Source organism: Dermacentor silvarum, chromosome 5 (genome assembly GCF_013339745.2).
Source record: "Dermacentor silvarum isolate Dsil-2018 chromosome 5, BIME_Dsil_1.4, whole genome shotgun sequence".
NCBI lineage: Eukaryota > Metazoa > Arthropoda > Arachnida > Ixodida > Ixodidae > Dermacentor > Dermacentor silvarum.
The window spans coordinates 63,589,254-63,661,342 of record NC_051158.1 but is presented as its reverse complement, the minus strand read 5'-3'; the positions used below and the strand labels follow the sequence as shown (position 1 = coordinate 63,661,342).

The 72,089-nt window shown below is 46.3% G+C and overlaps 1 long non-coding RNA gene across 1 annotated transcript; it reads left to right on the top strand.

The window, feature by feature from the left end:
• The first annotated feature begins 31,909 nt into the window (after nt 1–31,909).
• Nucleotides 31,910–53,405, top strand: LOC125945652 (uncharacterized). The gene is made up of 3 exons (XR_007467131.1): nt 31,910–32,016; nt 47,190–47,278; nt 53,229–53,405. It is a non-coding gene; the product is annotated as an uncharacterized LOC125945652 (long non-coding RNA).
• Nucleotides 53,406–72,089: the final 18,684 nt, after the last annotated feature.

Below are 72,089 nucleotides of genomic sequence, written 5' to 3'. Positions count from 1 at the left end.
TTTCTGCTTCACGTTGCTGTTTTGCGACATGTACAATCTATTTTTATGATAAACGACCGGGTACGCCAATTCACAGCGGATATCGTGGAAGAGCTCCAATGTGTATGTAACTCGCACCTCCAGGCACTCAACGCCGTATCATTCACAAACGAGCGGCCTCACTGAGCTCACTAATCGAACGATCGTCAATATGCTTTTCCTTTATGTTGCACGACTTCTTACTTGCGCATAGAATACCGCCAAGCATGGACAAGCGGCTACAACCCTTTTTTTCTTCTATATATGCTCGCCCGGCCCGGTATCCAGTTGACACTGTTCTCCCTAATTGCCACAACTAAAACCCTACGGTTACCAATACACTACGCCTCGCTGCAGAAGCTCAACGACTTGCGCGTCTGTGGACTTTCGTCACAAGAAATCTTCAAAGCCCGCTACGACGCACGACATCGGCCTGTTGCATATCACCCTAGGGATCTGGTCTGGCTCTGGACTCCCACAATCACGTGCGGTTTGTGTTAAAAGCTGCTGCAAAACTACGATGTACCGTATGTTGTCCTTGAGAAGATTAGCGAAGGGAACTATACCCTCACGTGCCTCACGAACACTGGTACACGTGCTAGGACACAGGACGGGGATGCCACCAGGTTCATGTCATACAGGCCACGACAAGCCAGTAGACACGCCCGGTGAGCTTTGTCCACGAGGAGAGGTATGTAGCGGCCAAGTGCGCAAAAGAGAGGTGGGGATGTGAAACAAAAGAAGAGGAGAAGGACGACTGTACAGCAGCCATGCCTGATGTTCGTAGCCGATTTCATGGCCTAAATAAACTTTCTACCCGTGATCTTACAACATATATCTGCTTGAAGGCGGGTGCCGTTGTGAGTCACTGCACGGACACTATCCCTATATGAGAAACCATTTCTCGTGAATTGGTCGATCACGCTTTAATATGCCAGCAGAAATTGCTTTTTATTACGCTAACCTCAACGCTTGCATCCGCGTAAGGAAGGCTGTGCATCTGCGGTATTTTACGAGACAAAATCACCCTTTCTTCTTTGACTGCTTAGCTTAGCGCCCACAGCGATGCAAAATTTCTTGTGACAGCGCCTCTGCTTGCAGCCATCAATGGTAATAGGCTGAGGCTAACATTAGGAGAGTGTTTCCCATTTTCAACTGTAAATATATGGAACTTTTGCTTATATATGTACTTTTACAAATATTTTTAGTGGTTGTCTTTACCCTGGCTTTCACTGCTCTTTTTGCTGGCAAGTTGCATAACTTCGTCCAAACCCTAGGGCAGATGACAAAGGTGGCATTGTCTGCAGGGGGGTTAGGCTTTGGCTTGGTGAGTATAAGAACGTTTCTCCTACAGAGTTCTCATGCTTAAAACTGCATCTTTCATTTTTCTCGTAGCATATGCAGTAGAAGTCTGTTTGAACAAATCAAGGCTTGAGAATAAAAACTTAAGAACATGGCGTGAGAGAGGTCGCCATGCACAGGAGGGGGTTTCACAGAGCAGTCATAAGTGTAAATTGCGAGGAATGTGGATATACTTTATAACCTAACCTAAAAGTCGGATCACAGACCGGGAAGATATTGTTTAAGCTATGGAGGCTAATAGGGGGCAAAGAATGAGCGTACAGGAAGAGCACGTAATAAAATGTGCACAGGAGCACCGCCCAGATAAAATACCAGCACGTAACTAAGGCAACTGAATATTCACAGTGAGCGTAGCTCCAAACTCAACGACATTTAAAGGGAAGTCCCGAAGCTAAGAAGGTGAAGTGCACTCTCTATACTTCTCTTATAAAGGACAACAAAACTTTTTATACGTTCCTACAATATTTGAGTTTTACGTAGGACAATGCTTTAACAGGGATTTTTGTTGCTTTGCTTTGTTAGGCGTAATTATTTCGCATGTTTCATATACATTATTCCTCATTTCTCGAAAGGATATTGGTGGACTCAATTCCCCTTAAAAAGGTATTGTGTAGCATTTCAACATTGCGAGTGTGGCCTGATTGAAACTACCTGGGTGACAGAAATAAAGCTTGCACGCATGATGTCGCTGAGTGACAGAGATTAACATGCTTTAATATTGGCGTGCACACAAAGTGACAGAACACGAAACCTTCAAAAATATAGCGAGAGTATACTAAACTCGCTTTTACAGGTCTCAAGAGCACTGAAAAAGGATAGTCGGAGACAGGAAAGAGCGTTAGTTATGAGGACAAGGCTGCTTATAGGTCAATTACGCGATCGATACCTTTCTTTTGCCTCCGCATTTGAACTACTTTAGCAAATTGTCTAACGCACTCGCTGTACCGCAGTTTCTCTATAGAGCCAGAGGCGCGACGCTGGTAATAGAGCAGGACTATAGGCGAGAATTTTCGCAAAAATATTTTATACAAAAGACATCTAACATGCTCGTAGATGATAGCGGCAGAGGGCAGCGAGAGAGAGCGTCGCCATGTTAATGTTTCTTGCGGGACTCCTAACACATGAAACTGAAATTATCACGACCGGAGAACCCAGCACCCAAGGCGTCCTGAGAAATTTTTCAGCGATGACTACCAGCATAATACGTGATGGTCAGCAACTACGGTAAAGTGGCGTCAATAAATACATGGCTGGAATTTTTCTAAGGCACAAATTACAGCAACGCATCTCTGCCCTGTTATTGAATAGTTCTTTTCTGCACCCGTTATTGTGCGACTGGCATACACAAAGACTCTCTCTCGTGAAGTGTGGTCACGTTGCAGGAGGCACAGATCTACTGACCACAAGCGTCGGTGTGCAAAAGGATAGGCACACATTCATCGAAATGACAGAGAACGGGGTCGGATGTTAAGGCACGCTTTATGGCTTACCAAGCAGACTCTCTGTCGTCAATCCAAGTGAAAGGAGTGGCCGAGGACAGCAGCTTGTGCAGTAGCGACATGATGTTTGCGAAGGGACGGATGAAGCGCCGGAAATAGGAAAGTCCACAGGATGCTCCAAATAGGATAAAACCCAAGGAAACTGCTAATAGGATAAAACGCCGAGAGAGGGAGAGAGAGATAGAGAAACGAGAAGGGAAATGTAGGGAGGTTAACCAAGGACGTGTCCAGTTGGCTACCCTACGCTTGGGGAGAGGAAAAAGGGACGAATGCATAAGTAGCGAGAAAATAAACAATAATAAAGAGTTCGTCACTCATAGCCAATCCCAGAGGAAGGTTCACTGTCACAAGCGCTCATACAGTGCAGTCTCCTTCAAGAAGTGCAGAAGAGCTTTTGTGGCCTTTCGCATGCAAGAAAGCGTAGACCATGGTCCCAGGATCTTTTCTTCTGAGAGCACTCTGCTATCTAATATGCTGAGTTGAGCTTGTAGAGTCCGTTGTTGAGCGTCAAAGGATGGGCCATGGCACAGAAGGTGCTCTAGAGTCATCGCACCCGCACAAATTACATGCCGCACTGTTAGCCATTCCTATTAAGAATGAATAGGAATTTGTAAATGCGACGCCCAAGCCCACACGGAACAGTAAAGTTGCTTTGTGACGGGACAGTCCAGGTGGCAGGTGAAGTCGCAAGTTAGGGTGGAGAGAGTGCAAGCGTGAGTTGCTGAAACCTGGTGAATTCCATTTTCGAAGTGTGATGAGGCGAGGGAGGTATTTGAAGTTGCAGCGCCGAGTCTGTTCTTGAGAGTGGTATAGGCACTCGCTGGTGTATTTGATGAGCCGAGCGAGCAGATTAATCTGCCCTGTCGTTGCCGACCATTCCGCAGTGGCTCGGCAACCACTGAAATACAATGTCGTGTCCTTTATCGAGCGCTTGCTGATGAGCTTGCCTTATTTCGTACACTAGCTGCTCGTGTAACCCGTTACGTAGGGCAAACTGCAGAGTTTGTAGGGCTGCTTTCGAATAGCAGAAAATGGCCGAACGATTTAGTGGTTGCTTGAGCACGTAATTGAGTGCACCTTGAAGAGCCGCAAGTTCTGCTGCTGTCAACGTGGTGTTGTGAGAGTATTTAAATTGCAAAGAGACGGCGTCCGATGGAACAACCACTGCTCCGGTAGAGCTGTTGGAATTGGTGGAACCGTCCGTGTAAATATGTATTCGGCCAAGATAAGACTCGTGTAGGAGAAGCAGAGACAACTGGTTTAGGGCTAACGGTGACAGGTCTGATTTCTTAGCAATCCCAGGAACTGAGATGCACACGTGAATTTGCCGGAGACACCAGAATGCCAATGTTGGGTGCCAATGTTGGGCGTTTTGCAGGCTTGAAGCCAGAAGGTATCGACTCGTGTTGTCTCGTCACAATACTACAGAATGTAGCCTGTTGTCGTCGCGCTGGCAAACATGCTAAACGGTGGGATGGTAGCCGTGAAAGGTGTCGAATTTGCACTCTTACCGTCTCAGCGACGATATGGGTGGTGATTGGGTGCTCCTGTGCAATGACAATCGTCGCAGCTGTCGAAGAACATCTCGGGAGGCCAAGACATGTCCGAAGTGCTTGGGCTTGTACGCTCTGTAGTGCAAGGAGATTAGTCTTGCATGTGTTGGACAAGACTGGAAAACTGTAGCGAAGAAATCCGAGAAATAGGGCAGTGTATATAGTTGCAACATAGAGCGCACGGATGGTCCCCACGGTTTTCCAGCTATGAACTTAAATATATTCTGAATAAAAATGTGTTTTTCTCCATGTAGGAGACATGGCGAATCTAGGTGAGGTCTCGATCCAAAATAACGCCTAAAAGCCTGTGAGTTTTCTCATATGCAGTTGACTGGCCCTCGATGCACACCGTATAGAAAAATATCGGTTTTCGCGTAAATGTCACTAGTGCACATTTTTTCGTAGATACTGTCAGACCGTAGACCGTAGACGGCGGAGAGGCTCGGCCTCTCTGACCCGACGTGGGAGCGGCCCGCTGCGCGCTAGCGCGCGCCCTGAACAACCATAATAAAGTTTTTCATCCAACCATTCATACATTGTCAGGCCTTGTCGGCAGATATGAGCTGTCAGGGTTGGCGCTTTCTGTATTGTGCTGTATTGTGGCGCGCACTTGTGGCCGTGTCAATCCGGACGCCCAGATGCAAATATCACCTACGTAGAGCGAGACATTAGGTGCCTGTGGTAGCGTTTCGGTAAGCCTCGCTAGAACGAGGTTGAAAAGAGCCGGACTCAACCCTCCGCCTTGTGGGAAACCACGACTGGAAATATATTTGTTTGTCGGGCCATATTCTGTAACAACAAACACCAATCTCCGTTAGAGATGTCTTCTATTCTATCTATAAAACGTGGCCTCCAAGTTCTGCAGCCTCAAGAACTTGGAGAATGACTTCGTGCGTTACGTTGTCGTAGGCACCTTTTACGTCTAAGAGTGCCACGGACAGACCCTTCAAAGCTTTTAGTTGCTGCCCAGAGGTCACAAGATCAATGACGTTGTCTATTGAAGACCGTCCCCGTCTAAAACCAGCCATAGAATCAGGGTAGATGTTATAGTATTCAAGGTACCACTCCATACGTGTCTGCAACATCGTCTCCATGACCTTGCCGATGCAACTCGCAAGTGCAATCGGTCGGTACGATGTAAGGTCCAGCGGAGACTTTCCAGGCTTCAGCAGAGTCACCAGTTAGCTGCTTCCACTCGTCGGGGACTATGCCGTCATGCAAATATTTATTGAACATATTCAGCAAACAGCATTGTGCTGTTGAATCTAGGTGCCTTAAAGCAGCATAGGTCACCCCATCGGGACCGGCTGATCACGACCGCCTGCACGTAGCCAAAGCCTTTTGCATTTCTTCCATAGTGAAAGGTACTTCCATACTTTGATCTCTCGCCACAGGGACGTCATGTAGCGAGAAGTCCATCAGTAGAACGACATCACCAGTAATCTTTGCACAAAAATTACCAGCGACTTCAAGCTCTGGTCGACTTTGATGTAGAGCGAGTGCTGTGAAGGGACGTCGTTGTTTTGGAAGTGATCGAAGACCCTGAAGAGTTCTCCACACGGGGGATAACGGTTTGCGAGTGTCCAGGGAATCGCAGAAGCTCTTTCATCGTTGGTCCTGAAGTTTGTTGATCTCATGCTGAATTTTCTTGTGAATGCGTCGGGCTTCCCTCAAGTCAGAAATGGACTTAGTACGCCTATACCGTCTCTCGGCTCGCCGACGGATTGCACGAACCCTCTCCAGTTCTTGGTCAAAATCTGTATGTCTTGTCAATGGTGTACACGTCCGCGTAGAAGCCTGCAGCGTGTATGATCATGTCTTCAATGCGCTCGGGATGTTCATGTCCGCCCTTTTCCTCGATCGAAAGTCGGTACGCTTGCCATTCAATCTGTATTGAGAGCACAGGCGAAATAGAACTGTCAAAGCCTCTGGCAGTAATGTAGGTAAGATTATGGTCGCTGCCGTGCGTTTTAATGTCTGTCAACCATTCAACTTTGGAACTTAAACTATGAGACACTAATTTCAAGTCCAAACAGCTGCTGTAAGTCACTCCTCGGTGATAAGTGGGGCTGCCATCGTTTAAAACTTTCAGCCCGTGCTCGGCAGCGAGATCAGCTAGACTCGTGCCTCGATGATTAGTCCTGAAGCTTCCCCAAAGTGGATGATGGGTGGTATAGTCACCCATGATTATCTAAGGACCTAGAGTTTTCTTGAATATGTCGTTTAGTCTCCGTAGATCAAGTCGACGTGATAGTGATATGTAGGTGCCTATCAGTGTGAATGAAACCTTTTTTTGACACGGAGACATAAGTAATGATTGTCGTCGTGAGGCTGCACTATTTGTCGAACATACGTGAGCTCCCTGCAAAGATAAACAACTTGACTTCGTTCAACGCATGATGAAGAAACAAACTATTCGTAACCCGACAATCGAATTGTTTTTGAAAAAAAGTCACAGGCCTGCGCGGCACACGCAGCACAGTCACAGCGTGAGCTGGTGGAGCAGCTCAAGAGCAGCACCAATTTGGGCACCACGCACAATAGGGTCTTCGCGGCAGTCTGTTCGCCTCGTTGTGACAAGAACGATCTGAACTGTCCGCCCGGCGTCGACGGCGAGCTGCGGCATGTAATGCTCTCTGCACAGCAGTCTGCTGAGCCCAATCGAGATATACAAATGCAACATACATGTCCGGCGCGCTGCGTTTGCAGTATCGCCACCATACTGGTGGCGATACTGATCGCTTTTCTTTTATTGCGCCGCTCGTCTGAATGGCATCTTGCTGTCTGGGCCTGCGCTCGATGCGTTTGCAGGCGCCTTAACTCGATGGTGCCACCGTAGGGGAAGAGGCTGGGATCGTCTGCGCTTGCTTTAAATGAATACGGACACAAAACCTGAAAATTTAATGAAAATGCTGAAAATGAGTCCTCAGTGTGTGATTACACCGAAAAGCAGTAGTCACTTAGCTCATTTTTGAGCCTATTCTTTACTTTTGGCGTTTTTGTGACCGCGCGCCTCGCCGCCCGACCCGCGGGAGTTGGAAGGCGTCACGTCACGACAGCCTCGTCGGATAGCCAGGCCGGCCGGCTGCGGTCATTCGAAGCGCGCCGGTACCGCCATCGCGAGCATGAATTCGAGTTGTGGTGTCTCTACCAGCGACAAGTACACGTCTCAAGACGAGGAACCTTTCAACTTGGCAAGGAATATTAGCGCTTACGGTTACGAGCCTTCTGTGTCATGCGACGAAGAAGAGCAGGCAGCCGTGAAAGTGCCGGTCAGGTTTTCGCGAACCGTAGCGCGAATATTTCGCTCTGCACCAGACACTTGTGCAAGAATTATTTGTTATTTCCTGTCTAAACTTGCTTTTTCAAGAGCGCTCGCAGGCGAGGCAGCTGTGGGGTACTTCAGCATTGCGTGGATGACTGAATAGCAGTTGATGCCGTCGGCGTGAGCAACTGCTGTGAGGTATCGGTACCTCCAAAACTCTCACGACCACTTCGCCAGCAGCCCGACAGATGGCAGCACCTGTCTGGCGTTCTCACCAGTTTTTCTGCCTCCGGAGAAGCAGAGCTGTGTGTGTGTCTTCCCCGCTAGCCTTGTATTGTTTTACTATGCTTTGCCGACATTTTTAAAGACATTGCTGCCTTCGTGCCCAGCCTCGGGCATCTCGCCCCAGCCTCACCCTCGCACTGCTCAAGAAGGCTGCAAGTGAACGAAAACAGCACCGACATATTTTCTCCTTCTCTTTTCCAACGCGCCGCTGATCATCTCTGCCTTGCGTTTTCGTGAGAAGACCAATGCACAGCGTCAGGCTTTAGGCGTTGCCTTCTGAGCGGCATGCCGAGGCTTTTCAGCACAGCCGGGCTGGTCACATAATCATGGTCGATGAAGTGGTCCGCGCAAATGAAGTCATTCTTTAGAGGTCTCCAGCCTGGGCGTGATGGCTGACAGGCAGGTATCCAAAGTTTGCGCACCTTCTCTCTGGGAAACGTGTGCGACGGCGTGTCACGACCGACGATGCTGTTATAACAGCAATTTCTGGGCATTTCCTCCACCGCGATGAACGCGTCAATACCGAACGACAACCGCGGCAAAGCCCATATAAGACGCACAATCTGCGTGGAGTGCCGACAGGGATAATGTTTGACACGGACCACGTGCGAAGATGGCCGAAAGGGGTTAAAAAAACGCTGCAAGGGACCGACACCTCCGGAAACACTGCGACGGCTGTGGCCGACCTTGGCCGCGCGGGCGCGCCCGAGTGTGTGTTATCACGTCAAATTTCAGCTTCAGCCGTTTGGAGGCAAGATGCAACATAAAATCGCAAAAAAAATAACGTTTCTCTTTCTTTTTTTCAAAGCAGCTTGTTGTATTCATCATTTTCAACACTTCAACTTTTGTTCCGACGCAAAAGCCACCCGCCAACTTTGGGTCCGTATCCCTTTAAAGGGTTTTTTCCGGCGCCTGATAGCAAGCGCTTCCATGTCTCAGTGGTAGAGTCTCTGGCTTCCACGCCAGAGATCCCGGCTTCCACGCCGGGTCCGCCGGTTCGATCCCGGCGCGACCTAGTGGTTACGTTCGGCGAATGCCGTCGGCGAAGGGGGCGGCGGCAACGGTGGTGGCTGCCATCGCGAACCGAAACGGCTATTGGAATGAGCCCATAACATCTTACGCTGTAAAATAAGGTTCACAAATGATGATAATCGGGAACCGAAGCACAGCAGCAATCTTGTCAGGGTCTGGTCGGACGCCATACTTGCTGACAAGGTGGCCAAACACTTAGGTTTTATTTCTGGCAAATCGGCACTTTTTAGCGTTCTGCTGACGACCAGCCTTATAAATGCAGGTCAAAACTTCGTCCATATGCTGAAGGTGCTGGCGAAAAGTGCAACAAAAAATAACAACATCGCCAAGATAACACAAAGAGGTTTTCCACTTCAGAGCACGTAGTAATGTGTCTATCACTCCTTCAGAGGTTGCAGGGGCGTTATACAAGCAGAAGGGCATTCCGTTGAATTTGTACAGCTCGTCTCGTGTTGCAAAAGCGGTGTTGTTCTTGTCTGCTTGGTACATAGGTTTTTGCGAGTAATACGATCGGAGATCGTGACTTCAGAAATATTCAGCACCCTGGAGAGACTCAACGGCATCGTCGATTCGCGGCATCGAGTTTGAGCATAATCTTATTGAGAGCTCTATAATCAAGGCATAATTGTGCGCAACCGTCCTTCTTCAGAACTAGCACAACAGGCGATGACCAAGAGTTTTATGACACCTAAATAATGTCGCGTTTGAACAGGTCGGTGACTGTTTCATCGTTGATTTGCGCTCCGCGGACGATGCACGGTATGCGCGGCGGCGTACAATAAAGCTGCCATCGGTTGCAATGCGATGGACTGCGATGAAAGTGCGGCTGAGAAGCTTTGACTGGACGTTAAATAAAGGTCTGTTTTTTTTGTTTGTTTGAAGCAGAACTAAAAGGTATTATTTCTGCGTAATATTGAGATAGTCGTGTATCGTGGCTGTTAAAGCTGCAGCACTATCATCATCAAAAGGTAAAGACAAAGGTCGTGCTTCCATATGAAAGTGAACCAATTTAACAGATTCGGTGTTCGTAAATCAAGCCATAGCGGTGCCTCGGGACGTCACGATCAGTGAAAGAGTTGGGTTAAATGCCGTGACTAGCGCACCTTTGTCGTGAAAGCTCACCAGGTTAGCAGCGATGCTGAGCCCAATATAGGTGTGGTGGCCAAATGAGACTACGGAGACATCACAATTAACGATGGTATAATATCCACATGGTTCGGTGCAAACGTACAATTGGCAGCTGTGACAAAACGAAGGCTGTGTGCATCGAGTTCAGATGGAAATTCACTATCTCTCATATGAATTACACGCTGACGGCAAGATCAACGCTGATGCAGATGAGAGAATGTCCCATCCTAAAATAAGTTCGTGAGTGTAGATGGAGAACACGAGACACGAAATGCGGTGATGTATGCCTTCAACGAAAACACGCACTCTGCAAGCTCTGGAGGGCAGAACAAGGACGGCATTAGCAGAACCAACGAAGGTCTGGGCCATTGTAGGGAAACCTCACTTTTCGCAAGCGGGTACGCAAATCCGCACTAATGACTGAAAGCTGAAGACCCCATGTCCACCAAGGCTTCAATTCCCGCAGGGGCCTCTGCGTCAGCAGGCGTTTGGTGTGTTGCGACTACACGGACCCGAGCACATGAGGGTTGACCCCTCCCGCGTTTAACCGTACGTGGCTTAGCCGTGTCCGGGGAAAAGGGGATCCTGGGGGTTGAGCCGAAGCCGGGTGTTCGGACCTTTACGGCCCCTCGGCGGAGGCAACACACCTCTTTGGCCTCTGCTTCACGTAGACGGCGCCCCCGGACTGACCCACCCGGGGGAAATCGGTAGTTGCCTTTTCCTGTCCTCCTCTCCACTCTTTGTCTTTCTCTCTCTTTCAATCTTTCCTGTCTTCTCCTCTCTTCTATTTAGTTCCTATCTTCTAGGCAGCGAGGGTTAACCATGTGTGACGTAACCAAACTAGGTTATATCATATTAGGTTATAGCAGTAACGTACAGCTGGCGTTTGCAGGGCTTGTTTTACATGTTTTGCGGCGTCCCCTTGTTGGGCTCCATGGTGGGTGGCTGGCGTTACTGCCGAAAGCATACACACTCACATATGGCTTGGAACTTTCCACCACTCCCTGATCGCCCCCATAAAAGGGGGCGCACCGAAGAAGTGTTCAAATTTTTTGGTACCCAAACAGAAGTTTTCCCCCGCTATCATGTTATCCATAGTGAAAAACAGGAAAAAACAGTCAGAATCATCTCGCCGTTCCTTGTGGCGAAATGTCTCACAGATGCTCTTGGCCCAGGTTATAAAGTCACGAAATTGGCCAGCGGTGACCTCCTTTTGGAACTCCGTGATAAGAAGCAACACGAAAAGCTGCCAAATCTAGTCTCGTTTGGGGACATTCCACTGACAATTACCCCGCACCGCACATTGAACACCACCCGTGGTGTCGTTTCAGACGATGACTTGATGGAACTCACTGAGACAGAAGTTCTAGAGGGCTGGAGCGACCAGAACGTAATCGATGTCAAAAGGATCAAGTTGAGGCGGGATGGTAAAGAAATCCCAACAAAGCATCTTATTCTAACCTTCGGCTCAAGTATGTGTCCTGAAAGTATCGAAACAGGCTATATAAAAATCCGTGTCAGGCCGTACGTGCCAAACCCGCTGAGATGCTTCAAATGTCAAAGATTTGGCCATAGTTCCCAGAACTGCCGAGGTCGAGTGACCTGTGCTAAATGCAGCGCACATGAACATGCATCTGAAACTTGCAAGAATGACCTACACTGCGTAAACTGTGATGGAGAGCACGCCGCATACTCGCGGTCGTGCCCAACCTGGAAAAGAGAAAAAGAAATAGTAGCAATCAAAGTAAAAGATAACATATCATTTAAGGAGGCACGTAGGCGGGCTTCATACCTGCCAAAGAATACCTTTGCCGATGTGGCGCGTCAGGGGGCAGCGACACAACGGTTTCCGGCGGCTGGCCGGCCCACACGCAGTGAGCCTCCAGCGACGCCATCCGCTCCCTCGGCGGCTGCAGCTAGCGCTGCTCCGCCATCTCAGAACAAGGGGCCATTGACCTTCGGGCTGGTGGCTTCAAGGGTCTCGTCCCACGAGACGAGGCAGTCACGCCAAACCAACCGCTCGCAAGAGCGCGTGTCCAGCGCCTCGCAAGAGGCGATGGACACAACGACCGGCCAGACGGCGCCGCCAGCGCCGAAGGAGCGGCGGGAATCTCTGGACCGCTCCAGAAAAGAGAAACCTCGCGTCACGGCGCCTGGAAAAGGCACCGTGAGCTAGTCTATCTTCCGAACACACAGCACAAAAACACTTTCTTCATTATGGAGACACAAATACTACAATGGAATGTTAGAGGACTTATTCACAACCTCGACGATATAAGAGAACTCCTACACAAACATAATCCAAAGTTGCTGTGTGTTCAAGAGACACTTCTGAAGCCTACAAACACGAACTTTCTTCAGAATTACACCATCTTCCGAAAAGACCGTAACGAGGCTAACGCCTCTGGCGGTGTAGCAATAGTTGCCGACAAGTCCGTAGCTTGTCGACACGTCGCCCTTCGGACGCCTCTTGAGGCAGTGTCTGTACGGGCTATCCTTTTTAATAAATTGGTCACGGTATGTTCCATTTATATACCCCCGAACCATCATCTTCAAAAAACAGACCTTCATAACCTTGTTGATCAGCTTCCCGAGCCTTACATGCTCGTGGGAGATTTTAATGCCCACAACACGCTGTGGGGCGACTCGCGATGCGACGCACGAGGTCGACTCATAGAAAGCTTCCTTTTAAACTCCGGTGCGTGCCTCTTCAATAAGAAGGAGCCAACCTATTATAATCTTCATCACAATTCATACTCATCAATAGACCTATCGATTGGCTCTGCCTCCCTTTTCTCTGATTTAGAATGGCATGTCATCAAAAATCCATATGGAAGTGACCACTTCCCAGTAAGTCTAAACTTGGTAACGCAACGTGACCCCCCTCCACATGTCTCTCGCTGGAAACTAGCCTCAGCGGATTGGAAATGTTTTAAGGAATCCACCTACCTATCACAAGATTTTGTAAGTAACTTTAGTATAGATGATGCCGTATCATATTTTACCGCTTTTATCATTGACGCAGCTGAGAAGTTCATTCCTCAGACAAATGGGACTACATCCAAAAGACGGGTTCCCTGGTGGAATGACGATTGCAGACAGGCACGAAGGAGACAAAATAAAGCCTGGGGCAAACTACGGAAATGTCCTACTGCGGAAAACCTAATCGAATTTAAACAGATTAAATCACAGGGGCGAAGGACGCGGCGACAAGCAAAGAGGACCAGCTGGGAGAAGTTTGTCTCGGGAATTAATTCCTATACACAGGAAACAAAAGTGTGGAGTGGACTAAAAAAGCTTAAGGGGCAATCAACCCACTCTTTGCCTCTGGTAAATGACTATGGAAATAGCCTGGAAGACCAGGCTAACGCTCTCGGGGAGCACTTCGAGTACGTATCTAGCTCAATGAATTATACGCAGTCATTCCTTAAACACAAAGAACAAATAGAACGCATGCCATTAGATCGCAAGTGCAGACGGATCGAACCCTACAATAGCCCTTTTACCATTGCCGAGTTAAGAGCCTCCTTAAAGAAATGTCAGAGCTCTGCTCCGGGTCCTGACAAAGTCGTCTATGATATGGTCAAATACCTCCACACAGACACCCAAATGACTCTACTCACACTTTTTAATAAAATATGGGCTGCTGGGTACATTCCTTCTACATGGAAAGAAGCAATTGTCGTCCCGGTTCTGAAGCAGGGGAAGGACCCTTCTTTAGTGACAAGCTATCGACCAATAGCACTCACGAGTTGCCTGTGTAAGCTATTTGAAAAAATGATTAACTGCCGTCTCCTGCATTTCCTCGAATCAAACAAACTGCTCGATCCATACCAGTGTGGCTTTACAGAAGGCCGGTCAACAACCGACCATCTAGTATGTATCGAGGCAAATATCCGAAACGCTTTTGTCCATAAGCAGTTTTTCTTATCCGTATTCCCCGACATGGAAAGGGCCTACGACACAACGTGGCGCTTTGGAATATTGCGGGATATGTCCGAGATGGTTATTCGGGGAAGCATGCTTAGTGTTATAGAAAGTTACCTGTCTAACCGTACTTTTCGAGTTAGAATTGGCAGTACTCTGTCCAGACCTTTTATTCAGGAAACCGGGGTTCCACAGGGTGGAGTACTTAGTTGTACGCTTTTCATTGTAAAGATGAATTCCTTGCATTCATTCATTCCACGCAGTATGTTTTATTCGGTATACGTAGATGATGTACAGATAGGATTTCGGTCGTGCAACCTGGCTATCTGTGAGCGACAGGTTCAGCTCGGTCTCAACAAAGTCTCCAAATGGGCTGATGAAAATGGCTTTAAGCTCAACCCGAATAAAAGCTGTTGTGTTCTTTTTACACGAAACAGAGGATTGAACGCTGATCCTGACGTAGAACTGTATGGACAGCGGATACCTGTAAGTACCGAGTACAAATTTTTAGGCGTAATACTAGACACCAAGCTTACATTCATCCCACACATAAAGTATCTTAAGAACAAATGCGAGTACAAATTTTTAGGCGTAATACTAGACACCAAGCTTACATTCATCCCACACATAAAGTATCTTAAGAACAAATGCTTAAAGACAATGAACATTCTTAAACTTTTGTCGCACACAACGTGGGGTAGTGATAGGAAATGCCTCATGAACCTATATAAGAGCCTTATACATACACGATTAGACTATGGGGCTATAGTCTACCAGTCTGCTACGCCCAGCGCGCTAAAAATGCTGGATCCCGTGCACCATCTGGGCATCCGCTTGGCCACAGGTGCTTTTAGGACAAGTCCTGTGGCAAGCCTCTACGTAGAGGCAAATGAGTGGTCACTCCACCTACAAAGGACATACTCCAGCTTCACATATTTTCTAAAGGTAAATGCCAACTCTGAACATCCGGCATATTCGACCATAAATGACACGACTAGTACCACACTCTTTCAGAATCGACCTGCAGCGAGAGAGCCTTTCTCGTTGCGTGTGCGGAGCCTCAGCAAAGAAGTAGGTGTACAACTCCTTGAACAACGTCTCATGCCCCCAGCAAAGTTGTTACCGCCGTGGCAGTGGCAGCCCATAGAATGTGACACATCGTTTACTGAGGTCACCAAGCACGCCCCAGAAGCACATATTAAGATGCACTTTCTAGAACTTCAGGCTAAATACTCATGCCCGGAGTACTACACCGACGCATCAAGATCACATGCTGGTGTGTCTTACGCAGCACTAGGACCTTCTTTCTCCGAATCAGATGTTCTGCACACGAAAACAAGCATCTTTACTGCTGAAGCACACGCAGTTTGGTCGGCCGTTAAACATATTAAAAAAACAAAGCTACAAAAAGCCATTATATACACAGACTGCCTAAGTGTTGTAAGATACTTAAGTTCCTTTCATAAAAGTAAAAATCCTGTATTGAATGACCTTTACTCACTCCTGTGTGTAACATACTTGTGTAATCAACATATAATAATATGTTGGGTCCCTGGACACAGAGACATCGAGGGAAATATGCTCGCTGACGAAGCAGCCACGTCCATAGCAGCAAAAGACATGAATTCCTCCTCTGTAGCTGTCCCTGCCTTAGACTTAAAACCTTTTCTAAGAAAAAGCCTAAGGAACTATTGGCAACGCTCATGGGACAATGAAACATCAAACAAGCTGCATGTCATTAAGCCACAACTAGGAAACTGGCCACCTATATCAAAAACTCGGCGAACAGAGGTCATCATCTGTAGACTTCGAATAGGCCACACATATGGCACACACTCCTACCTGTTGACTGGTGACGAGCCACCTACCTGTGAAAAATGTGGCACGACGTTAACTGTCCTTCACGTATTGCTAGAATGTCATGCATTAGAGGCTCACAGGAAAAAGTACTTTCGTTTACCATACCGTCAACAAGTCCCACTACACCCAGCAATGTTCTTAGGAAATGACCCACTCTTTGAAAGTAAATCAATCTTAGCTTTTATAAACGATGTTGGTGTACTGGATGTTATACACCCAAGGGATTCGTAGCACGTCCTCCACCTGGAGGGTGCTGCTACGGTAATACGTTTTTGCAGAGCACGTGCTTCTAGGCCCTTGCGTTCAAGGGCCCTGCTGAGGCATTAGTGCTGCTGACACCCACATCTCTCTATATCATCCTCTCAGTGCATATCTTTTATGACCACCGCACCTCTCACACCTCACGTGTCATTCTCTTAGTTTTAATGCATATATATTCTACGCACTTATGTTTTATTGCGATAGCAATTATATGGACACTCAAAATCAGATTTCTGCCGTCGGCGTCGCCGTCGCCGTCGCCGTGAGGTTCCGTATGACGTCATTTGGAGAAGAAATCGTCGCCGCGCGCCGAACGCTGTATGTGCGAGTGAAATAGCGCGAGGGGCGCGTCTTTCACGGGGAGTGAACGCACGGCGGAGAACAAACGCGCGTTCTGCGCCGTGCTCACTGAAGGGCTGCAGAAGTAGGCGTCTCTTTTCTCCTTTACAATCACCATATATGTAGAGCAAACGCGCCTTCTTCCGACGCGCGAGAGGCCGTGGGGGAGGGGGAGGGAAGGGAGGCGACGTTTAGCTGCGGCACGAAGTGCCTATTTATATCAAAGGCTCCGGCAACAGTCACCAACGCCGCACGCATTTTGAGCGAACGCGGGCAAAACGCCGATGGCGTCGACAACAGTTCTGCGTGTTGCCGATGCTGCTGCATGTCCAAGTTTATACAGCTGATAAAGCTAATATTATTACTCCGTATAGCTCTCTACAAGTTTGCTATCGCAATTGATGCTTCGCCTTTCAGGCGAAACTGCGACAAATTTTTTTAGGCCTCTATACAGCCATGTGACATCTACCCTTCAAAATTCACAGCTCATGCTTCATTGACAACTAATTAGCATTGCCTTGGCGCTCTTTGGCCACACATGGCCCTTGCGCCAATAACATCCAATAATCATCATCATCATCATCATCACCAAGGCTTCAATTTGCACACCCAAAGATCACACCAACAGTATGTTGGTTGGGTGCGCCGGAGGGGTTGAATGTAGTCAAAAAGATGCAACTTTCCTTCCTGAAGCTGCCAAATCAATTTTCCTAGTGATGGTCAAGAGACAATGTGGCTGGACGAAGAGGAGAGGAGGAGCATCACATCGGCGAAGGAGAACGACGACGCGTGTAATGGAAACTTCCTACTGTGCCGGCGTTGTCCGGAGACGGAGAGCGAGGTCCGTGACGTTGGTAGAAGTGGCGTTGTTGTGGTTCTGGGGAGAAAGCACATCTCGCTCAAAGGATTCATAACCGCACCATTCGTCCTGTTGGCGGCCCCGGCAATACCTTGAAATAGGGCCATGGATGCTGCAGTAATAGCAGACTGGTCGGAATGGGCGCCATGGGTTGTGATAAGGGCGAGCCGGCACTTTCGCTGAGAGGGTAGTCAGAGGCCCGTGTGGCGCACTGCAGCTACTAATGGTGGGGGCTGAGGGAAGGGTACTTCCACAGCAGCATTCTTAGCGTAAGTGGACATTGTTAGACGGAGAAGGCTTGGGACTGACGTCTTCCTCCATGATTTTATGAAGGCCGCCACCAGACGACATTGTATGGACGTTGAAAACACACGGTGAAGTTTGTGAATGCCATTTCTCTCAAATGATGGCATGGCTGAAAGCACGGAGCTCGTTGTCGTTGGTTGCACTGTGATCAGACGCCTCAGGCTGCATGCGGATCAAGTGAAGTTCATAGTGGCGCTGGTAGGTAGCAATGATGTCTGCTACAGTTGTTCTTTACGACAAGGGCATTAAATATCTAATACTATTGAGTAAATGGCGCACCTGGTCATTCTCCTTGATGAACCTGTTGACACCGTGGCAAAGGGTGAAGACGTCTTCGATATATGAGGTGTACGACTGACCAGAGTGCTGAATGCGCTCGGAAAGCTTCCTTTTCGCAACCTCTGAATGTACAGTGGGGATGGCAAAGATCTGTAGCAGCGGCTGTTCAAAACAGGTCCAGTCTATGAAGTCAAGTTCATCGTTCAGAAACCAAGTGTTCGCGACTTTGGTTAGATAGAAGGCTAAATGAGTGAGGTTCGCGAAATGGTCCCAAATGTTCTAATGTACTCACGTCGTCGTAATTTCCCAACCAATCCTCAACATCATCGCCATGGCGACATGCGAACGTCTGGGCATCCTTCTGAGCGCTAGTGTTTGTCCAAGAAGGTTTCCCGCAAAAGCAGGCATGTTGGGCTGCTGCTCTTACGACATGACCGAGGGCAGTTGACACAAGCTGCGACCCGAGCGGACCTCCAGGGAAGTACTTGAGCGGAAGCTCGATAGAGGACTGCGGGACCGGAGAGCAATCTCCACCACTTGTGAGACTATGGAATAGCCGCAGGTCGTCTTTTGTTTTATTTCAACGAGTGAACCACCCATTACTAGTGCCCCGAGTTGTGATGAGTATGTACTGATGAAGATGAAATGCACGTGCAGGCGCTCACAGATTAATCTGATTGCCGCCATGCCGTTGTCACCATACCCCTTTATTGTTCCATCGACGTCATGCCTTCTTCGTGATTCAATCGTCGCCGTTATGTAGACGTCATACATTGGTCACCATCCCGCCACATTCATGATTGACCAAGGAAAGCGAATGCCATTGCAAAGTTGGACGATGCCGGAGTGGGCCACATATGGATGTCTGAAAACATCCACTACAGATGTTAAATAAACGTGACATCAGAAATACGGTGGAGCTCGAATGCTAATGGTATTTATCGGCAGTCGTCATTGACAGTCATTGGAAGAGGAGGTCTGTCGTAATTTTATCTTATTCTTTAATGACTCTTAGACTGAATAATAGCTGTTGTCCATCCGAGTTCCTGGTTTTGATGGTGAGTCTATTTGTGTGGATATCATAACGTGTTTGATGTCGCCTACAAGCAGTTGCCATAGTGTAGGGGGTAGCACTTGCACTGGATTGGTCCAGCTCTCTCGCTGTTGGGAAGGGAGAGTTTGAGCGAATTAAAAGTGGGGAGAGGGGAGTGCTCAGAGGCACTCCCAGTAAGTAAGGAGTGCGTTGAGATATTGGCCTCAACATGACACACTGGCGTGCCACGTCTCTTCACAATGTTGTTTTAAATGGCATCACAGTGCATTGCAAGTGCTTGCCCAATTTCAGCGCGACAGCGCCAAGAGAACCATGTCACATAATATCCGGCGCCGGAGCCGCCGAGGTTGTCCGCGAGCAAAATTTTCAATATATATTTAGGTATATGGATATGCCACGCCTTGCTATATGACATGCAATATATGGGAGTTATATTGCCACACCATTTTACTACTAAAGCTGTTCATACCTTGTCTTACATTCTTGACAAGGTTATTCCTTGAAATTTTGAGAATGATGGCTCACAAACTATTGTTTATAAAACAAAACACCCACAGCGCATGCCTATTATGTTAAATATTCCCAGACGGAAATATTAAAAGCAGGAAACAATCATAGAAACCTTAAAATTTATATTTTTTGGCCGCGACTGTGCACCACCTCCGGGATCGGCACACGCAAGTTTCCGCGTTTCTACCAGAAAGCTCGCATTCGTGCGCAGCGTTCGCCGCCAGCGTTTCGCAGTAGACATAACGGTTACATTAGTTGCAGTTGCCGGTACGGCAAGCGTGAGAAGCAGTGAGGGATCTTTGAATGCTATCGCGTTCCACTCTTAATGGCGAAGCTTAAGTGTCCTATAACTTTTTTAACAGCAAAACTGTTTAATGCAGCTCTAATTTGTGGCTCGTGGTGCGTATCAAGAAACTATGAAGAGATAGACTTTCTTGCCACGACGGGATTCGAACCCGCGTACCCCCAGTCCCAAGGGGAGCGTCGTAGCCTCTAGAATATACAGCCACGCTTCCCGAACATGCATTTATGCTAACCATATGATTACGTTCGAGCGTCGTCGTCTTCGTCCACAGCTGGCGCTTTCGCGCGTTCGTGCTCTGCGAGGTGAAGAGGTTTTGCGCGCTATGAGAGCGAGCGAGAAAGACGCATTTACGGAGCTGGTCTGCTGGAACGCGTTGTCGGCATTGGAATGCGGTGTCGGTGTTGCAAGCTGCGCTATGAAACGCCGAGTGACGGCCGTAAGTATGAGGCGCACGAAAATAAATTATCATCATGAGTAATAAGTTGAAAAGTTCGGGCGCACTTCCTGGAAATACTGGGCTACGATCGCCCAGTTTCGCTGTTTCAAGCGTTGCTCGGCCGAGTGCAAGGTTAAGCATTTTCTTTTTTTTATGGGTATAGTGGAAGCAGCGTATATTTTAACGCAATAGTGTTAAGGACTCCGTGTCGCAGAAAATCCGGCGTCGGCGTATGTGCCGGCGTCGTTGGCGGAAATAAACATGCCGACCCACATCACACCGACCGGGCAGGCCCTTCGCGTGGCGCAAGGCGTTAGTGAACAAAATGAAAATTCTCAAAGTAAAATGCGTCAGAAAAATTGTGAAGTACGACTTAACCACAACCTACAGACTTCATAGCGTCGGATTGTAATTTGAATATGCGATAAAAAAGCCTGATAAGCAGTCAGGAACTTTTTAATGCTATCGCGTTTCACTCTTAAAGGCGAAGCTTAAGTATCCTTCATTATTTTATCCCTTGGACCTACTCTAGTGTTGCTTTATAGCCACAAGGAATGTCAAAGCTGAACACAAAAAACGAGTTCGGGTGGTACCTGCGCCTGTTACATAAATCCAATATCACATGTTTTGCTGAACAGTAAACTTTCGAAAACATTATTTGAAGTTGAGCGCTTCAAATCTGATTGTATTGATGAATTAACGCTGAAACATTTTTAATGCTTGCCTCTATCAGCAGTTCTCAGCTACCCCTGAATTTACTAATTTACTAATATACATGGTGAACTATTCATAAGCCTTAGTAGACAAGGACAGATCAGAGGAAACTCAGTGTCAAAAATGGTCGAGAATAGCTGGACATTGCTACACACGGGGACGTCTGTGAAGTACGTTCAATAGAACAGACAGCCGGGCTAGTTTGTGAAGATTGCTTATTATTGCGGCAGCGCAAACGATGATGATATATGTTGTTTTCTGGCGCAAGGGCCAGCTATGGCCAAAGAGCGCCAAGACGTGGTGTACTGAGTGAGCAATGGTATGATCAATGACAGTGGGTAGGTTTAGGGTGGCTGTAAAGGGGCCTAAAATTCTGCGCACTAAAGGTGCGTAAAATACAAAATTAATAAGATCATGACAATGATGTGATAGGGCGCAATGAATATGGTATAAAAAAGCTGTGAGCGATACAAGGCACTACTGCCTCACAGAGACCCTTAGAATCAAGAGTCTGGAGGAGAGTGCATTTCAAAATGCTGTCGCAGCAGCGTCCTCTGAAAGAGGACCCTGCTACGAATCTCTCGGGCGAAGAACTTGCAAAATGTCGCTGTCGTTTAAAAAGGCTAAAACTGAGTCGTGCTGAAATACCGGGTCATTAGCTAAAAACATCGCTGGGTGAAGGGGTATGTTCTCTCTATGGGCTTGAAGAAAGTGTTTCTTTCTTTCAGGTTCTATTAGAGGACACTGCACTAGGATGTGAAGTACAGTAAGTACCTCCCCACATCTAGTACAGGTCGGGGGTTCGCCTCCAGACAACAAGTAATTGTGCGTGCCGTAAGTGTGTCCTATTCTGAGCCTACAGAATAGGACATCATTTCTTCTAGATTTCGTGGTGGATGGCCAGTTCCCTAAGCGAGGCTTAATTAAATGAAGTTTGTTTAGACTCTGGGCGTCCCACAAACGTTGCCAGTGGGCTCGAAGTCTCTTACGTAGATATGGCTTCATATCGGGAACAGGGACGGGCATGGATGTGTTTCCAGCTTTTGCGTCGATGGATGTGGCAATCTGGTCTCCAGTACATTTCCCTCGATGTCTCGGTGTCCTGGCACCCAGCACACCACAACATGCTGCCCAGACGCATATATATTACATATTAATGAATAAAGCGATACTATTACTGGATTTTTGTGCCTTTTAAGAGATTTTAAAGCTTTTACTACGCTCAGCGAGTCTGTGTAGATAATTGCTTTTGGTATTTTCGATTCTTTGATATGTTTAAGAGCCGACAGTATTGCACAAGCCTCTGCTGTGAAAATGCTCGTTTGGGGGTGCAGGGCGTCGGCATCTGAAAATGATGGGCCAACCGCTGCATAAGAGACGCCAGCATGAGACTTTGATGCATCGGTGTAAAATTCCGGACAGGAGTATTTATGCTGCAGTTCGAGGAAATGCATTCGAATGTGTGCAACCGGGGCGTGCTTCGTAACATGTAAAAAGGACAAATCACAGTCGACAATCTGCCACTGCCACGGTGAGACCTGTATAGTGGGTGTCAGACAATGTTCAAAGAGTGGGACATCCATTTCCTCAGCCAGACTTCTCACACGCAACGAGAAGGGCTCTCTTACTGCAGGTCGGTTATGAAAGAGGTGGGAGCTGGACAAATCATTTACGGTGGAATATGAGGGATGTTCACTGTTTGCATTCACTCTAAGAAAATACATGAAAGCTGTGTAGGTCCTCTGGAAGTGGAGGGACCACTCATTGGATTCCACGTAAAGGCTTTCTACAGGGCTTGTCCTAAAGGCACCTGTAGACAAGCGAATACCTAGATGGTGGATGGGGTCCAGCATCTTCAACGCGGTTGGGGTGGCTGACTGGTAAATTATGGCCCCGTAGTCTAGGCGTGTTCGTATGAGGCTTTTATACAAATTTACCAGACACTTTCTGTCACTACCCAATGTAGTGCGTGACAACACTTTTAAAATATTCATTGTTTTCATGCACTTGTTTTTTAGATGTTTTAGGTGTGGTATGAATGTTAGCTTAGTGTCAAGAATTATGCCTAAGAATTTATGTTCCGTTTTTACAGGTAGACGCTGTCCTTGCAGGTCAATGTCGGGGTCGGGGTACAGTCCTCTCTTTCTAGAAAAAATGACGCAGGCGCTCTTTTGTGGATTTAGGCAGAACCCATTCTCGTCTGCCCATTTAGCCACCTTGTTCAGACCAAGTTGAACCTGCCGCTCACAGATTGCAAGGTTGCATGATTTAAATCCAATCTGTATATCATCGACGTACGTTGAATAAAACATGTTGCGTGGGATGTATAGGCGCAAGGAGTTCATTTTTATAATGAAGAGAGTGCAGCTGAGCACCCCACCCTGTGGTACTCCGGTTTCCTGCACGAAAGGCCGTGATAATGCATTGCCAACTCGAACACGGAATGTGCGATTCAGCAGATAACTTTCAATCACATTTAACATATTACCACGTATACCAAAGTGGGAGAGGTCTCTCAGTATTCCGAACCGCCACGTGGTGTCATATGCTTTTTCCATATCGAGGAAAATAGAAAGGAAGAATTGTTTGTGAACAAAAGCTTCACGTATCTGTGCCTCAATACGTATCAGATGGTCAGTGGTGGATCGACCCTCGCGAAAACCGCACTGGTATGGGTCAAGGAGCTTGTTTGATTCTAGGAGATGTATCAGACGGCGGTCTATCATCTTCTCGAAGACCTTGCAGAGGCAGCTTGTTAGAGCTATGGGCCTGTAACTCGATACGGACGATGGATCTTTGCCCTGCTTCAGGATGGGGATCACTATGGCCTCTTTCCAGGCAGAGGGGATCTCGCCGGAGGTCCATATAGAATTATAGAGACAGAGAAGGGTTTTCTTCGTTTCAGAGGGTAGGTTTTTCAACATGTCATATAGTATACGGTCAGGACCTGGGGCAGATTGCTTGCAACAGGTGAGTGATGCATGCAGCTCTGCTAGGGAGAAAGGTAGGTTATATGGCTCGTTCCCAGTGCTCTTTCGGTCTATTTTTTGATTTTCTATAGCTGATTTATATCTTATAAATGCTGGTGAATAGTGTGAGGAACTGGACACATGTTCAAAATGTGCACCCAGATGGTTCGCTTGGTCCTCAAGGCTGTCTCCCTGCGTGTGTACCAGGGGAGGTGGATGTGTTTGTCGTCCTCTTACTCTATTGACCCTGCTCCAAACCTTGGCCTCATCCGTGTACGAGTTGATGCTTGATAAAAAATGTTTTCCAGCTGTCTCTCCTCGCTTGTCTGCGTGTTCTCCTACCTTGGGATTTGATTTTCTTGAAATTTACAAGGTTTTCAGCAGTAGGATAATCGCGAAGCTGCCTCCATGCTTTGTTCTGCTGCCTACGTGCATTCCGGCATTGTTCATTCCACCACGAAACACGACGTTTGCTAGAAAGTCCACTTGTTTGGGGAATACACTTAGAGGCTGCATCAATTATGAATTTAGTAAAATACTCGACGGCACCATCAATTGCGAGCGATGAAATGTCAGCCCACGAGAGTTTACTGGTAAGAGTTTGGAATTTATCCCAGACCGCTGCATCGACCTTCCACCGGGGGGCATGTGGTGGAGACTCGTATTGTCTTGTTGCTCTCAGCAGTACTGGGAAATGGTCGCTCCCGTAAGGGTTTTTTATAACTTCCCATTCAAGTTCTGAAAATAGAGACGGGGAAGCTATGCTAAGATCAATAGAAGAAAATGTTCTATTTGCGATACAGTAAAATGTAGGTTCCTTCTTATTCAGGAGACACGCACCAGAGGAAAAAAGAAATTGTTCAACAAGACGGCCTCGCGCATCGATACGAGAGTCGCCCCACAGACTGCTGTGTGCATTGAAATCGCCAAGAACAATATAAGGTTCTGGCAATTCGTCTATAAAGGACTGAAATTCATGTTTGTGTAAGTGGTAATGTGGGGGTATGTAAAGCGAGCAAATGGTGATGAGTTTGTTCAGAAGGACAAGTCGAACTGCCACTGCTTCAAGGGGCGTTTGTAGCTGCAAACGTTGACATGCTATGCTTTTGTGAATTACAATGGCAACACCGCCTGATGATGCGAGAGCATCATCGCGATCTTTACGAAACGTAACATACTGTCGGAGAAAATTTGTATGTCTCGATTTGAAGTGCGTTTCCTGTACACACATCACTTTTGGATTGTGTTGGTAAAGAAGTTCTTGGACATCGTCGAGGTTCCTAATAAGGCCTCTGACGTTCCATTGAATGATTTGTGTATCCATAATGAAAGTAAATTGGTGCTGTGTGTAAAAAACGAAGTGTTGCCTTAGATTACAGAGCCGTTTGCGGCCCTGTAATTTTGGTTTTGTCTTTTCTAGAGCGGTCCAAAGAGTTTGGCCGCTCTTTAGGTGCTGGTTGCACCACCTTGCTTGGGGTAGTGTCCATAGCCTCTTGTGAAGCGCTGGACACTCGCTCTAACGAGCGATGTGTACGTCGTGTAGCCTTCGCCTCGAGGGACGAAGGCTGTGGCCTCACCATCCCGGAGGCCGATGGAACCTCCTTAGCCTCTGAGCTGCGATGGCTGCTGCCAGCGCTAGTAGAGGCCTCTGGTGGGGCCGATTTCGAGGGAGGCAGGGCAGCCTCAGCTGCTCCCACCATGGGGGCGGGTGGAAGTCGCCTCAACACGCTGCGCGTGCCTTGGGCGACCGCCGGGGTCCGTCGTGGTGCTGCCCCCTGTTGCACCACTTCGGCAAAAGAAGTTTTCATCGAAAATGCAGGTGAAAGACGCTGTCGTGCTTCCCGGAAACTGATATTTTCTTTGACTTTGATGGTAATGATCTCCTTTTCTTTCTTCCAGGCTACGCAAGATCTGGAATATGCAGGGTGGCTGCCATCGCAGTTCGCGCAATGGGCCTCAGCAGTACAGTCATCAGCAGAGTGATCTTTTGTAGCACATTTCGCACAAGTTAGTCGTCCTCGGCAGCTTTGAGAGGCATGACCAAACCTCTGACACTTGTAGCAGCGTCGTGGATTTGGAATGTAGGGTCTAACACGCAGTTTGAGGTAGCCTGTTTCTATTGCATCCGGGAGTGTGCTAGAGCCAAAAGTAAGTACTATGTGTTTGGTTGATAGTTCTTTGTTATCGCGCCTGATTTTTATGCGTGGTACATTTATAACATTTTCTTCTTTCCATCCATTCAGGAGTTCTTCATCAGTCAAATCCATGAGGTCGTCGTCTGAAACCACACCCTTGACGGTGTTCATTGTTCGGTGTGGACTAACAGATATGGTTTTATCACCAAATGCCACCAGGTTTGTTAGTTTCTCGCACTGCATCTTATCTTTTACTTCAATCAGAAGGTCCCCACTTGCCATCTTGGTGGCTTTGTAGCCACTTCCAATTACCTCCGTGAGACATTTTGACACCAAGAAGGGTGAAATGTTTGGTGCTTTTTTATCAGTGTTTTCACAGTGAATCACATGATACTTAGGGAATGTGTCTCGTTTCTTCAAAAACAATTCAAAGGTTGCGTCGGTGCGCCCCCTTTTCGGGGGACGATCAGGTGAGAAGGGTTTCGAGGGTCCCATGGAATGAGTTGTTTGTTTGGTATCAATGCCAGTCACCCACCACCGAGCCCAACGAGGGGACACGGCAGAGATTGTTATGAAGCAAGCACTGCCATGCCAACTGTACATTGTTTCTATAACCGCATATGTTATAATCAAGGTAGATCATAACACACAAGGTTAACCCTAGCTGCCAGGAATGTTGGAAGTAAATGGAAGAGAGAAGAAGACAGGAAAGATTGAAGGTCAGAGGGATAGGCGAAGATTGGAGAGAGAGAGACAGGAAAAGGCAACTACCGTTTTCCCCCGGGTGGGTCAGTACGGGGGTGCCGTCTACGTGAAGCGGAGGCCAAAGAGGTGTGTTGCCTCCACCGAGGGGCCGTAAAGGTCCAAACACCCGGCATCGGCTCAACCTCCAGGATCCTCTTTTCCCCGGACACGGCTAAGCCGCGCACGGCTACACGCGGGAGGGGCCAACCCTCATGTGCTCCGGTCCGTGGTGTCGCAACACACCAAACGCCTGCTGACGCAGACGCCCCTGCGGGGGCAGCGCAAACGCTGCAAGAACTTGTTTTGCGCTGCTATAGCAATCATGAATATATTTTCAATCGCCATAACTGTTAAAATATTTGCTTCGTTATTTTGATAACATCGAGCTTAAGGTAACAGAGTTCTTGGAACAATTAGTACTTCCCAAGAATTCGCTAGCTACTCACTACAACATAGACACCGAATGGTTTAATAACACCACGATAATTGCAAGTCTAGCTTTGCTAACAGGCTTGATTGATGTTAGTTTTGTTCTTTGTATGTCCTATGTTCCGCGTGACGACTTCTCTTCTGAAAACCTGAGGGACACACATACGCAAATGGTTTCTCAAAAAGTAAAGTTCTTCGTGACAGATGTTCCAGATGAAGAATTCACAAACATAGTAAAAATTAGTGATCAACTACGCACCTTCACACGAAGGGTGTACAATTGCAATATTACAGTATCAATGACTTCACTTGAAAACGCGAGTGTAGTACAACAAAATAGCTAAATGAGTCGTGCTTACATACGTCTAGCGCTTTTGTGAATGCGTATATGATTACTAAAATATTTCACGCACTCTGCTTCAACCATCTGTCTATATGCAGTGTTGTCAGGTTTGGCTATATATAGCCAAATTGGGCTACGGGAAAAATTTTTTGGCGTCGACTTGGACGAGTTGGCTATGTGGCTATATTTGGGCTACTGAAAATCTGCGACTTGGCTGTGTTTGGGCTGTAAGTGGCGCCGTAATCCAGGCTCCAGAGGTGGCTCTGATCGAGTAGAAGCAAACCTAGAAGGCTATATTTTAGATGGCTGAGCCAGCCGCGTGGCTGTGCGTGTGTGCGTGCGCGAAATGACCCCCCCCCCTCCTTTCCTTCCCTCTCTGCGCCGTTGTCGGTTCATTGAATTGTCGGTTTCGTGGCTCGTAGGCCTATCACGGATTGACTTGGCTGGTTGAAGGTGCGTAAAGTTGGTTACTCACAACTAAGCGCAACAAGTTGCATGCTACTAATAGAATAAGTTCTAAATTGCAATTAAAAGCGAACAGACGAAAGTCTAAATTACTTTTCTTATTATAAAATGGTATATTTTATTTTAATATTTATAACAGCTTTTCTTTGACGCCGTAGCGACGCTGCAAACACAACACGCTATCGGCAAATGGAAAACGCCTATCCCAAAACTCTTCATTCCTGCACGCCCCAAAGCTAGCACCCGCAAAGCTCTTTGGGGCACCAAACTTAAGGGGCCCCTATTCTAAAACTTTATTAGCCAGCAACATGGTTTGCTTTTTGACAGTAACCAGGTTTTCACATCATTACCACTGTTATCAATTTGTTGTTTACCATTGCTCTTTGTGCGCCGTCGCGGCTTTTACCATTTCGAGCGAGTTAGTTGGGGACGTGCTCCTCGCCGAAAACGACTGCGCGCTTCTTACACTAGTGTGCCGGTTTTCGCAGTAATCTTTTAAAGCTCCACTTACACCGATTCCGACAGTGAGTGACATCTGTTGCCTCTCCCCTTTTCTTAACGCATGTTCTTGGAGTGCGAGAGACCTAAGATGGCGGCCAGGTTGCTGTAAATTGCCACTATATAGGTAGTGTGTGTCCCAGCTAATCCGGGCCAAGCTAATTAAAAAAAAGAGAAAACAAGATAGGACGACGCGACAAATAACGCGAGATATCATAGCGCGAAAGACTTGTTTTAGCTCATCAAAAAAGAAGCCGTGAGCACGTCGCAGATCGCTGGACAGCTGAACTTCTGCGCTGTAGGCAGAGATAACGTGAGAGATCGATAACGCTGAACGTTATTTTGTGTTCACGACAGCTAAAAAGCAGAGTTCCTAGTTAATATTACTGTAACTAAAATAATAACTTAGTACTATCTGTCATAAAATAAAAGCACTGATTTCGCCCTCTGCAGCGATTCGCTGGAACTTAAGAGCTTCCGAGGCCAACCAAAAAGTGTTCTATGCAAGCATGATGTCACTGTTGTTGATGTAAAGGGCCGACCATCACGGCGGCACGGACATTTTGTTACGACGGTCTGTGCAAAAAAGGATTGCAGTAGTCGAATGTTAAAATGTATACACAAATAAAATTGCAAATAGAAATGGCTATATTTGGCGACGAAATATTTTGCACTTTTTTTCTGTTTGGCTACATTTGGGCTACAACTTCTCTAGCTTTTGGCTATGCCGGCTCGTCGGACCTGGCAACACTGTTTATATGTCGTTGTCTGTAAATATTTTCCCGCCAACGCGGGTGAATGGGTAGTCCATGGTATAATAGGTAGGAAATCAGGCTGCTATGCTGAGAGAACCGATTCCTACACCAATCGTCGGCACAAATTAACTTACTGGTTATGTGACACTTGGGGTAGGTAGCGCTCTTCGATAAACTTATTTCACGCAAACTTGGACTACTGCGTACGTCCAATAGTGTATGTTCAGCTTTAAAACAGGTCATTTTGACGCCATCTTTGGTAAATAGGCATGTGCCACCAGGTGTGTGTAGCTCTCATTGAAAAAAAAATCATACTTTAAGCATTATCAACTGTTGGGTGAAATCAAATCTGTGCCGTATATATTCACACAATTTTGTCTGATTGTATTGAGTGCAGCCCACCTCACCACAAAGACTGCTGTAGCTGTTGGCGTGACGTGCCATGAGGGATCACAAGGGCATAGATGTCGCGCTGGCCGCGTCGAAAGGAGGCGACTCGTCGGAGAACGAACGTTTCCGCAACGTCCTGCAAGCCATAGCCGTGCTGTTGTTCGCAGCTACTTTACGATAAATGATATAATCAGGCATAAAAAAGAATTTAGTGCAAAATTTGTGTCATCATGAATGCTCAACGCATGCAAAATAACCGTAGGCGACGATTACTATCAGTGCATAGCGATTTCGAACAGCGCCGGAAACGTTCACACAACGATGTGTACTTTTGTCCTGCGGAATGCTCATGTGATCAAACGTAAAGCCTGCAGCATGCCGCAAGTACGTTCGTTGCGTGCACATGAGAAAAAAAAAGAACATACACTAAGATCAGACGCCGAGAACACCGTCTCGTCCTGTACGGCATTTATTGTCCGGTGCTTCTCTTTCCTTTTTCACGTATAAAAATGTATCTGAGGCATGAACACGATGTAATGATCACTATCTAAGTTTTTGTCTGAAGAACGGTGAATTACGATAGGCCCGGTACCGTAGTGCGTGAGAAGGAGTTCAGGGCACGTACCTCGCGCGACACTATTGCCTCCTTGCATCGGCTTTGCTGAGACGGTATGAAGCGAAAAATTCAAGTTGCAGATATCTTGGCAGAGCCGGGCCCCTTTTTCTACGGACGACGGGTATCCTGGGTCACGGTGGGGGGCATGAAAATCTCCGCACACAAGTAAGGACTTTCCAAGTCAGCTGAACTCTGTGAGGTGGTATCGGTAATTGTGACAGCGTGATTTAGGTGAACTATACCAATTCAAATCAAATCAAATCAGATTTTATATCAAACTAAGTGACAGATAATGTTTGCTGGTCAATCTAAGCACATCTTGCTTGTTGGAAGACAAGGCAGCAGGTGGTACATCTTTCAATAGAGATATGAAGCATTATAGAATTACAGTTCAAACTTACACAACTTTAAAGAAAATATTCTAACACACAAAGGATAACTACTACGTATTCCCGTCACGTAAGAATACAAATAGAAAATCACATATTACAATAAACAGTTGAATACTACTAGCTCAGTTGTTTCATAATTTTTTATTTGGAATTTATATCATACAGTGTTGCGTTAATTAAGTTCATTAAAAATATCGGGGACATAATAATTTCATAATAATTTCTTCTTTTCTTTCCATAGTTTGTTCACACTCTTGGCTTACGCTGTGACTGTGCTGCGTGTGCCACGCAGGCATGTGACTTGTTTTTTGTAACGCAGCATCTTTTTTTACCAATACTTTAAAAGAATTTGAATAGTAATCGCGTGTTACGACCACGTACTTAAATAGCTCCTGTACTGGAAGTATTCCCAGAACACTATACTTTTCTTCTCTGTCTAATTGTTCTAGTCCGGTTCCATAAGCTATGCTATTGACAATTATTTTAACTACGAGATCAATAGCTTGCTTTTTACAGTCAAAACATGTACCGTATAACGTTATACCATACGTAATTACTGATTCTGCTAATGTCTCATATATAGTAACTATTTGGCGTTTTCCCACGCAGACTACACAAAATGTAATTATTTCACCAAACAAAATTATTGCGGTTGCTTCTCTCAACTATATATTTATTGCAGGTGGGCACCCAAAACTGCAAGGCTACTGGGGCAAGTTTCGTAGGGCAATTTGATGCTGGTATTGAAAAAATAATTTTAATTAAATGATTGACTCATATAATTGCAAATATTGTATGGCCATTTGCCCTATTGCGACTATTCTAATATCTGACAAGCACAGAAGGTGCTTTTATGATGATGACTTATAAAGGTAGTGTTCAGTTTTCTTCAGTGTTATCTGTGCGGTGGCTGTAGAATTTTCCGTACGGCAATCAATATGGTGGATTGCACACATGCTGTCTCACTGTCTTTCATTTGTAAATACACATCGACATATTTCGTAGTTCATTCAGGGGTACTCTGAAAGGTTAACCTGTGTGCTGTGAATCATCTGTCAGTGCTTTCAACATTAGAAACAATTGGCACAGCTTGAACTTCATTAACGAAGACTAGCAGCAGTGTTTTTATTATTCACTGTATGTGTCAGCACCCATATGATAAAATACGCATGTGTCGTATTGCTCTCCCCGTCTTTCCTATTCCCTATAGATAAACACGACAGCAATCTCTATCACTTTCAACGACTTGTGCTACATTGACGCCGGAAGAAGTCGCACGTACCCAGAAGGTGAGGAATAATTTATATTTCAAAATTATAGACAAAGACGATATGCCATATAAGAAAACATACATAAGCTAGGTTCGAAGGTGCTATCAAACTTTGTGTGGAAGTGGTGTGGGCAAATACACTAGCAAGCGTTTCTTGTGTTTTTTATATTTCCGTGCTGTTGTCAAAAATGTCAGCGAATAAAATTAACAACTAGAAGTTCTAAATAAGTAAACAAAACCTACTTTCATAATTAAACATCTGCTAGATTTAGCATAACGTTTATTTACGCACAAAATTTCGATGGTGTGTAATCACTACAGAAACGGTGCCTTGTTCGAGAAAGTCTATGTTTTTAGCAGAGACAGATAAAATATGTATGAGCTCGTGGCCTACGACATGACTAAAAGAACAATCCTAAAAAATTGTAATCATATGATTAGGCTTTGCACAAAAGGCGATAGCAAGGCCTAGTGTTACGGTTGAACTTTAAAGACGTTGTTTCAACTACACGCGGATCCGACTAACGCCGACGCGACATACGCGGGTGCACCAAAATATTTGGCAACTTTATAAGCTTTAACACACTGTGTAGAGCATCTAATGACATCACATAGGCGATACGACGCTGGCTCTAAAGAACTTGGACCATAAATGTATATCACCTTCAGGTTTGAGCACTGATATTGCCTTCCACTTTAAATATTTATTATGATCAGAAGATTTAACGTAGAAGGCATGCGCTGTGTATATTATGTTTCATGACATTTGCTTGTGAACTGCAATTCTCAAAAATTTTAGGAATAATTTAGTGAAGAAAGACCTGGCCTGAAACACTCTGGTGATTCAATAGTATAGCAATATAACCCGCATGTGCGGCATAGATAAACTTTTAGCATAAATGTAGCTAAATATATGTGGAGCCCCATGATGACGCCGACGGCACTAAGTTGCACGGAAGACCGATATAATGGCTATCGCAATAATAATGCTATCGCTATGATCACAGAAACCTGTGATCAAAGAGCCGGCAGATCTCCCGCCCTGTGGGAATGGATGTCAAGCTAAGCAGTGAGCCAATTTAACGAAACGACCACGATAGCACCAAGACATTGGTTTTTGACTGTTAATCTTCTTTCACTGAGTCAGCCATTTTTGCTCAGTCATGGTCGGGACTATGGCTTCTACCACCATCCTTTAGTGTTTCCTTGACAGTACACACCTCCGAACCCATTTCAGTGGTTTTTGAGCGTTAAGTTTTTGCCTGAGTCCTCGTCATTTTTGTTGAGTCATGCTCATGACTATGACTTCTACCATCATCCTTTAGTGTTTTCTTCACTTAGTAACCACGTGAGAACGCATTTCGGTGGTTTTTGATTGTTAATATTTTTTCGCTGAATGATTGTCATTTCTGCTGAGTCATGCTCATGACTTTGACATCTGCCATCACCCTTGGGCGTTTACTTCACTTAGTACCCACGTCAGAAGTCATGTCAGTGGTTTTTCAGTCTGAATCTTTCCTCGCTGAGTTATTGTGATTTTTGCTGAGTAATGCTCATGAGTTTCACTTCTACCGTCACCTCTAGTGTTTCACTTACCACCCCTGTCAGCACCCCTTTCGGTGGTTTTGAGTGTATTTTTTGTTGAGTCATTGTCATGTTTAGTATTGATGATTCTCGCGGAGTCATTGACGTATTTTCTGACTCATGCGCATGACTATGAATTCTACCACAATCCTATAGTGTTTCCTTCACATAGTACCGACGTCCGAACCCATTTCACTGATTTTTGAGTGTTACTCTTTTTTCGCATAGTCATGGTCATTTTTTCTCAGTCACGGTCATGACTATGACTTCGACCAACAAACAGTCTTTTCCTTCACCTAGTACCCTATCCGAACCCATTCCATTTTGATGAGTCAAGCCGATTACTACGACTTCTACCATCATCCTTTAGTTTTTCTTTCACTTAGTGCCCACGTAAGAACCCATTTCCGTGGTTTGTGAGTGTTAATGTTTTTTGGCTGAGTCATTGTAAGTTTTGATGAGTCATGCTCATGGCAATGACTTTTACCAGCATCCTGTAGTGTTTCCTTCACTTAGTGGCCACGTCCGAAACCATTGCAGTAGTTTTTGAGTGTTAATATTTTTTTCGCTTATTCTTACGCAAACACATATGCAAAATGTGCACGAACACTTGGTCTACGACGAAGCGCCGGACAATTTTATTTATGAAAATTTGGAAAAGAAAGAATCACGTGAAGAGACAAATACACAGGTGTATATTTTTCTAATGTTTTAGAAAACGAGACCCATTTTCACATTATATTGGAAAAGAATTTGTGATATTGAGTTATACAATTTGTGATACTTGAGTTATACAATTTTTCTTACCATCGCTTTCATAATTCTAAACTTCATGGTCTTGCCGGTTTACTATTCATTTAATTCTGACGTGCCATACAGCAAGTTTATACTAAAATATATGACAGGCATGATGTATTTTTATTTCTTTAACATGTTTATATGCCTTGTATTCATTGTCAATCCAAATTTTGTATGGTAGGTTGTTCTGAAACAAATGCGGAACAAGTGGTTGCCCACAGCTCTCATCCTGATTAATGCATCTTTTTATCACTGTAGGAAATCACCTTTAGATGTTACAGAGCAAAAGGTGTCGAAACGAGCATATAGGCTAAATTAATTTAGGCTAAACTGTCAGCATTTATTACATAAGGGCAGGGATTTGTTAGAATGCAGTGCTTGACATATGTCATTATTATTGAATACTCGAGGTAATCATGAAAACGCTGGGTCAAATAATTAGATACAGCCGTATGTGCTAGCACCATCGCAGCTTTTGTTGTGGCTCATATATTCCTTCCTTTCTTGTTTAACGTTGCTGCAACTAACTTATTTGAAAAAAAAATGTTTTATTGGCAGATACGAGTTGAAAAACTACATTACCAGTAACAATTTACAAGACTGCGACAATGGACATAGTAAAATGGGCTGATCACACAAACCAGCCCGATGGTTACTCGTCGTCCTTGCCAACGTCGTATGGCTTCGCTGATTTCAATGTCTATGCAGAGACGCTTCAAGCGAAAAGTACCTTGAAATATTTTCTAAAGTAATCATCAGCATCGCTATGTTAAAAGTTACTGAGGAAATGTATTAACACATTGTGTTGTGTTTGTTGGTTTGTCATTTCACGATGCCAGCACAAAACCAAGGGACATTTAGAAAATCCTCCGCTTGTGTAGTTCAAACCCTGCTCTAATTCTGTGCTTAATTTAGCTCCAATCCTGCTCAAATTCGGTGCTTGTGCAGTTCTCGTTCAAAACCAGCGCTAATGCAGCTCCACTATCGTGAAACCTGGGGAAGTGCGAATCAGTGATGCGCCGGTGTTTCCCTTATCTTATTCTTGTGCTATTCTTGCGCAAGCGAGGATGGATAGAGCGCTCGTGGGGTGGTGGCGCACTCTCTTGCGCTGCGCTGGTACTAGACTAGCGTTTCGGAAGAGATTTTCACGAGTTTGAGATTTTCACAAATTTCTGATAATTCCCGCATATCCCTGGCTCATACCAACATAACCAATACAGGTATGTGCCACACGTGATTTTATTATCATTAATCGTGACATCACTGGCGAGCATGTGGCATTATTGATGTGCTGAGCTAACCGTCATGGTGGTCATACATTTGTACCCTTCCATGCAAGTTTTGGAATATACCAAGTGAACGAGACGCAAGTTTTCGGCAGATCTTCTTCTTGCGCGTGACAACGACGACATCACATCACAATAAATGTCGACAGCTCGGGTCCCTAAACTACTTTGCACTTGAAAGTTGACAAACGTAGTGCTGCCTCTCGTGTCCTGCTAGCTCTGGTATTGCGCAATGCATTACCCAGAATGGTCACGCATAATTTCAAAGCCATCGAAAGGACCGTTATGAGCAGGCAGACATACAGACACAGAACTTTATTAAGGTCCTGAGGAGCCAGCCATTGGAGCCCCAGAGAGGCCCCTGGCTAGCTGTTGGCTAATCCCATGTCGGAGCCGGGAGGCCATGCCTCTCTGCTCTCTCACGGGCCCTCTGGACAGCCTTGTACTGGTCTTCCTGTTTAGTGCTCGTGATGGCCTTCTCCCAGTCCTTGCTGTTGTTGAAGTCGTTTAACACAGGGCACTGCCAGAGCATGTGGGCTAAAGTACAGATTTCTTCCCCGCAATCCGGACAATGAGGTTCTATCTCTGTCTGTAGTCTCAGGAAGCCTCTCGATGGGGACGAACCCGTCTGAAGCATCCTGAGCGTACGGGACTGTGCTCTACTCAATTTAGGATGGGGAGGTGGAAAACGTCGCCCCTCCCCTTTGTAATGTGCCGCAATTTCATGGAACGTAAGTAGCGGGTCACTATGGCCAATAGTCTCCGAACTCGCAGAGGTCCCACCACGGTCGCGGCGCGTGAGTTCTCGCGCACGGTGGTGAGCAATCTCATTGGAGTTCAGGCGACCCGGCAACACGTCGTCTCCCATGTGGGCTGGGAACCAAGTAATGTGGTGGACAGAGTCTGTACCTGATTTCTTTTTTAGAAGCGCTGCCGCTTCTTTTGCTACGAGGCCTGAGGCGAAGGCCTTGACCGCCACGTGGGAGTCCGTGTAAATAATCGATCGTTTGGGATCAAGCATTGCGATTGCAATGGCAACCTGCTCAGCCACATCGACCGTTATCAGCGGAACCATATTTTACGTATTCATCCAGCACAGAGGCGCTTGCGCTGTTTTTGTTTTCTTTGAAAACAAGCGCTCGGTTGTGCGGCTAGACCGGTTTCTGCGTGGGATGCTTGACAGACACTGTATCATCAATCATGTGCCTGTGATGTTTGTTTTGTGTTTTTTTTTTCTTTCGAAAGGAACACTGCGTTTTTTTCTGGGCACACGAAAGTACCATCCGTTGGTAGAGGTATACAGCGTCGCTATAAAATGTATTCTAAGCTATCTCAACTTTCCGCTTATCAATAGAATTAGGATCAGTGTGTTTTGCTCTTCGTTCTTTAATTTAATTTAAATTTAATTTAAATTAAATTTAATTTAATTCTTTCAAACAGCGGCTATCCATGTTTCTGACTTAGTGAAATTCGTCGGTGTGGTGACTATCTGAATCATCATGACCCTATATTTTGTCCCCTGCAGGACGAAGGCCTCTCCCTGACAATGAAATAGAGAGTTAACTATGAATGTCAAGTCCTCCAGGAGCAGCTGCTCCAAACGAAGACAGATGCACCTCTCTCTCCAAGAAAATCGCCGCCTCACTGCACGTCTTGAAGAGACAGAAATTTTAACAAGCTTTTGCATTGAGCATTTTAAACACTCAAATGAGGACTTGCTTGCCTACACAGGAAGGCCAACATACCGGCACTTCCTGGGATTGATGGCTTACATCAATCCTGGAGAGAATGGGAGTAACGTTTTGAGGAATGCTGGCGTCAAAGCTAGCGGAGGCTGACGGCGGAAGCTGACAGTGGAAAATGAGCTGTTCCTCGTACTTGTGAGGCTTCGTCTTGGCCTCTTCGAGCATTACCTGGCACACAGATTTGGCATCACTCAATCAACAGTGTCACGCATATGTGTGTCATGGATTAACTTCATGTACACAAGACTTTGCAAATTACCACTCTGGGCATCAAGAGCATTAATAGAAGCAACATTGCCTGCAGCATTCAGTGCATATTAAACAACAAGGGTTATTTTGGATGCAACGGAGATAAAGTGTGAGGTGCCCTCCTCACTGTCTCTCCAATCGAGCTCCTACTCTGCTTATAAGTCTTCAAATACCTTTAAAGGCCTCACTGGTGTTTCACCAAATGCCTTAGTTACCTTTGTATCCCAGCTCTACACAGGTTCTATCTCGGACAGGGAGGCGGTACTGAAAAGTGGATTTCTCAACCTTAAGTTTGATGGAAATGATTCCGTCATGGCAGACAAGGGGTTCTTGATTGAGGACGTTTTGGCAAGCAAAAATGTCAAGGTGAACATTCCACCATTTCTTCACAGGAATGCCCCCTCTGAACAACAAGTAAGGGAAACTAAGGCGATTGCTTCATTGAGGATCCATTTAGAAAGGAGAATAAGGAGAATCAAATCATTCCATATATTTGATCGTCCTATCCCACATACACTGGCTCCCATAATCAATCAGATCTGGACTGTGGCTGCTATTCTCACAAACTGTCAAAGCCTTTTGAACAAATCTTCACCACCAAGCAGGCAACAGCTGGCACCTCCAACAGCTAGAGCTAATGGATGAATAACTTGGAGGATGACCTCTATTCATTGGCTCAAACCATGGAGCGAGATGACACAAACGAAGAAACTTCCATCATTCCTACAACCAGATGAAGTCACGATAAAAAATAAATAAAATATAAAATGTGTGAACGCGACCCATGACTGACTCTTTTTCACTTGTACACATAATTTGTACAAATGTCTCATAGTGTGGAAGCTTGGGCGTGTTGGTGATTCATTGAAAAAAAACAGAGACACGAGAGAGCGACGCTACAAATTCCTCATTTGTATTTATCATCAGCCGTACAGCTTGTTCTTCATCGTAGCTCGAGCTCGGCTGGAATAAATCATTTAAAATAAAATATGCAATGAGTGATTATACAAACAATAAGGAATGGACAATAATACAAAGAAAGGCAATGTCTAGCCCAAAAATGCCATAGATACAAAATATCACTAGCTGCAAAGTAGATCACTACAATGAAGAAAAACAAATGTTCAATCCACATATCAATGCAACCTCATTACAAAACATAAATTGTCAGATTTATAACACCACAGCAGTGTTGCGAGCAGCAAAGTAAGGCAGAGCTGTAGTAAAAAAGAAATCATCCAACTGTGCCTTAACATTGTCCCACTTCTGTTGATCAAAATAAATGCGCTCCACAGCTATCCACTTTTCCGAAAAAACTACAAAGTCCGCCCATTCGCATTCTGTGACAGCCATCTGTCCTAAAACTTGACAAAAATATTCATCATCTCTCTTGAGCTGCGGTGTCTCATCAACAAATGTAAGACAAATGTTTTTGGTGGTTACAGTGTTAGCTTCACTGTCTTTCAAAGAGTAGGGGCACATTATCTCTACCACACCATAAGTGCCTTCTTCGGGGTCAAAGGCCAACCTATCCGGGCTTGCACCCAGCCATGGACAGCTAGGGTGCACAGCAAGGTCACAATGTTGCAGGGTCACGTTGTGTCCTGCCGCTCTCATTGTAGTGGGATACCGCTCTGCTGCAACAGACTCGTTTTTCTTTCCATATCGTATAGCCCGCACACGGGACAGATCCTTTGGGTCTAAGAGATTCCTTAGTCCTTACTCGGTCCATTCTTTCCGCTTTATGACGCTGCCAAAGGTGGACGCTGTGAGGCTGTGCCTGTGAGGCTGTCGTGCCGAGTGCCATCTGTCGCTCAGGGCCTGCTGCCTGGTATTCGCTTCTAGGTCCTGGGCTTCCTCAAGAGCAAGTTGAAGGTGCTAGGAAAGAAATACAATAATATATACTTGCCGCAAGTCTGTACTCTAATGCATTTCAGCAGTTCTCAATAATCATGCTTGGCGCACATCCAGTCTGTCGACTTTTGGTAGTAACAGTGCATCAGATGACGCTAATCTGAGCATGCAAAATGCAAATCGATTAAATGGCCAAACAGCGAAAATTTCACAATAAGCTGCAAGCCAGTCATCTTTCGTGCATTGTGTGAGCCGCCACACAGCTGTTTTTGTTATATGCTGCAGAGATATTTTGAAGGTTACTGGCCTATTCTATAAGTATTAAGACGTCATCTTACACAAGGCCATCTACAAGGGGTGGGGAAGGAGAAATAAGGCATCCTCTGTCGCAGGCATCGCAATTATCATTGTACAGCATTTGACTGCGGCAATGACAACAGAAAGCTCGAACTGTTGGCAGTGCAAACTTTTACCACCAATCACTTTCACCACCAACCGGTATCTTTTGTTAATTATGAAGCTACAGTGCCTTCAGCACAGGGCCAATTACATCGCTTAATATGGCTATTACTGTGGTTGGCAAATAAACATACTAAATGCCGGTACCTACGCTGGTTCTTTACCCTGCATGACTGTAATGTGCCCTTGGCACTGGTCAAAAGTAATATGGCAGCTAGGTCAGCTCTGACCGATGCTCACATTACTTTGGACACACATTATGTGAATGACAAATTGCAGCAATAAAAAACCGGAAACCACTACAGAAAAAAGAATAAGAACATGCAGCTGGCTGTGAAGCAGTCAAAGTGAGCGTCTTTAGCTGCGCACATAGGAAGCGTGAACATTTTAAAACAGTATTCTAATGGAGTGATTTGAGTTTGTTGGTATGGGGGGCATCGTGAGGCTTATAGCACGTGAAAAGACAAGGACGAAGGAAGACGTGACACACTCAGGCGCTAGCGCCTGTGTCATGTCTTCCTTTGTCCTTGTCTTTTCGCGTGCAATAAGCCTCACGTTAAAACAGTAATTGTTTTTGTACGCCATTTCATGAGATAAAGAGCGCGCTATGCACACCGATTAAGAGCAGCAGGTCTAGAAGTATAGTATCGTCAGACATACATGCTTTAAACTCTATTATCACAGCAGACGTCCATCGCCAGACAAAGCGGCCATGCTGCTTGGATGGTGCTGGCTGAGCCAATGAACTTTTGGCGGTTACATTATATCCTTTTAGTAAGATCATCAGCAACAGTTCCCATGACCTGGCATGTAGATGATGTGCACAGGGCCAGCAAGGCCTTCTCAATGAATGTTAAATACTTACCAAGCATGATGCTCAATGCAAGCTCTTATTTAATCCGACCTGAATGTAAATAGACGAGTATGCACGAATGCGCATTCAGGACTGCCGAAGCATTGCAACAAGCATGCTTGCTGCCATATGTAAAAAGCACTTGCTATATGCTGAAAAAAATAACACTTTTCCTACCATAAGCAATGGCAAACCTGCAAAAGCACCTGATAAATGCAATGAACGAAAGCAACAACTAATGTGCTAACCTTCAGAATTTGTTGTTCGTCAGCTGTGAGGACATCAGAAAATGTGTGCTGCACTGCACCAGTGAAAAGCGCCAGTCGTGGTACAGCACAATTGGTGCCTGCACCAGGGGCTATGGTTGACGACATCCACGTCTTAAAATCATGCGCCCTGTCCGACTGCTGGTATGTCAGTGGAGAGTCTGCTGGAGCAAGACCTGCCTTTGTCTTCACCAGAGGAGCCTGCACGTCCAGTAAGACAGCGGCAAAAGGAAAGTCACCCAGTGACTCTAGCTCCGCACCAAGTGACTGGATTGCGGCTACTTGGCTAGCTTCATCTTGGTAGTCCAAGCTTGCATCTGAAAGGCGAGCAGTCACTGGCTACGGCACACCGCCTTCTCGTGGGGCTCGCCAGTCTACGTCTAGAACGCTTGCAGGCTTTATGCCTTCCTGTCTTGGGCGCCGCCACTTCTGAGGCAGCTCTGTGCACGAAAGTTCTGGTGGTAGTTCTGCAAATCCTTGCTGCTTCAGTAGGACTAGCCGGCGTACTGCTGCAAGGATTTGGCTGCAGGCTCCACTCTTTCCTGCAGGACATTCACAGGTAGTGGTACGAGGCACACCGGTGGCACTGTGAACTGAAAGCTGCACGTTGTAAGGGCGGCCACTTTTCTTTTGACTCCTGAAACACGTGCAATGCACATGGACGATACCAAGTGTGAAAACAAAAGCCAAAACAGTGCTGTGGTACTCATAACAGTGGCATGTGCTTTGATAGGAGAGTGCCCAAGAACCGAGACATCTCAATGTATGTAAGATAAAACTGTTCCATACAGACCTTACGACGAGTGTTTGTTTCATGATGAAAGCTGCAATTGAACATTGGCTCTGGCAATCAAAGAACGCAGTGCTGGTAACAAATACTTCTTTCTATATCATTATTGTTATCACTCGAAAAACCACGCGATAAAACTAAAACTTAAAATTAAATACTGGTGTTTTACGTGCCGAAAACATATAATTATGAGGCACGCACTAGTGGAGTACTCCGGATTATTTTGACCACCTGGGGTTCTTTAACGTGCCCTACAATGCAAGTACACAAGCGTTTTTGCATTTCATCTCCATCAAAATGCGGCGGCCGCGGCCGGGACTCGACCCGCGATATCGCACTCAGAGATCGCACTCTGAGTCACACGTGTTCGTCTTAGGCAACTGAGCCACCACGACGGGTGAGATAAAACTTTAAGAACTGATCTGCAAAGCAAAATGCAGTGCCCTGGGCACGTGGTCGTTCGACAGTATCGGTGCGTTTGTTTTGCAAGTTGTTTAATGGGTGACTCGGCGTCCGCCCCTTCAACATGTAGAAACCGGTCGCATCTTAACACAACGTTACTAGTGCGCAGGTTGCTTCCGCCCACAAACACTCCCTGAAACGAAGAGAAGCTCCCACTGTATTCGGTTGCGACGAAACTTCCATATCAAAATGAGCGAGATACGGTTTCGGGTTTGCGCGAGAGCGCCAGTGCAACGCTGGCGTCAGACGCCGTTCACAAAGTATGCCAGTTGTAGTACTACAGCAAAAAGTTTGCATACCCTGAGTCACACGTGTTCGTACGAAGCGATGACGGCGAACAGTAGGCCTCGATGGCAAAGCTGTACGCCTTCTTGCGCTGGCGGGCAGAGGGGCCTTTTTGGTCGCACAACCATTCCAACGTGCGCTCCGATATATGCGGAACGACCATCAAATTCGTCGTCGAACCTTGGCTGCTCAGACTCTGAATGCATCGCGGCTGGTACGTACAGAGAGGTCTTGCCATCATATAAAATTTTCGCTCACATACAAACAGATCATAATGCGGCGAACACATAGAAACATACAGGCAGCTGAATACTCGCCGCAACCAAGATGGCGACCGGACTTTCGGTGCCCAGTGTTGGCAGATGACCAAGCAGTTTTGCATATCGTTTAATACCCCTGTCTTGCGCTAGCATATTTCAACTTGCGCCTGCAAATTTCCTAACTTTATCACACCATATGGTTTTCCACCGACCTCGAAACCACTTCCCTTCTCTTGGTATCCATGCTGTAACCCTAATGGTCCATCGGTAATCCATCCTACGCATTACATGGCCTGCCCATCTTCATTTCTTCCGCTTAATGTCAACTAGAATATCGGCTATCCCCGTTTTTTCTCTAATCCACAGCGCTCTCTTCCTGTCTCTTAACGTTAGTCCTAAGATTTTTCGTTCCATTGCTCTTTGTGCGGTCCTTAACTTATTCTCGAGCTTCTTTGTTAACCTGAGAGTTTCGGCCCCATATGTGAACACCGACAGAATCCAAAGATTGTACACTTTTCTTTTCAACGACAGTGGCAAGCTACCAGTCAGGATTTGGCAATGCCTGCCGTATGCACTACAACCCAATTTTATTCTTTTGTGAATTTCTTTCTCATGATTAGGGTACCCTGTGAGTAATTGACTCGGATAAACGTACTCCTTTACAGACTCTAGAGGCTGACTGGCGATCCTGAATTCTTGTTCCCTTGCCAGGCTATTGAACATTATCTTTGTCGTCTGCATATTCATCTTCAACCCAATTCTTACACTTTCTCGATTGAGGTCCTCAATCATTTGCTGTAATTTGTCTCCATTGTTGCTGAATAGGACAATGTCATCTGCAAACCGAAGGTTGCTGAGATATTCGGCGTTGATCCTCACTCCTAAGCCTTCCCAGTCTAAGAGCTTGAACACTTCTTCTAAGCATGCAGTGAATAGCATTGGAGGTATTGTGTCTCCTTGCCTGACCCCTTTCTTGATAGGTAACTTTCTACTTTTCATGTGGAAAACCAAGGTAGCTGTGGAATCCTCGTAGATACTTGCTAGGATATTGACGTATGGCTCATGTACTCCTTGATTACGCACTGCCTCTATGACTGCTGGTATCTCTACTGAATCAAATGCCTTTTCATAATCTATGAAAGCCATATAGAGAGGTTGATTGTACTCCGCTGATTTCTCGATTACTTGATTGATGACACGGATATGATCCATCGTAGAATATCCCTTCCTGAAGCCACCCTGTTCTCTTGGTTGGCTGAAATCAAGTGTTCTATAGGAAATTATCTTGATGATTATTTTATACAATACTGAAAGCAAGCTAATGGGTCTATAATTCTTCAATTCTTTAACGTCTCCCTCCTTATGGATTAGTACAATGTTGGCGTTCTTCCAGCTCTCTGGTACACTTGAACTTGTGAGGCATTGCGTATAAAGGGCGGCAAGCTTTTCAAGCATGATATCTCCTCCATCTTTGATGAAATCTACTTTTATTCCATCTTCTCCAGCAGCCTTTTCCCTGGTCATGTCTTTCAAGGCCCTTCTAGCTACATCGCTAGTAATAGAAGGAGCCTCTGTATCCGGTTCATCACTATTTGGAATGAAAGTAACTTGGCTGTTTTGGGAACTGTTCAGGTCAGTGTAGAATTCTTCCACTGCTTTAGTATGTCATTGAAATTGGTGATGATATTACCATGCTTATCTTTAAGTGCATACATCTGGCCTTGTCCTATGCCAAGCTTTCTTCTTACTGATTTAATGCTGCGTCCATATTTTACGGCTTCCTCAATCTTTCCCACATTATAATTTCGAATATTCCTTACTTTTTTCTTGTTGATCAGTTTTGACAGTTCAGCGAATTCTATCTGATCTCTTGAGTTAGACACTTCCATGTTTTGTCGTTTCTTTATTAGGTCCTTTGTTTTTTGGGAGAGCTTACCTACTGGTTGCCACGGTGCCTTATCTCCACTTCAATTGCTGCTTCTGAGATCAACCTACTTACTGTTTCATTCATTACCTCTATGTTGCCGTTATCTTCATTTTCTAAAGCTGCATATTTGCTTGCGAGCACCAGCCTGAATTGGTCTGCTTTTACCCTTAGTGCCTCTAGATTGGCCTGTTTCTTCTTGACTAATTTCACTCTTTCTCTCTTCAAATTGAGAGAAATCCTAGACCTCACTAGCCTATGGTCACTGCACTTTACCTTACATAACACTTCTACATCCTGCACTATGGTTGGATCGGCAGAGACTATGAAATTTATTTCATTCCTTGTTTCTCCATTAGGGCTTTTCCAGGTCCACTTCCTGTTGCTGCGCTTCCTGAAGAAGGTATTCATTATTCGGAGCCTATTCCTTTCCGCGAATTCTACTAAAATCTCTCTCTTGCATTCCTAGAATCGATGCCGTAGTTGCCAATTGCTTACTCACCAATCTGTTTTTCCCCATTTTTGCATTGAAGATGCCCATGACTATCGCATATTGAGTTTGCACCTTTATCATTGCTAATTCAACATCTTCATAAAACTGTTGTATTTCTTCATCATCGTGACTAGAGGTTGGGGGGCAGACTTGTACTACCTTCATTTTGTACCTCCTATTCAGCTTTATTACGACGACTGCTACCTCCTGATTATTGCTGTAGAATTCATCAATGCTGCCCGCTATGTTGTTATGTACTAGAAATCCTACCCCGGATTATCTTGTCTGGAAGACCTCTGTAGCTGAGGACGTGGCCGTTAGTCAGCACTGTGTAAGCCTCACCAGTTCTTATAACCCTACAAAGGCCAATAATATCCCAGGCAATGCCTGAGAATTCTTGAAATAGTCCTCCTAAGCTAGCCTCACTAGCTTAGCAGGAGAGAGGGTGCGCGTGTTGAACGTTGCCAGGTTCAGTTTCCATTGACGGCCTGTCCGGACCCAGAGATTCTTAGCACCTTCTGCCTCGTAGCAGGTCTGACCGCCGCCTTGGTCAGGTGCTCCGCAGCCACTGGTGACTGAGGGCGATGGGTTAATTGTCGGAGTCATGTGGGAGGTAGTGGCCGAATACTGCACCAGGGAGTACAATTCCTGTTCTGGTGAGGGAGTGACTTTGATGAAGCTTAGAGGGCCTTCCTAGTTTGGTTGCACCTGAACTAGTATAGCCCCACTAGCTCTCGGCAATATATTTTTCTTGCCGGTGTCAGGCCTGAAAATGTGGTGGACCATGCCTGAAAATGTGGAGTACTGGAGTAGGATTCGAACTTACGACCTTCAGATTTGAGGCCGGGTATTCTACCTCTGCTCCACGCCGCCGCTGCGGTCAAGTGAAGGTCAAATTGCTGGCGACGGCGAAACCCGGCTCTACGTCCTTGGTAAAGCTTTCGCTTTAAAAATCCTGCAAGCCACATTTACTATAATTTAGCGTTGTCTCATGAATGCGACAAACTTTATTCAAATTGGTCTAGTGTTTCTTTTATGTAAGAATTTCTTCGTTTTACATAAATTTCGATAGGCGACACGGGATTTCGTCCCGAGATAAAGCGTCCTCCTTAGGCCCGATAAAATATGTCATGTGGGACGTCCTAAATTTCCTAAGCCGTGTGAGCCGCATAAAAATGTCGACCTGTATGTTGCCCATCCTATGCGACCCGTCCTTCAGTCACCCACATACGTTGAATAGTGAGCGGCTTGAACAACACGATTCGTATCGCCAGTTGGTTGTGTTTTAGCGTTCGTCATCGCTATGTACAACGTCGCAGGATATACTTCTGGATATAGACTTTAGAAAGCATAGTCAAAGAATTGCAGATCCTGAACTATGTCTGCTTTTTAGAGAAAATTACCTTGACATTTGAGAACTGTGTTACTATAGCAAAATGCATGCATACTGGGACAAATAATCAATAAGGAGTATGAAGAGGCGTGTTTTCACAATGATGTCCGAAGGCAGACAGAAAAACTCACCCGCGACAGGATAAACTTGGCAACAAAAGAAGGTTATTGGTGGCTGCTAGAAGCAGCGCTGAAAGCTTCAGTGTTGCAACATTCACTGTTGCACTGTTGCACTATACGTTGTGCGGGCCTTTCTACGTGAGTCTGGCGAGGTGCTGGGATGAGATCTGCGCATAGTGCCCGTAGTAGCAAGAAATTTCAAGCGTCTATTAGGAGATAGTACGCCTTTTCATTAATTTCAATGTTGCAATCTTTATGAGTCGATGTTCAGGTTGTGATTATAAACTAAATGTAGGAAGAATAAAGCTTTGAAATAATTATTCAGGAAGCTCACTAGCGCACCACTTCAATGCTTCTGTCGTTTCTTTTCAGACGATAGTGGTGAACCAAGTAGACATTTCAAATGGAACTAGTTCTAGTGGTAGTTCTTTTTACGTGCAAGATTTCATTTGTCCATCCATGTAAGTAATGTTTTGCGCATAAACCATAGAGACTCTGTTAAGGGTGTGGCAATTGTGTAGTGTTGTAATGTCCATGATTGATAGAAATGTTGCAGTTTCGCCTTACAGGCGATGCATCGATGTCGATAGAAAATTAGTGGACAGCAATACAAAGTAAGGTTAGTAGTTTTACTGGCCGTAGAAGCTTGTAAACATAGGTATACTAACTAAATTTACAAGCATGCTGTCACGTGGGCACAAGCAAACATTTATGGATTGAGAAACTCGCTGTCAAAACGCAAGAGTGAGTAAGCGCGGCAACAGTAGCGAGCAAATTGACCTTCGCGCTGCCGCTCGCACCAACGCGAACTATGTCGCGAAAACGCAACGCAGCCTGCATTCAGCCCCGCCGACCGAGTGGGCGCGCGCGCTCGGGCTGCATGCCCGCTCGGGCTTATTTTGTTGCACTAATTTTGTTGTCTTGTTGGCTTATTTTGTAGCAGCTTATTTTGCTGCCGCACCATGTTTACATGTCTGTTTGTTTGGCGTCATTTCGTGAGAACGTGTGATTCGTTTGTGGCTTGGCTTTCCTGTTTAGTAGCCCAGTGTGAACAACAACACAAGATGGGCAGGCAACAACACAATACGCTGGATCGTTTTGCTTGTTTATGCAGTTGTTCGCTCTGCCTTACTCCATACCAAGATTTTCCGTCAATAAGCGCGAAAGTTCTACAATTTTAATGTTCATTCTGGTTCCGAAGGTGCAATTTGAAGCCTGATGAAATAATCATATCAAAGAAGATTTTCTAAAGCGTAGCTTCTGTGGCAATTGGTATGCGTTGAGCTGTCATCGGGTGCTATAAAGTTTTGATTCCAATTCCTGCAATCATCCTCCACGATTGGTCAAAACATTTTCGGGCCACTCCCAACTTCTCCTGTCTGTCACGCGACGTCAAGAAAACCGCGATAGCTCCCCATCTGATATAACGTTTACACACTGATTATGCAAGATTAAACCGCACAAAAGAAAATTAATTATTCCTGATTCGACGCCTTTTGACCGTTAGCACTCTGCTATTGGTATAATGTTTTCTGGCTACGCCCACTTCGCCTGTCTGTCACGCGACCTCAAAAAAAAAAAAAAAAAACTCACCACGTCAAAGGGACGTGTACGCAAAAAAAAGCATTATTATGCCGAACAAAACTGAATTTTGTCTGAATAGCCACAGACTGCCCCATTCCGAAAGGAATAGTAGATGGCTGCCCGCCGATCGCTCAGGCCCTTGCTACTCGCACCTGCCGGTGAGCATGTATTTATTTCCGCATGATAAACTATTTTGCGTGGCAGTAAAACGTTATCGAGCCCTTTCGGCATGCATGCGACATCGCTTGGCCAACTCTTCCTTGGTGAGGATCCGTTTTAGCGGCATTCTTATCCTTCCGTTGCACGCCACCGTGATTTTCGACAAGCCACCGCAAGCTGAGTAAGGCGAAGCGGACCTATCGGAGAAGCCGGCACCACCCTCTTCATGCGGGTATCTATTTTCACTGCGCTGGCTCGGCCCCATCGAAACCCTCTCCACTAGAGCGTGCTCCTCGCCTCTTGTCAGCCAATGAGATAAGAAAAACCGCTGAGTGTAGACAATGTTATTGGTTTTGAGAGCGAACATAGGTGACCTCCTATAAACGAGGAGAGTGTTTGATTGGGTTGTTCAGACAACGCTGTGGGTCACCGCCCGATGTTTGCGTCGGTGGTTACGTAAATTTGACTTCAGGAGTTTGGAATCAAAACAGTTTCGAATCATTTCACGTTATAGCGCCCATGATTTGCGAATGTTGGCATTGGGGCCCAACATGATGCGCAGCTTCCCAACAAGCCAGCCTTCCGAGCTCTGTAGGCCGCAGCATTCACGGACAGCGAAGTAACGAGATTTACATTTTTGTCAAGGAAGCTGGGTGTGAAAGTTGTGGCGGGAACCTTCAGCTATATAACATAAAACCATATAGCATAGCAACGCTGGATGCTCTATTGCCACAGCAGTTACATGGACACTCCGGGTGCATTTCTGCCGTCGCCGTGATGTTACCTATAATGTTCAAGGGCGATAACACCGTCGCTGCATGCGGCGAGAGTGAAAGCCTGCGACTGTGAGGCGACAATCGCGGCTCAATCTCGCGCCTGGCAAAGGACACAAGCGAAGAGGAAACGTGCCGTTGTCGAGCGTGTGGCGCCGAGGGGAAAGAATAGAGTGGGGGCGTTGTACTTCGGCAGCAACTGCGTATGTCGCGGCCACACGTAGTCGCGTGGGCTTTAATTCAAAGCGATCTGCCTTGGGGGCACATTATAAGTGGGCCGAAGGCTCGTACCTTTGCATGTGCTGTGTTCTCGCCACTCAGTTTGCGTTGAAGCGATAGACAGCAAGAAGGTGACATCGCTCGCTGCTGCTTTCGCGCTTCCTCACGCCAGCGTTTTGACAACGAGTGCACACGGTCATCGAATGTGATGTATTCATGAATGTAGCTATGGGTTCGTACCAAACCCACCATCTGCTTATGAGGCACACCGTAGTGGGGGACTCATGAATTATTTGGACCACCTGGGGTTCTTTAACGTGCCCCTAATTCTAAGTACACGTGTGTTTTCCAATTTTGCCCCCATTCAAACGCGTCCGTGTAATGAGCATTTGATCCTGTGACCTCGTGCTTAGCATCCCAACACCATAGCCACTGAGCAACCACGGCGGGATGATGTGTTCATGTTTGCGTGCGTGCGCTGATACCATGCTAATGAAGATAGAAAGCGAATATTTACATGTTTATACTGCCGATAAAACTAATAACCTTACTTCGTATGGCTGCCTACTAATTTGCTGTCGCAATTGATACGTCACCTTTCGGGCGAAACTACATTTTTTATTGCGATAGCAATTATATGGACACTCAAAAGCAGATTTCTGCCGTCGGCGTCGCCGTCGCCGTCGGCGTCGCCGTCGCCGTCGCCGTCGCCGTGAGGTTCCGTATGACGTCATTTGGAGATGAAATCGTCGCCGCGCGCCGAACGCTGTATGTGCGAGTGAAAGGGCGCGAGGGGCGCGTCTTTCACGGGGAGTGAACGCACGGCGGAGAACAAACGCGCGTTCTGCGCCGTGCTCGCTTAAGGGCTGCAGAAGTAGGCGTCTCTTTTCTCCTTTACAATCACCATATATGTAGAGCAAACGCGCCTTCTTCGGACGCGCGAGAGGCCGTGGGGGAGGGGGAGGGAAGGGAGGCGACGTTTAGCTGCGGCACCAAGTGCCTATTTATATCAGAGGCTCCAGCAACAGTCACCAACGCCGCACGCATTTTGAGCAACGCGGGCAAAACGCCGATGGCGTCGACAACAGTTCTGCGTGTTGTTGCTACCAAAGCCGCTCACCTTACTTCGTATGACATTGCTGTGTTGCTATCGCATTCATTGCTTCGCCCTTAGGGCGAAACTGTGACATTTTTTATTTTCACTGGTAGCAGCATTGCTACAACCAAGGTCCTAAAGTCATTCCAAATTTTCTCAGCACGCTAACTGCGAGAAACTGACACGCATGACTTTACATTTTTGTTAGAACGCCGCCAAGGAGGCCCTGATGATTTGCTTTTCTTGTATTTTACTCCTGTTATCATGTAGTTTTCCGCATTGAAAGTATTTCTGAAAAGCATTTATTCTTGCAAGATTTGTTCCTACCCACCGAGGTGGCTCAGTTAGCAAAGATGTTGCGCTGCTGAGCACGAGGTCGCGGGAACGGGTCCCGGCCGCGGCGGCCGCATTTCGATTGAGGCGAAATGCGAAAACGCCCGTGTGCTTGCGTTGAAGTGCACGTTAAAGAACCCCAGGTGGTCAAAATTAATCCGGAGCCCTCCACTGTGGCGTGCCTCATAATCAGAACTGGTTTTGGTGCGTAAAAACCCCAGAAAGAAGATTTGTCCTATATTCTTAGGAACATGAAATACAAAGAGTAAATTTTATGTAGAATATTGCACACAATGGGGAATTATTGCCCTTGAGTGAATAGTCGTTTCACGCAACATTTACTGCCTAATAGTGGCTTAAATATTTGTACAAGCAATCATAACTGCAGTGAAACATGATGATCATAAGGCAACGTTCTCCGACAGTAAACAGAAGAAAGACTTCTCAACAAAGTGGTAGAACACAACTATGGCAACTTCAATGGTTAGTCTGGAGAAACGTCTACAATTGGGCTTCAAATACGTGAGTGCAAGCTTATACTGTCCCTAAAAGGACGCCTAAATATGGCGAACGCTGATGAGAAAAAAGGACACATTAGGAACTGACGTACTGTATAGTGTAAAAGAGAATATATATTCACACAAATGTAATTGTAGTCAAAAAAGGGAAGGAAGCAGCTAATCGAAAGCAGCAGTAAAAACAAATGAACAATACAAAAAGTCACAGGCCTGCGCGGCACAGCACAGTCACAGCGTAAGCTGGCGGAGCGGCTTAAGAGTAGATCCAATTTGGGCACCATGCACAACAGGGTCTTCGCGGCAGTCTGTTCTCCTCGTTTTGACAAGAACGATCTGAACTGTCCGCCCGGCGTCGACGGCGAGCTGCGGCTTGTGATGCTATCTGCACAGCAGTGTGCTGAGCCCGATCAAGGCTTACAACAGCAACTTACATGTTGGGCACGCCTCGTTTGCAGGCACCTTAACTAGATGGCGCCACCATACTGGCGGAGGCTCGGCAGCTCGGGAACACATTGATTACGTGCCTCGTCTGAATCGCATATCGTTGTCTGCGCCTGCGGACGCTGCGTTTGCAGGCACTTTACCTATATGGCCACACCATACTGGCGGACACTCGAGTCTTCTCCCCCGGCGCGCTTGCATTATATGGTATTTTCCACTGCTCGATAGCAAGCGCTTGCGTGGCTCAGTGGTAGAGCATCTGGCTCCCACGCATCGGGCGCGGGCTCGATCCCTGCGGGAATCGGGCACTCTTTTCGCGTTTCCAGCGATAGCGGATACGCGGCGGACGCCGTCAGCGGCGGCATCATCGCGACCCAAAACGCCTACTGGAATGAGCTCATAACAGCTTACGCTGTAGAAATAACAGCATGATCCATCGTCGACGTCAATGCGATTAGCATTCGAGCAGCATAACGAAATACCATATTGCTGAAGGCACTTTTATATAGAATCTGTAGGAAGCGATTGTATTATTTACATTGCTTTGGCTAAACCAGTTGTTTATGCGAAGACTTGCATGCGCTTTATGTGCTCCATAGTTTTATGTGGGGTGTGTTGGGTGCCTTTTTGCCGTTATGCCGCATTTCGGCTTCAGGGGTGTGACGCGGCCCAGTCAAGCATGTTTTGACATTTAGCTCTGTCCTCTACGACAATGTGTAACATTTTCGTAAATAAATGAAGAAATATAAAATAAACGATGGATTTTTTTTAATTGGTTGCTTCAGGTAGCACAATTCTACCCCTTGAGCTGGTCTACTGAGACATGGGGAGAAAACTTGCAAGGTAAATTTAAATACATAATCAACGTAAAGTCGCAGGAAGACCACTACAGAAGTACACGTCTCTTCATCAATATGGCATGTCACTACATTTCTTGAATGCCAATCGCACTTCGAAGACAGTCATCGGGTGATGGGTACCGCTGCGATTTTTTAAATATCTGCGTCGATGAAACTCAATATACCAAACATTTACTTTAAAGATTTAGGAGATACGTTTCATTTTGCAACATTCATAGTATGTCATCACTTGGCGTTCCCATTCAGCCGTAAATACTACACTTAGCGAAATTTTCACTGCAGACCTGAAATCATCGAAATACCATGCAAATACTATGCAATGTGTATTCGAATTAAGTGTTGAATGCTTTTCGGTGCGGTGTCTAACACCCTGCCTATATTTGCAGCGCCGAAAAAGTTGTTCTCTCTAATGTCTTCTTTGTTTTTAGCGTGTCCCGAAAATGAAGAACCAAGTTTCTGCCATAGTAACGATTTTATTCCGCAACCCTATTGCCATGGCGTCGAGCAACAAGAAAAGTGGAATTGCAAGAAGAGAAGTGATGCAAGGTGCGGTTGTAGTGGCTCTCTCCACAGGAGAATGGATGGAGAATGCGTACCGAAGGACCAATGTGGTAAGCGAGCGGCAGGTCTTCCTTCAAACTAGGGACAGTTTGGGGGTAAATGAAAGAAGCTTCAATGCATATAAAAATTGATTTACAAGTGTTAATATTCACATGCAGAGCATACAAAAGCTTAATAACGTGCGTTTCTATCTTGTAATACATCGCGATCTTTGATTTGTCACGCCTTCAAAGGAAACGATTTCTATTCATAAGTTTAACTTGTTTGTTACCGCTAGGAATTTATTTATTTCCACAGTTTTCACTCAGAGTAAAAAAATGCATTCACAGAGTGGTATGGCTCAAGATTTTTGCTTCACGCGAGATCTAGCCCGTTTTACACAAAAAAAAATGAGCAGCTCTTTCCCAGTCGAGGAAATGGGGGTAAGCGAAGCTTGGCTGTGTGTGCATCTGACATTAGTGTTGATTTTCTTTCTTTGTTTCTCTCTCTCTCTTTCTTCTATTGACATTTCTTTCCCTCTATTTCTTTCTTTATATCTTTCTTTCCCTTTCTCTCTTTGTTTCTTCCTTTCTGTCTGTCTCTATCTGTCTCTTTTTTTCTCTCTCTCTCTCTCTCTTTCTCTCTCTCTCTTTCTATCTCTATTTCTTCCTCACTCTCCTTCTCTCTATCTATATTTTTTTCTCTCTCTTTCATTCTTTTTCTCTTCCTCTCACTTTTCCTTCCTCTGTCTTTCTTTCTTTCTCTTTCTGTTTCTTTTTTGTGCATGGTGTGTGCCATTCAGCTTCGACCCTTTCTGCACTATCACCAGGATCGACCCACTTTTCAGCGTGACACCACCACCACCACCGCCGACACCTTGGAGCCTATAAAGCTTCGCTTAAAAGCTTGCCGTGTGTGTATCTGACCTTTGTGGTGATTGTCTTTCTCTTTCTATATCTCTCTGTCTCGCTCTATTTATCTTTCTTTCTATTTCTTTCTCTCTCTTTCTCTCTTTCCCGTTCTCTCATTCTATCTTTCTCGTTCTCTTATTCTCTCTTTCTCCTTCTCTCTTTCTTTCTATCTCTATCTTTCTTTCCCTCCATTTCTTTCTCTCTCTATTTTGTTCTTCCTCTCTGTCTCTCTCTCTCTTCCTCTTGCTCTCTTTCTTTCTTTTTGCCCCTGGTATGTGCCATTGGTATTGGACCCTTTCTGCACTATCGCCGTGATCGGCCCACTTTTAAGGGTGACACCACCGCCACAACCACCACCACCACCGACACTTGTGAGCCTATAAAGTTTTGCTTTAAAACTTCATACCATGTTCTTATCTATGAAGGCCATATACAGAGGTTGATTGTACTATGCAGATTTCTCGATTACCTGATTGATGACATGGATATGATCCATCGTAGAATATCCCTTCCCGAAGCCAGCCTGTTCTCTTGGTTGGCTGAAGTCAAGTGCTGCCCTCATTCTATTGGAAATTATCTTGGTGAATATTTTATGCAATACTGAAAGCAACTAATGGGTGTATAATTCTTCAATTCTAGACCCATTAGCTTGCTTTCAGTAGTGCTGAACCACTAATTGCCAGGCAAATACTTCGGGATCCGATGAGCTAAGCTTCTCCGCTCTTCCGCGCCGCTGAGCAGAAGTGCAAATGCAAGGGCGCTATAAAGTAAAGCTATTCCAAACTTGTCTATTCCAATTCTATAATCAGCCCACAGCAACTTGGGAAACCATTTTCGGGCCACTACAAACTTCGCCTGTCTGTCAAGCGACGTCACGAAAACCACGATAGCTCCCCATCTGATATAACGTGTACACACTGATTACGCATAAATAAACCGCACAAAAGAAAAATAATTATTCTTGATACGACGCCTTTTCACCATTAGCCTTCTGCTATTCGTCCAATGTTTTCAGGCTGCGACCAGTTCGCCTGTCTGTCATGCGACCTCACAAACCGCGAAAACTCACCGCGTCAAAGTTACTTAATGTACGCGGAAAAAAAGCATTCATAGGACCAACAAAACTTAAAAATTTTCTGAATAGCCAGAGGCTGCCCTGTTCCGAAAGGAACTGAAGATGGATTCCCGCCGATCGCTCAGGCCCTTGCTACTCGAACCTGCTGGTGAGCATGTATTTATTTGCGCATGATAACACTTTTTGCGCGGCAGTAAAACGTTACCGAGCCCTTTCGGCACGTATACGACATCGTTTGCCAACTGTTCCTTGCTGAGGATCCGTTTTAGCGGCCTTCTAATTCTTTCGTTGCACGCCGCCGCGATTTTCGGCCAGCCACCGCAACCTAAGTAAGGCGAAGCGCACCCATTGGAGAAGCCGGCACCACCCTCTTCATGCGTTTACCTATTTTCAGTGTGCTGGCTCGGCCCCATTGAAACCCTCTCCAATAGAGCGTGCTCCTCGCCTCTTGTCAGCCAATTAGATAACAAAACACCTCTCGGTGCAGGCAATGTTATTCGTTTTGAAAGCGAACAAAGGTGACCTCCTATAAACAAGAAGAGTGTTTGATTGGGTTGTTCAGACAACGCTGCGAGTCACCGGCTGGAGATTGGTCGTCAGGAGATTGGAATAAAACAGTTTGGAATAGCTTTACGTTATAGCGCCCCAAGACCCACTTGAAGGAGCTCGGACAAGCCGGTATGATCTTGCCAAATCACGTGAAATTTTTCGTTGCAATTTTGAACATTTATGCGTGATAATACATTCATATCGAAAGTATAACTGTGAAATTACCATCGCTATACTTTGCCGAAACAAATATTTGCGTATAACGGTGTACAAATGGACCGTAGCTGTAAGTGAAAGAAGACAAACAATAAAGACTTTGTTCAGGCGAGCATGTTTGCGTATGGCAATCTTAATGTGGTCACTTTTATTGAAGGCATACATTTTTATAATTTGCATGCTTCTAATTTACAGAATATGCCTTACCTTTTGATATGGTACCCTCTACAGTATAGGCCACGGTACTTTTATAAGTCACAGAGGAACCTTTAGCGTGAATATTAATCTGCCACCTCTAAGAGTGTAACCTTTATTGAATGTATACATTTGAATATGTTGTTGGAGTAATGGGTGGGCATATACAAGATTTACATGCAACATTTTTCAACGGAAAAAGAATATATAGCGCGTTCATACACTACAAAAAAAGAAAAAAAAAGAAAAGAGGAAAACTGAAATACATAATGTCAGCCTAAGATATCTTACAATATAATACTTCATGCCTATTTACAATGTAAGAGGAGTTGTTTCAAAATCCAAAAGCATGGATGATAGCTGATTTCGAGATGTATCTTCTAAACATACTGACACGTACACATGTTTATCTTTCACTGGTGGCCGCTTTCAACACCGGCTGACAAATGTTAAACGTTATCGCTCCGCGCAGGACGCGCCTGCATTGGAAGCTTCTCGGACGTTATCAATGCTTCTATCCGTCGTCTGTGGTCACCGACGCCCATGTAATCTGATTGTATGAGCGACGCGAATTGTCTAGAACTTTCTGGAAGACACGCGGGCATCAGGGATTAATCTGGAACCTTCGATGACTCAGGTATAAAAGCCGACGCGTTTCGCCGCTGATCAGATTTCGACGATCGCCGACTGTGTCCGCCGCTATCGTTGTGCTTCAAGTGTAACTTGCTTTTGTGGGCACAGGTTCGCCCAATAAAGAATCAGTTTCGTTTTACGACTGTTTGCTTCATCGTCACTACAATGTGACATCTGGTGGAGGTGCTTTTATGTCCTTGTACCGGACCCCCCCGTCCAGCCGTGAGCCAAGCCCACACCGTCTAGAAGACGTCGACGCCTACCCCGACCAGCGAGCTAGTCGCAGGCTACTGAACCTGCCACCGGAGTACGAACCCCTACCTGAGAAGACCAAGAGGACAAAAGTCATGACCTCGGCAGCAGCTACCATGACAGCCCCTGTGCCAACATCTGAGGTCGTGATGCAACAATCGAGGGAGCCGCCGACTTTCCGCGGTTCGCCATGTGAAGACGCCGAAAGCTGGCTGGAGGCATACGACCGGGTCGCTACGTTCAACAAGTGGGACTGCGACGAAAAGCTGCGCCATGTTTACTTCTCTCTTGAAGACGGCGCCAGAACCTGGTTCGAGAATAGGGAACGTTCACTAACAACCTGGGACCTCTTCCGAGCCGCCTTCCTGGACACCTTCACGAGCGTCGTCCGTAAACAAAGAGCTGCAGCCTTGCTGGAAAACCGTGTACAGCTCCCGAATGAGAGCATCGGTATGTACACTGAAGAAATGACTCGATTGTTCCGGCACGCCGATCCAGCTATGCCCGAAGACAAGAAAGTTCGCTTGCTCATGCGGGGGAGTTAAGCAGGAGCTATTCGCCGGACTGGTACGGAATCCACCAACAACAGTCCAAGACTTTCTCTTGGAGGCTACGACGATCGAGAAAGCACAGGACATGCGCAACCGGCAATACAATCGCCGTTCGACGCCACACTACGCCGAAGTCCAAGGACTTTCCGACGACCTACGAGACACCATCAGGGCGATAGTACGCGAAGAGCTGCGGAAGTTGCTACCGTCGTCGCAGCCTCAAGTTGCTTCCATCGCCGATATCGTGCGGGAGGAAATCCAGCAATCGCTAGGACTTCCCGAATCGCCGCAACCCCAGCCGGAAGCGATGACATACGCCGCCGTCGCCCGTCGTCAAGGCCCCCTCCGCTTTTGCGCCAGGGCCCCGTAACGCCGCAATTCCGTCGCCCAGCGCCGCCGCCGCAGCCAGCACGCCCGCCCATCGCCCAGCGCAGCTACCCGAGAAAAACGGACATTTGGCGCGCCCCCGACCACCGCCCGCTCTGCTATCACTGCGGGGAAGCCGGCCATGTCTACCGCCGATGCCCATACCGCGAGATGGGCCTACGAGGGTTCGCCGTCAACGCGCCACGTCCACAGCTTGGTGAGCGACCACGTGACATCGCCGACTACCTCGCCGGAGCTCAGTGGCAACCACGACGACCCTCACGCTCGCCGTCACCAGGCCGCTACATCTCGCCCCATCGCCGTCAGTACTCCGGTCCCACTCGGGGCCGATCTCCCAGTCCTTACCCGGGAAACTAAAGGCAGCAACCGATGGAGGTGCGGTTGCTGTACGACGCAATACCGAAGTTCCTCCGCCGCCGACGAAGAAGATTCGCGAATCACCACGACGAGGTATCAGCACACCACCTGGCACGAGCCCTAACGACAACACTTCGCCGCCGAAAGAAGACCTACCGACGCGACGTAACAGCAGCGGAGCAAGCCGACGCAGCCGGGATCCGACGCCACGACTTAACCGCAACGCCAGACGACGGTCTACCGACTTAGACGTGCTAATCGATGGTCATAACGTCACTGCTCTCGTCGACACTGGAGCCGACTATTCCGTCTTCAGTGGCCCGTTCGCCGCCAAGTTGAAGAAGGTGAACACTGCCTGGCAAGGACCCGATATCCGTACAGCGGGAGGCCACCTAATAACGCCGGCTGGAATCTGCACAGCACGAGTCACTGTGAACAACCGCACTTACCCTGCGAGCTTCGTAATCCTGCAGCACTGCTCCAGGGATGTCATCCTAGGCATGGACTTTCTAAACCAACACGGTGCAGTCATCGACTTAAGGTCCAAGTCGGTAACGCTTTCAACGCACAACGCGATACCACCGGATACAGACATCAGTTACCATGTCTTGAATGTGCTAGAAGAACAAGTCACCGTTCCGCCTCGCTCCAGCGTAATGATTTCCGTCGGTACCGAAGTGCCTACAGACATGGAGGGCGTCATCGAGGGCGATCATCACTTACTGCTCGACCGTGAAATTTGCGTCGCTAGAGGCATAGCTGAGCTACGTGCAGGGAAAGCAAGGGTGATGCTCACTAACTTCAGCCCCGAATACAAGCACATTAACAAAGGCACCACGGTCGCCTACATCGACGAAATAGTACAAGCCAGCAGTGCTTTCGCCTTCACGGATTCCAGTGCACCTGCAACGACGACTATAGTACCTGAACCAACTTTCTACGTCAATCAGAACCTTCCCAGGCATAAGAAAGAACAACTAAAAGCTCTGCTCCTGCAATACAAGGACTGCTTCTCGTCGGCGTCAAAAGTTCGACAAACCCCTGTCGTCAAGCACCGCATCATAACCGACGAAAATGTCCGCCCACTCCGTCAGAGCCCGTACCAAGTTTCGGCGCGCGAACGCGAGGTCATAAGGCAACAAGTCGACGAAATGCTACGCGACGACATCATCCAGCCGTCCAAGAGTCCGTGGGCGTCCCCCGTGGTGTTAGTGAAGAAGAAGGATGAAACCCTACGTTTCTGCGTCGATTATCGTCGCCTCAACAAGATCACGAAGAAGGACGTATACCCCCTCCCACGGATTGACGACGCCTTGGATCGACTCTACAACGCAAAGTATTTTTCGTCGATGGACCTCAAAACCGGCTACTGGCAAATCGAAGTCGATGAGAGGGACCGGGAGAAGACTGCCTTTATAACACCAGACGGACTGTTCGAGTTTAAGGTCATGCCGTTTGGTCTTTGCTCGGCACCTGCGAATTTCCAACGCGTCATGGATACAGTACTGGCAGGCTTGAAGTGGCAGACTTGCCTCGTGTATTTGGACGACGTCGTTGTGTTTGCCTAAAGCTTCGAAGAACACCTGCGGCGCCTTGAAACAGTTCTTCAAGCTATCAAGACCTCCGGACTCACGTTGAAGCCAGAAAAGTGCCGCTTCGCATACGAGGAGCTCTTGTTTTTGGGCCATGTCATCAACAAGTCTGGAGTGTGCCCTGACCCACAGAAAACGGCAGCCATCACTGACTTTCCTCCGCCCTCCGACAAGGCAGTGCGTAGATTTCTTGGCCTGTGCGCCTATTACAGGCGCTTCGTCAAGGATTTTTCACGGATCGCCGAGCCACTGACGTACCTCACGAAGGCCGACGTCGAGTTCAAGTGGGAGACGCCGCAAATCGAAGCATTTGAAGAACTGAAGCGACGCCTACAATCGCCGCCCATCCTTGCGCATTTCGACGAAAACGCCGACACCGAAGTCCACACCGACGCAAGCAGCGTAGGACTCGGCGCCGTGCTTGTGCAGAGGACTGACGGACTAGAAAGGGTTGTAAGTTACGCTAGCCGGTCGCTATCGAAGGCGGAATCAAATTATTCCACAACAGAAAAGGAGTGCCTCGCCATCATCTGGGCTACATCAAAGTTTCGCCCCTACCTCTATGGCAGGCCCTTCAAAGTTGTGAGCGACCACCACGCCTTGTGTTGGCTAGCTAACTTGAAGGATCCTTCAGGTCGCCTCACACGATGGAGTCTGTGACTTCAAGCATTCGACATCACCGTCGTTTACAAGTCCGGGCGAAAGCACTCTGACGCCGACTGCTTGTCTCGCGCCCCCGTCGAACCGCCGCCACAGGATGACCAGGATGACGACACTTTCTTGGGACCCATCAGTGCCGACGAATTCGCCGAACAACAGCGAGCCGACCCGGAACTAAGGAACCTTCTAGACTACCTGGAAGGCAAGACCGTCACTGTGCCGAAGGTGTTCAGGCGAGGATTGGCGTCGTTTTTCTTGCAAAACGACATTCTCCTAAAGAAGAACTTCTCGCCTCTCCGAGCCAACTACCTCCTCGTGGTACCCTCAGCATTGCGTCCAGAGGTTCTGCAAGCTCTTCATGACGACCCAACGGCTGGACACCTCGGTTTTTCCCGCACGCTCGCGAGGATACAAGAAAAATACTACTGGCCTCGCCTCTCTGCCGACGTCGCCCATTACGTAAGGACATGCCGAGACTGTCAGCGACGCAAAACACCGCCGACAAGGCCAGCCGGACTTCTACAGCCGATCGAGCCACCTCACCGACCGTTCCAGCAGATTGGGATGGACTTACTGGGGCCTTTTCCGACGTCGACGTCCGGGAATAAATGGATCGTCGTAGCTACGGACTACCTCACCCGCTACGCCGAAACAAAAGCCTTGCCCAAAGGCAGTGCTGCCGAGGTAGCCCGATTCTTCGTTGAGAACATCCTCCTGCGTCACGGTGCCCCGGAAGTTCTCATCACCCGACAGAGGTACGGCCTTCACGGCTGAACTAACTCAAGCCATCCTGCGATACAGCCAGACAAGCCATCGCCGCACCACTGCCTACCACCCGCAGACGAATGGCCTCACCAAGCGCCTAAATAAGACCATCGCCGACATGCTGGCAATGTACGTCGACGTCGAACACAAGACGTGGGATGCCATCCTTCCGTACGTGACCTTCGCATACAACACGGCCGTGCAAGAAACGACGCACATGGCGCCGTTAAACCTGGTCTACGGAAGGAACCCGGCAACGACGCTTGACGCCATGCTACCGGACGTCACCGACGACGAAAATCTCGACGTTGCCACCTATTTGCAGCGTGCCGCAGAAGGTCGACAGCTCGCCCGACTGCGCATCAAGAACCAGCAGAGGACCGACAGCCGACACTACAACCTTCGACGACGCTACGTCGAGTACCAGCCCGGTGACCGTGTTTGGGTCTGGACTCCGATACGCCGACGAGGACTTAGCGAGAAGCTGTTACGTCGCTATTTCGGACCATATAAGATCACCCGACGTATTGGCGCACTGGACTATGAGGTCGTGCCAGACGGCATTTCGCAATCACAGCGGCGCCGGGCACGACCTGAAGTCATCCACGTGGTGCGTCTTAAGCCTTTCTACGCCCGCTGACAAACTTAGGTACTTTGTTACTTTGTTATTGTTTTTTTGTTATTTTGTTTATTACGCATGGTTTTGTTTTCGCTTTCGTGTTTGTTTGTAGCATCGGGACGATGCTTTTTAAGGGGAGGGTATTGACACGTACACATGTTTATCTTTCACCGGTGGCCGCTTTCAACACCGGCTGACAAATGTTAAACGTTATCGCTCCGCGCAGGACGCGCCTGCATTGGAAGCTTCTCGGACGTTATCAATGCTTCTATCCGTCGTCTGTGGTCACCGACGCCCATGTAATCTGATTGTATGAGCGACGCGAATTGTCTAGAACTTTCTGGAAGACACGCGGGCATCAGGGATTAATCTGGAACCTTCGATGACTCAGGTATAAAAGCCGACGCGTTTCGCCGCTGATCAGATTTCGACGATCGCCGACTGTGTTCGCCGCTATCGTTGTGCTTCAAGTGTAACTTGCTTTTGTGGGCACAGGTTCGCCCAATAACGAATCAGTTTCGTCATTCACAGTTTTACGACTGTTTGCTTCATCGTCACTACTACGTGACAATACTATATTTTCAGCTAGTATGTTCAGATAATGAGACACATTGTATAATAAGGACTGTATGCGACATAAGGTGCGGCAAAACGGTAGACGCCAAGACAAGTGATGTCTGACATTGTACGCGGGTGTATAATAATGGAGGTTCAACGCTGTTAGTAAAGGTTCGTTATTTGTTATAATTGCGTTTTTGTACATACACAATAATTTGAATGGATACAAAACATGAATCCTGATGATGATGATGATGTGAGGTGTTTTATGGCGCAAGGGCCAGTTATGGCCAAAGAGCGCCATGCTAGTGTTTGTGAGTGTGCAGTGGAGCGGTGAATTCTGAGAAGTAGATGAAACGTGGCTGTAAAGGGGCCTAAAAATTATCGCTGTAAAGTGCGTAAAATATAAATGTACTAAGATCATGGCAATGACTAATGAGGTGTACTATGAAATGAAGGATGCATTGAGAAAGAACAATACTATATTTAAAATATTTAAGATGCAGTAATTGGCAGGAAGCACTACTGCCTAAACAGAGCCCTTGAACCACAAGGGCCTGGAGGCATGTGCTATAAAAACTATCACAGCGGCATTCTCTAGAGAGAGGATGCGCTACGAACTGATTGGGCTAATAACATGTAGCACAACATCGTTCAAAAAGCCGAGGATTGCTTTGGCGTTAAAAAGTGGTTCTTCACCAATAAACATCATGGGATGAAGAGGGATATGATAGCGGTGTGCTACAGGACAATATTTTCTTCTCTCCGTTTCGGCTTCCCGACACTCCAGCAGGACGTGGAGGACGGTCAACCTCTCACCACATCTACCACAGGTTGGTGCTTCATCACCAGTGAGCAAAAAATTGTGGGTGCCGTACGTGTGTCCTATTCTGAGACGACAGAATAGGACATAAATTCGTCGTGTTTTCGTAGCTGAGGGCCAGAAACCTAACTGTGGTTTAATCATGTGAAGTTTATTATTTGTTTCAGCGTCCCACAAGTGTTTCCAGTGGCTTCGTAGCTCCTTTCGCAAGAAAGCCTTCAAGTCTGTTGCAGGAACAGCTACTGTATGATTACTAGTGTGCAATGCAGCTGATGTGGCCATTTGGTCAGCTCGCACATTACCCTCAATGCCTCTATGGCCCGGCACCCAGCATATAATGACATGCTGGTAGGATGTATACGCTCTGCATAGAGTGGAATAGAGCTCAATGAGTACAGGATTTTTGTGTTTGCAGAGTGACATCAGGGCTTTCACAACGCTTAGAGAGTCTGTAAATATAACTGTTTTTTGAAGTTTTGTTTTCGTTATATGCTTCACAGTTGACAATAGTGCATAGGCCTCAGCCGTAAAGATACTTGTTTCCGGGTGGAGTACACCGGATTCCGAGAAAGATGGGCCCACGGCTGCATAATAAACCCCGGCATGTGACCTAGAAGCGTCTGTGTAAAACTCTGTACACGAGTACTTGGATTGAAGCTCTAGGAAATGCATTTTAATGTGTGCCTCTGGAGCGATTTTCGTGACCTCTACGAACGATGTGTCGCACTCTATGATCTGCCACTGCCACGGCGGTAACAATTTAGCAGGAGCCACAGGACGATGTTCAAGCACTGGAACACCCATTTGCTCACTAAGATTCCTTACACGTAAAGAGAACGGTTTCCTCGCTGCAGGTCGGTTATGGAAGAGTGCAGCAGCGGTCATATCGTTTATGGTGGAATAAGAAGGATGTTCGTTGTTTGCTTGTACTGTCAGAAAATATACGAAACCGCTATATGAACGCTGCAGATGGAGTTCACACCGGTTCGACTCTACATAGAGACTCTGGATCAGGTTTGTTCGGAAAGCACCGGTCGCGAGGCGGATACCCAAATGGTGAATGGGGTCTAGTATTTTTAATGCACTTGGCGTTGCGGAGTTATAAACTATAGCTCCGTAATCAAGGCGCGAGCGGACAAGACTGTTGTACAAGTTTAGGAGGCATTTTCGATCACTACCCCATGTTGTGTGCGAGAGAATTTTTAAAAGGTTCATAGTCTTCAGACACTTTGTCTTCAGATATTTAAGATGGGGGATGAAGGTAAGCTTAGAGTCCAGAATTATGCCCAGGAATTTGTGTTCACTGCTCATGGATAGTTCCTCTCGATTGATCGTGAGATTTGGTACCGGTGTCACGCCTCTTTTGTTTGAGAAGAGTATGCATGTACTTTTCTGTGCGTTTATTTTGAACCCATTTACATCCGCCCATTTAAACAATTTGTTTAATCCAAGCTGCACCTGTCGTTCACAGATAGCGATGTTACATGATTTGAAACCTATCTGTGCATCATCGACGTACACAGAATAAAACATGCTGCGTGGAATCACTGTATGCAGGGAGTTCATTTTTACAATGAAAAGTGTGCAACTTAGTACACCCCCTTGCGGCACGCCAGCCTCCTGGGTGAATGTTCTAGATAAAACATTGCCCACTCTTACGCGAAACGTGCGGTTAGACAAGTAGCTTTCGACTGTGTTTAACATACCTCCGCGGACCCCCATCGCAGAAAGATCTCGCAGAATTCCGAAGTGCCATGTCGTGTCGTACGCTTTCTCTAAATCTATAAATACAGAAAGTAAAAACTGTTTATGAATAAATGCATCTCTGATGTTTGCCTCTATGCGAACAAGGTGGTCTATTGTCGACCTATACCTTCTCGGATGCCACACTGGAAGGGGTCTAGTATTTTGTTATTTTCTAGGAAACTGATTAAACGCCGGTTTATCATTTTTTCATACAGCTTGCACACGCAGCTCTTTAGAGCTATTGGCCTGTAGCTGCTGGCTAAGGACGGGTCTTTGCCTTGTTTAAGTATAGGGATGACTATGGCTTCTTTCCATGAGGACGGGATACACCCAGCCGCCCACATGGCATTAAAAGGAGATAAGAGTGTTTTCAGTGTTTGAGGGTGTAGGTATCTAACCATTTCATACATAATACGATCGCCACCTGGTGCCGAATTGTTACAACAAGTGAGAGATGCTTTAAGTTCGGCTAAGCTAAATAGTCGATTGCAAGCCTCACTCGAAGAACCTTTACGGTTAAGGGGCAGCCGCTCTTCGCGTTCTTTGAACTTCAGGAAAGTGTCTGTATAATGCGATTCACTTGATACATATTCAAAGTGTTCACCTAGACAATCCACCTGGTCTTCCAGGCTATCACCTTGGCTACTTACTAAGGGTAGACGATGTGACTCCCGGCCTATTAGTTTATTTACCCTATTCCAGACTTTTGTTTCGTCTGTGTATGAATTTATACTGGAAATGTACCTTTCCCAACTCTCTCTCTTTGCACGTCGACGCGTTCTTCTGCCCTGTGACTTTGCTTGTTTAAAATTTATCAGGTTTTAAGCTGTTGGGGAGTTGCGAAACAATCCTCAGGCTTTGTTTTGTTTTTTACGTGCTTTTTGGCATTCATCATTCCACCAAGGCAGGCGACGTTTATTAGCCAGTCCATTAGTTTGTTGTATGCACCTTTCAGCAGCCTCAATGATAAAACCTGTTATATACACCACAGCATCGTCTATGTTAAAAGAGGCAATGTCATCCCGGCCTAAATATGTTATTTGTCCGAAAAGTTCCCAGTTAGCCGAGTCAACCTTCCAACGGGGAACGTGTGGCGAGCATCTATCTTGTTCTGTTAAGCCTAGCATATTGGGGAAGTGGTCGCTCCCAAAGGGGTTCTTGAGAACGGACCACTCCAGGTAGGGCATTAGTGTACTCGATGCTATACTTAGGTCAATGGATGAATATGTGTTATGTGTAACGCTGTAATACGTAGGCTCTTTCTTGTTAAGTAATGATGCGCCTCAAGAAAACAGAAAATTTTCAATTATGCGACCTCTCGCATCGCAACGTGAGTCTCCCCACAAAGTGTTATGTGCATTGAAATCTCCGACAATTATGTATGGCTCCGGAAATTCATTTATGTAGTTTTGGAATTCGGTTTTATGTAGTTGATAATTGGGAGGGACGTATATAGAGCTGACAGTGACGAGCTTGTCAAACAACACCCCTCGGACAGCTACTGCCTCTAGGGGCGTACGAAGTTATAGTTCCCGGCAGGCAATACCTCTGTCGACTACAATAGCCACACCACCGGAAGACACGACTGTGTCATCGCGGTCTTTACGAAAAATGGCGTATTGTCGGAGAAAATTTGTTTGCGTGTGTTTGAGGTGTGTTTCTTGGACACACAGAACCTTTGGATTATATTTATGTAGGAGTTCTTTGATGTCATCGAGATTGTGGAGGAGTCCTCGGACATTCCACTATAATATTTGTGTATCCATGTTGAATGTGGTTTTTGTGCTGTGTGTTAAGAAAGAGCAGTTACTTCACAGAGCCCTTTCCGGGTGCCGTGATTCGGTGTTTTTCGTGTTTGGAGCGATCGCGAGACTCTCGCGGCTCCTTAGGCGCTAGTGGCGCCGTCTGGCTGGTTGTTGTGTCCATAGCCTCTTGCGAGGCGCTGGACACGCGCTCTTGCGAGCGGTTGGTTTGACGAGAAGGCCTCGCCTCGAGGGACGAGGCCCTGGAGGCCACCAGCCCGGAGGTCGATGGCCCCGTGTTCTGTGATGGCGGAGCAGTGTTAGCTGCAGCCACCAAGAAGGCGGATGGCGTCACTGGCAGCTCACCGCGTGTGAGCCAGACAGCCGCCGGAAACCGTTGTGTCGCTGCCCCCTGACGCGCCACATCGGCAAAGGTGTTCTTGGGAAGGTATGATACCCGCCTACGTGCCTCCTTGAATGATATGTTCTCCTTTACTTTGATTGTTACTATTTCTTTTTCTCTTTTCCAGGTAGGGCACGACCGCGAGTATGCAGCGTGCTCCCCATCACAGTTCACACAGTGGAGAGAGTTTTCACATGATTCAGAGAGATGTTCGTTCGCACTGCATTTTGCACAAGTCTGACGGCCTCGGCAGTTCTGTGAACTGTGGCCAAATCTTTGGCATTTAAAGCAAAGGAGAGGGTTGGGGATGAACGGCCTTACTCTGACTTTAATGTAACCTGCTTCGATGGTTTCTGGCAGCACACTGGAACCGAATGTGAGTATTAGACGCTTTGTGTCAATTTCTTTACCATCACGCCTCATTCTCATTCGTTTTACATTGATTACGTTTTGTTCTTTCCATTCTTCCAGAAGTTCAGCTTCGGTCAGCTCCATGAGATCATCATCGGAAATCACACCGCGGATGGTGTTCATGGTGCGGTGTGGGGTAACTGAAATGGGTATGTCCCCGAGAGACACTAGGTTACATAGTTTTCCGTGTTGCTTTTTGTCGGGAAGTTCCAAAAGAAGGTCGCCACTTGCTAGTCTGGTTGCCTTATAGCCTGGGCCAATTGTCTGAGTTAGACTTTTGGAAACGAGGAAAGGCGAGATCATTCTCGTTGTCTTTCCTGGTTTCTCACAGTGTATTACTTGATATCGGGGAAAATTCTTAGTGTTACGGGCAAAAAATTTAAATACTTCTTCGGTGCGCCCTCGTTTCTGAGGGCGATCAGAGAGTTTAGGAAAGGAGCTATCCATAGAAAATTTGCAGTTTTCGGCAGTAACGCCAGCCGCCAACCGTGGAGCCCAAGAAGGGGACGCCACAAGTCCTGCGCACGCCAGCCGTACGTCACCACTATAACCGATAATGAAATAACCTAGGTCGGCTACTCACACAGGGTTAACCCTCGCTGCCAAGAAGATCGAAAGTAATATAGAAGAGAGTAGAAGACAGGAAAGATGAAAAGGCGAGAGAGAAAGACAAAGATTGGAGAGAGAGACAGGAAAAGGCAACTACCGATTTCCCCCGGATGGGTCAGTATGGGGGGGGGGTGCCGTCTACGTGAAGCAGAGGCCAAAGAGGTGTGTTGCCCCCGCCAGGGGGCAATAAAGGTCCAAACACCCGGCTTCGGCTCAACCTCGAGGATCCCCTTTTCCCCGGGCACGGCTAAGCCACGCACGGTTAAGCGAGGGAGGTTCCAACCCTCTTGTGCTCGGGTACGTGGTGTCGCAACTCACCAAACGCCTGCTTGCGCAGACGCCCCTGCGGGGGTGAATCCTGAGAATACCATACTGTTTAAAGTACGGGTGAGTATGAGAATTACATGGTAGATTTGCAATTAACCTGATTGCCCGTTTTTGGGCAACTACTAGCTTCAGTGCATTTTGTTTTGTTGTTGTACCCCTAACAGTTAAGCAATAACTAATAATCGGAAGTAAATACGCATTATAGATGAGAACCTTTACCTTCACTGGCAGAGTATCTATGCCGGCACAGAACACCGTTAATAAGTTTAATTTTCCTTCGCACATTATCTATATGTACGTCCCAGCTTAGAGTTTCGGTGAACACACCACCAAGGCATTTGACAGTTGGCACGATTTCGATCTTACTGCTGCCTAACGTGAGGTCGTAATATGTTTTATTGTTTGGACAGAATATTATAGCATTGCTTTTCTTGGCATTTAATTTTAAACAATTGTTTTCAGACCATACGCGTAAGTATTCAAGAAACTGATTTGCTTGCATCGATAAATCACGTTCATCTTTACCAGCTAGTAGCATCGTGAGATCATCGGCGTAAGCTATTAAAGTGACAGGCAAGGGTGCAAAAAGTATGTCAATAATATAGATATTCAACAATAAAGGGCCTAAAATACTACCCTGTGGGACTCCAGACAAAATACGTTGTAAGCTGGATGACCTGTGATTAATAAATACGATTTGCACGCGGTGTTTCAAATAGGATTCTTCTAACGACAGGCATACTCCTCTAATTCCATAATGGCTTAGCTTATGTAGTCACAGACTATGATTGATTACATCAAATGCTTTCGAGAAATCAATATAAATTCCAAGCACAATTTGTCTTTCTTCGAAAGCATTTATTATTAGCTCTTTTTGCTTAATTAATGCAATTCCTGTTGACCTGTTTTGCCTGAAGCCATACTGGCAGTCGGACAGCACGGAGTGCTTTACAAGGAATTCATTTATTCTAACGTATATAATTTTCTCTAAACCCTTGGATAGCACAGGAAGAACCTAAATCGGTCTATAATTGGCTAAGTATATTGTGGCGCCACCCTTGTGGATGGCAACAACTGTGGCAATTTGCATTTGCTTTAGACAAATTCCAGACGAAAGAGTTGGGTTGTAGATGCTTGCCAATACTGGCGCTAGTATATTAATCACAAACTTGAAAGCTTTTAATTGAAAACCGTCTTTGTCCTCTGCTTTACTAGTTTTCAGGTTTGTGAAAACGGCTATTATTTCCGGCTCTGTTACTGCTTGCAAGAACAAAGATTCTGAAACACTTGGTGTATGATAATCATATTCTATGGGACCAGTGATCGTACAGCAAAGGGCGCTTGTAATGTTGATAGTGAAATATTCAAGTTTGCGGTACGTAGTTCCTTGGTCACTTGATTGCGAAATTTTTTATACTTTTCCGTTTTAGCGAGATCCCGAGATTTCAAAAACTGTCCGTAAAATTTTTGCTTCTTCTTTTTTTTACAGTAATTCCCTTGAGATCCAAGGCTTTCTAGCTCTACGTTCACGTGGATGTACTGGAGTGAAGCACTTATCATAAGTTGCCTTGATTTTATTATTAAAGCATCATACGCATCATTAACATCATTAAAGGAAAGTACATCATCCCAGGTCATTTCGCTCATCGTTGCGAAGAAACGGTCAAGAGCAGTGGTGTCAATTCGCCTATAACATGGCAATGGCCCTTCTGTGATATGATAAGAGCTATGCGCAGGAATAAACGGAAACACGGGCAGGTGGTCGCTTACGTCAGACAGAATTGTTCCAGTACTTGAGCCACGCGTATCAGTGTTAGTGATGATGAGGTCAATTGACGTTGCAGTCGAGCAGGTGATGCGCGTTGGTACATGAACAAGGCTGGAAAAACCGTAACTATCGAGCAATGTCAAAAGTTCTTCTCTTGGCGCAGTTGCACTGATCATATCAACATTGATATCGCCGGCAAGGAATAAAGTATTTTTATTCATTGATGCATGGTCTAAAAGACTTCCTAAAACAGGCAGTAATTCATCCAAATTCCTAGTAGGTGGGCGATAAACCACACTAAACAAACACTTTCCGCCCTCAACTGTTCGAATCTCGTAGTTAGGAGTGGATTTGGTGAAGTTGTGGTCTACTGTTACGCTTAGCTTCTTCAGAACCTGTATTGTTACACCACCACCTCGGGGACCGCACCTATTAAGGACAAAGTGGTTGTAGCCTTTAAGATGTAGATAACTGGATTCATCATGGTACCATGTTTCTTCTTCTTTCTGGGGTTTTACGTGCCAAAACCAGTTCTGATTATGAGGCACGCCGTAGTGAAGGGCTCCGGAATAATTTTGACCACCTGGGGTTCTTTAACGTGCACTACAACGCAAGCACACGGGCGTTTTTGCATTTCGCCTCCATCGAAATGCGGCCACTGCGGCCGGGATTTGCTCCCGCGATCTCGTGCTCAGCAGCGCAACGCCTTAACTGAGTGAGCCACCCCGGCGGGTGGTACCATGTTTCCGTAAACATGATGACATCGAAAGAAAACATGACACCGCAAACAATACTTCTACACTCAAAAAAAAAGGAGTGCCCCTTGCTCCTTTAAAGGAGGAACGGCGATGTCCCCTATGGTCGTCTTTAAATGGAGGAACTTTCCTCCCTCATGACTGGGAGCTACTGGTACTCCCTTTCTAAAACCAACATGGGCGACTCCAGGCAAGTGAAGCCAGCAACACGACTATAGGCTTAACAACTAGGATTGAAGCTACTAGGGACGCCAATACAAGGCTTCGAGATTCGCACGCACTGAGCAATGGTCTCGAAGGCTACATGCAATAAAAGATTTAAAAAAATTGTATGTGCAAAAAGATTTTTCCCACACGCGAAACATGTGTGAACGTATTATAATATTTTTACACAGATTTTTTATATAACATTCTATTAATTTTCAGAGATTATAATATAACATTTAATTAATAGAGCCCACACAATGGTCATATACACTTAGAGCAGTATTCAACTGTACACATACGCATTCAATTCCTAGAGCACTTGAGAATCAACAGCACACTCACATAGTCAAACTGTTCGGTTTATATAATACACATGGTCACATTAAGAAGCATACATAAACATTTTACACACAGACATAATCATGAACAGATTCATTGACACAACAATTCATAGAGCACTGACAGAACCAACACGCACACGTTCGCATATAACGGCACGGTTCACCTTTTTCTTTCCTTTTTTTTCTTTATTGCTGGTCTTTGGCACACACAGAAATACATAAATTCACAGAGAATAACAAAACAGAATCACAATCACAATATTCGTTAAATACGACCGCTCAACTTGTGCGGACGCG